This window comes from Coregonus clupeaformis, chromosome 2 (genome assembly GCF_020615455.1).
Source record: "Coregonus clupeaformis isolate EN_2021a chromosome 2, ASM2061545v1, whole genome shotgun sequence".
NCBI lineage: Eukaryota > Metazoa > Chordata > Actinopteri > Salmoniformes > Salmonidae > Coregonus > Coregonus clupeaformis.
The window spans coordinates 11,349,198-11,420,706 of record NC_059193.1 but is presented as its reverse complement, the minus strand read 5'-3'; the positions used below and the strand labels follow the sequence as shown (position 1 = coordinate 11,420,706).

At 46.0% G+C, this 71,509-nt stretch overlaps 2 protein-coding genes across 2 annotated transcripts in view; one reads left to right on the top strand and one right to left on the bottom strand.

Annotated features, from left to right (window-relative positions):
* LOC121535614 (ADP-ribose glycohydrolase MACROD1-like) overlaps nt 1–19,154 on the top strand; it is a 119,270-nt gene extending 100,116 nt beyond the window's left edge. The window contains exons 5-7 of the mRNA XM_045225483.1: nt 6–22; nt 706–822; nt 19,021–19,154. Of these exons, the coding sequence (XP_045081418.1) occupies nt 6–22; nt 706–822; nt 19,021–19,154 (268 nt within the window). The remainder of the gene's footprint in view (nt 1–5; nt 23–705; nt 823–19,020) is intronic.
* Nucleotides 19,155–42,007: 22,853 nt separating this feature from the next.
* LOC121533395 (girdin-like) lies at nt 42,008–70,238 on the bottom strand. The gene is made up of 28 exons (XM_041839303.2): nt 70,049–70,238; nt 69,116–69,255; nt 68,726–68,834; nt 67,935–68,004; nt 67,774–67,832; nt 67,407–67,490; nt 67,145–67,285; nt 66,767–66,915; nt 66,443–66,524; nt 66,185–66,343; nt 58,973–59,119; nt 58,649–58,829; nt 58,239–58,366; nt 57,963–58,034; nt 55,800–56,564; nt 55,313–55,492; nt 54,815–55,155; nt 54,471–54,630; nt 49,192–49,527; nt 48,816–48,977; nt 48,403–48,680; nt 47,619–47,762; nt 44,501–44,687; nt 44,270–44,415; nt 43,990–44,094; nt 43,485–43,648; nt 42,894–43,223; nt 42,008–42,265 (listed from the first exon to the last, which is right to left on the bottom strand). The coding sequence occupies exons 1-28, from the start codon at nt 70,133–70,135 to the stop codon at nt 42,186–42,188; spliced, it is 4,986 nt and encodes a 1,661-aa protein (XP_041695237.2). The 5' UTR covers nt 70,136–70,238; the 3' UTR covers nt 42,008–42,185.
* Nucleotides 70,239–71,509: the final 1,271 nt, after the last annotated feature.

Below are 71,509 nucleotides of genomic sequence, written 5' to 3'. Positions count from 1 at the left end.
CAGAGTGTGTCGGTCGGTGGGGGTGACTAGCTGTCTGGTGCGTGTCACCTCCAGTTCTATTCACACAGCAGCACTGTACCTAAATGTTTCTTCTTTATCCCCTCGGGGGACCTAGACAGTCAGAGTGTGTGTGTGTCTTTCTTTCTCAGACAGTCAGTCAGCCATCGTACCCTGCCTTCCACTTTCACAGTCACAGGGTGATAATATATGACACAGTGGCAGGGCAGGTCGATAATGAATCATGTGCCAGGAAGGAGATCTAACCCAACACACTGAACTCACACACGCACACAACCCACAGTCCCAGTCCCATATGGAGCAGAGTTGTTAGAGTTGTAATGAGGGGTGCTGTGCACTAATGATTGTTAGTTCAATGAACATGGGAAGGAGATTCAAAATCCTATCCTAAATCAAATAATAATTTCCTTTGATTTAGATAACGTCAACTGACATAGCTCATCAGTAGTGAAGGGTGCCACAGTGGGAGCTGGTGTGTGTGTGTTTGTGTGTGTGTGTGTGTGGGTGTGTGTTTGTGTTTGTATGCATGTAAATTATATCTCTCACCCCTCCTCTCACATTAGCAATTAACAATGCACAGGCAATTGTCAATTCACTTCACACCTCGTTTACAATTTTTTTGCTGACAGTATATACAAATTCTACAAATATTCACACTTCACTTCTCTCTCTTCCCTCTCTCCTCAGTGGAGGGTGCGATCCACCGCACGGCCGGCCCCCTCCTGAGGACCGAGTGTGCTGAACTGCGAGGGTGTGAGACGGTAGAGGCTAAGATTACGGGGAGCTATGGCCTGCCTGCCAAGTGTGAGTCCATGAGGAGATGATATCACAGCTATACATTTCTATCACACAGGGTGGTCTTATAAAATACTAGATTGTAGGCTATATGGCCTGTATCACACAGAGTGAATTATAACACCACCATCCCTTTGGCCATCTTTCCAACGAACAAAGATAATTGATACAGGTTATATCCCACAGAGTGAATTATAACATAATATTCACTGCATATAGTATTATACGGTGGGTGCCTTCAGAAAGTATTCATACCCCTTGACTTATTCCACATTCGGCTTTTAAAGTCTGAATTTAATATGGATTAAATATTATTTTTTTCTCACCCATCTACACACAATACCCCATAATAACAAAGTGAAAACATGTTTTTAGAAATGTTTAAAAATGTATTGAAAATGAAATACAGAAATATCTCATTTACATAAGTATTCACAGCCCTGAGTCAATACTTTGTAGAAGCACCTTTGGCGGTGATTACAGCTGTGAGTATTTCTGGGTAAGTCTCTAAGAGCTTTCCACGCCTAGTTTGTGCAACATTTGTCCATTATTCTTTAAAAAATTATTCAAGCTCTGTCAAGTTGGTTGTTGATCATTGCTAGACAGCCATTTTCAAGTCTTGCCATAGATTTTCAAGTAGATTTAAGTCAAGAACATTCACTGCCTTCTTGGTAAGTAACTCCAGTGTAGATTTGGCCTTGTGTTTTAGGTTATTGTCCTGCTGAAAGGTGAATCATCTCCCAGTGTCTGGTGGAAAGCAGACTGAACCCAGTTTTCCTCTAGGATTTTGCCTGTGCTTAGCTCCATCTGTTTCTTTTTTATCCTGAAAAACTCCCCAGTCCTTAACGATTACAAGCATACTCATAACATGATGCAGCCACCACCACGCTTGAAAATATGGAGAGTGGTACTCAGTAATGTGTTGGATTGTAAGTGCCCCAAACTTAACACTTTGTATTCATGACAAAAAGCTAATTGCTTTGCCACATTTTTGCAGTATTACTTTAGTGCCTTATTGAAAACAGGATGCATGTTTTGGAATATTTTTATTCTGTACAGGCTTCCTTCTTTTCACTCTGTCATTTAGGTTAGTATTGTGGAGTAACTACAATGTTGTTGATCCATCCTCAGTTTTCTCCTGTCACAGCCATCAAACTCTAAATGTTTTTAAAGTCACCATTGGCCTCATGGTTAAATCCCTGAGCGGTTTCCTTCCTCTCCAGAAACTGAGTTAGGAAGGGCGCCTGTATCTTTGTAGTGACTGGGTGTATTGATACACCATCCAAAGTGTAATTAATAACTTCACTATGATCAAAGGGATATTCAAAGTCTGATACCCTTCTTTGCGAGGCATTGGAAAACCTCCCTGGTCTTTGTGGTTGAATCTGTGTTTGAAATTCACTGCTCGACTGAGGAACCTTACAGATAATTGTATGTGTGGTGTACAGAGATGAGGTAGTCATTAAAAAACTTGTTAAAAAACTATTATTGCACACAAAGTGAGTCCATGCAACTTATTATGTGACTTGTTAAGCACATTTTTACTTATTTAGGCTTGCCATAACAAAGGGGTTGAATACTTAATGACTCAAGACATTTCAGCTTTTCATTTTTAATTCATTTGAAAAACATAATTCCACTTTGGCATTATTGGGTATTGTGTGTAGGGCAGTGACAAAAAAATCTCAATTTAATCAATTTTAATTTCAGGCTGTAACACAACAAAATGTGGAAAAAGTCAATGGGTGTGAATACCTTCTGAAGGTACTGTACATCCCTACCCTCCATCTCTCCTTCCTCTCTCCCTCTTTCATCATTCACTTCCTCCTGCCTTTGTTCTCCCCCTCTCTCCTCCCTCCCTCCCCCTCTCTCCTCCCTCCCCCTCTTTCCTCCCTCCCTCCCCCTCTCTCCTCCCTCCCTCCCCCTCTCCTCCCTCTCTCCTCCCTCCCCTCTCTCCTCCCTCCCCCTCTCTCCTCCCTCCCTCCCCCTCTCTCCTCCCTCCCCCTCTCTCCTCCCTCCCCATTTCTCCTCCTCCCTTCCCCCACTCTCCTGGTGTGGATGCAGTAATTATGTGGTTGGTCTGAATGTGTTTACAAATTCATACACTCTTTAATGTATTCACGTAGCTGTGATGCCCCCCCTTTATGTGTGTGTGTGTCTTTGTGTGTGTGTGTGCATCTTTGTGTGTGTGTGTGTGTGTGTCTTTGTCTCTCTGCTTGTGGTTGTCCTTGGTTGGATGCGTGTGTGTGTGTGTGTGTGAGTGTTAAAATCATGGTGGTAGACTGTTCGATACCAGCTTTTTGCTAATTTTATTTGTTAAACCAAATTTAACAGTGGGAGAAAGAGTACAGGAGAAGACGGAGAGAGGAGAAAGAGAGGGAATAGATGAGAGGAGGGTGGGAGGAAGGAGTGAGTGATAACGGAGAGTGGGAGGAAGGAGTGAGTGATAACGGAGGTTGGGAGGGTTGATGACTGTAGGGAATTTGAATGAGATGAGCTGTTATCAGCAGTGCCTCGTTTTCTCACTATATCAGTGTGTGTGTCTGTGTGTGTGTCTGTGTGTGTGTCTGTGTGTGCATGCGTGTGTGTGTGTGTCTGCATTTGTGTGTTTGAGCGTGTGTTTGCGTGCTTGAGTGTGATGGTGTGAGTTTATGTGTCTGGTTGTGACTAGGACAGTGTCTCAGCCTGTCAAACATTCTCCCACCAGAGAGACTATCAACAGCTCAGTCTCCCCCCAGAGAGACTATCAACAGCTCAGTCTCCCCCAGAGAGACTATCAACAGCTCAGTCTCCCCCAGAGAGACTATCAACAGCTCAGTCTCCCCCCAGAGAGACTATCAACAGCTCAGTCTCCCCCCAGAGAGACTATCAACAGCTCAGTCTCCCCCAGAGAGACTATCAACAGCTCAGTCTCCCCCCAGAGAGACTATCAACAGCTCAGTCTCCCCCAGAGAGACTATCAACAGCTCAGTCTCCCCCAGAGAGACTATCAACAGCTCAGTCTCCCCCAGAGAGACTATCAACAGCTCAGTCTCCCCCACAGAGACTATCAACAGCTCGGTTCTACTTCATTCTCTCCCCCACACAGACTATCTGTCATTGTGTGATATCAGATTGTGTTATGATTTAACTGGATAGAACCCAAATGCAGACAAGTACACCAAGCCAGAGAAGTTTTAACAGGTTTATTATAATGTTCAATAGTCCAGGTTTCCAATAAATGGGGAAGAGCAAGTCCAGGTTACAGGGAGGGTACAGATCCAGGTCAGGGCAGGTGTGGTACCGTAATGTCCTAGTGTCCGTGGTGAGTCCAAAGGAGAGGCCCGATAGTGGAGAGCAGGATGGTGGTGGCAGGAGTGAAGCGGAGGCAGGAGTCAGGTTCCAAATATATGGTTGTCTTGACTATGATCTGACGATGAGTGGAAAGTTTGACCGGGTCTTAAAGGCTGAGGTGATTATGGTGAATGAGCTGCAGCTGGAACCCTGACTCCCGCACACCAGACTTCACTCCTGCAATCAAGGACAGACAGAGGGGAGGGGGAGAGCAGAGAGAGAGCTACCTAGCAGCAGTAGGCCTAACAGATTGATCACACTATCACTGATCACAGACCTGTTTAAACACAATTAGACACAGTAAGGCTACGTCCCAAATGGCACCCTATTCCCATAACGCCCTGGTCAAAAGTAGTGCACTATATAGGGGATAGGGTGCCATTTTGGACACAGTCACAGTCAGTGTCCCTGTGGTACAGGCCTGCTGGGGCGTCTCACTGTGTAGTGCACACAGCCTGCAGAGCACAGCATGATCAACCAACAGAGAGATACTAAACACAGCCATCCATTAACTAACAGCCCCTAACAGGTTAACTGCCTCAGACTGTTAACCACCATTAACTGGTGCTGGATTCAATGAAGTGTCCAGACTCCAGTGTAGCAACCCTGGAAGAATGGGAAAGAAAAAATAAAGGAGAGAGAGAAAGAGGGAAAGAGAAATTGAGAGAGAGGGAGAGAGAGAGAGAGCGAGAGAGAGAGAGAGAGAGAGAGAGAGAGAGAAATCTGGTAGAATGACGTAAGAGCATCAGGAGGAGTATGTGTGTGTGTGTGTGTGTGTTAATGTGTGTATTTGTTGTTGTTAGAGTAGGGAATATTTGCCAGGTAGACCAGACAACCACAGCCCCAGAGCCCACCTGTGTACCGATACTGCATTGTTACCGTGTCAAAACCACAGAGAGGGAGAGAGTAAAGGACACTAGAGAGAGAGAGAGAGAATGTGCTAGAAGGAGAGAGGGGAGGGAGAGAGAGTGGGAGGGATTGTTTCGTCACCACTGCCAGTTGCCAGTTATCCTCCCTCACTTCATCCCTCCATCCCTCCCTCAGTAACATTTCCCTCAGTGGCCAATTATCACTAATTAAAATCCTCACCACAAACCTAACAAACACCCTCGCCCTCTCCTCCAAGACCTCTTCCCTCTCTCCCTCCTCTCCCTCCTTCTCATCTACACATCTCCTTTACCTGCTTTCTTTCTCCCAGTTCCCTCTCTTCCACTTAGCCTATCTATCTCCTTCCTTCACTCTCCTCTCTTTTGCCTCCTCTCTCTTCTTCTCCTCAGTTTATACACTACATGACCAAAAGAATGTGCGTATCTGCTCGTCGAAAATCTCATTCCAAAATCATGGGCATTAATATGGAGTTGGTCCCCCCTTGGCTGCTATAACAGCCTCCACTCTTCTGGGAAGGCTTTCCACTAGATGTTTGAACATTGCTGCAGGGACTTGCTTCCATTCAGCCACAAGAGCATTCGTGAGTTTGGGCACTGATGTTGGGCGATTAGGCCTGGCTCGTAGTCGGCGTTCCAATTCATTCCAAAGGTGTTTGATGGGGTTGAGGTCAGGGCTCTGTGCAGGCCAGTCAAGTTCTTCCACACCGATCTCAACAAACCATTTCTGTATAGACATCGCTTAGTGCATGGGAGCATTGTCATGCTGAAGCAGGAAAAGGCCTTCCCCAAACAGTTGCCACAAAGTTGGAAGCACAGAATCGTCTAGAATGTCATTGTATGCTGTAGCATTAAGATTTCCCTTCACTGAAATTAAGGGGACTTGCCCGGAATATGAAAAACAGACCCAGACCATTATTCATTCCTCCTCCACCAAACTTAACAGTTGGCACTATGCATTCGGGCAGGTAGAGTTCTCATGGCATCCGCCAAACACAGATTCGTCTGTCGGACTGCCAGATGGTGAAGCGTGATTAATCACTTCAGAGAACACTGCTCCAGAGTCCAATGGCGGCGAGCTTTACACCACTCCAGCCGACACTTGGCATTTCGCATGGTGATCTTAGGCTTGTGTGCGGCTGCTCGGCCATGGAAATCCATTTAATGAAGCTCCCGACGAACAGTTCTTGTGCTGACGTTGCTTCCAGAGGCAGTTTGGAACTCAGTAGTTAGTGTTGCATCCGAGGACAGACGATTATTACGCACTACACACTTCAGCACTCGGCGGTCCTGTTCTGTGAGCTTGTGGGGCCTACCACTTCACGGCTGCTCCTAGACGTTTCCACTTCACAATAACTGCACTTACAGTTGATCGGGGCATCTCTAGCGTGGCAGAAATTTGACAAACTGACTTGTTGGAAAAGTGGCATCTTATGACGGTGCCACGTTGAAAGTCACTGAGCTCTACAGTAAGGCCGTTCTACTGCCAATGTTTCTCTATGGAGATTGCATGGCTGTGTGCTCGATTTGATACACGTGTTAGCAACGGGTGTGGCTGAAATAGCCAAATCCAATAATTTGAAGGGATGTCCACATACTTTTGTATATATAGTGTATCTCCCTCTGTTATTGATATTGATAGTTACTTGTGTATTGGCTAGGGAGCCATAAAGGCTTAAGGCTAAAGATGCACCATAGAGTGAGATGGATCGTTAAGTCTGCTTCTTCTTCTTCTTCTTCTTCATGATAACAGTTAATCTAGCTAATGAAAAACCGTCATACCAGTCGGCATAATGGGACAAGAAAGCAAGAAAGATGGTGACGGCAAAAGCAAGCCAGCATGACAGTATGCGTTGCTATGGTGATTTCAGTAAACGAACAGTGCAAGTCAACATCCGGTAGAAAACAACGCTACGGCAGACGGCAAAAGTTTTAATATTTTAACTTTGGCGGCAAGCCCTGTCTACCGTCGTGCTCTCGTTGAAAACAATGACATCCGGTTTGCCGTCTCCCGTCTACCTCGCACCATGTGAACATGGCATAACAGCAGATCTGTTGCTCTAGGTGTTGCTTTGTACTGCAGGCTCCATGCTGGGTAATGGTGTTCATACATTCACTTAATTCATACAATGTAGTTCTGAGAAAGAAAAGGGGGAGGAGAATAGTGTATTTTTAAGATCTCTGTTTATGAAAATTATGTCCTGTCCTTTTACCATTGTGATTTTGTTCCTCTCTATTCCCCTGTCTCTCTCTCTCTCTCTCTCTCTCTCTCTCTCTCTCTCTCTCTCTCTCTCTGTCTCGCCTTGGACGGTTGTTGAGAATAACTCCTCTCCTCAAGAGGGAGCCGAGGGGCCCTTGGGGCTTTAAGGAGCAGAGCTGGGGCCTTTCTTTGTGCCAAAGCCTGGGCCTGGATTTAATCCCCTGTCTGCTTCACTGAGCACCAACTGAGGTCTGACACCCAGAGGGTCGCCTAGAATGGGAGTTAAAAAGGAGAGAAACAGATGGGAGCGAAGAGAATGGGAAGAGAATCTCCCCCCTCCCTCTCTCTCCCCCCTCCCTCTCTCTCCCCCTCTCTCTCTCCCCCCCTCTCTCTCTCCCCCCTCTATCACTCTCTCTCTATCCCCTCTCTCTCTCCCCCCTCTTTCTCTCTCCCCCTCTCACTCTCTCTCGCCTCTCTCTCTCTCCTCTCTCTTTCTCTCTCCCCTCTCTCTCGCTCCTCTCACCCCCGCTCTCTCTCTCTCCCCCCTCTCTCTCTCTCCCTCCTCTCTCACTTTCTCTATCCCCTCTCTCTCTCCCCTCTTTCTATGTATCCCCTCTCTCTCTCTCCTCCCTCTCTCTCCTCACTCCCTCTCTCCCCCCTCTCTCTCGCTCCTCTCTCTCTGTCCCCTCTTTCTATATCTCCCCTCTCTCTCTCTCCTTCCTCTCTCTATTTCGCTCTCCCCCTCTCTCTCTCTCTCTCTCTCTCCCCTCTCCCCCTCGCCTCTCTCTCTCTCTATCGCTTCCCTCTCTCTCTCTCTTTCCCTTCTCTCTATGTCTCCTCTCTCTCTCCCCTCTCTCTGTCTCCCCTCTCTCTCTCGCTCTCTCTCCCCCCTCTCTCCCCTTGCTCTCTCCTCTCCCTCTCTCTCAGTTTCGCTTTCTCCCATCTCTCTCGCTCACCTCTCTCTTTCTCTCTCCTCTCTCTCTCTCTCCCCCTCTCTCTCCCCCTCTCTCTCTCTCTCTCTCTCTCCCCCTCTCTCTCTCTCGCTCCCCCTCTCTCCCCCTCCTCTCTCTCTCTCTCTCTCTCTCTCTCTCTCTCTCTCTCTCTCTCTCTCTCTCTCTCTCCCTCTCTCTCCCCTCTCTCTCTCTCTCTCCCGCTCTCTCTCTCTCCTGTCCCTCTCTCTCTCTCTCTCTCTCTCTCTCTCTCTCTCTCTCTCTCTCTCTCTCTCTCTCTCTCTCTCCCTCTCTCTCTCTCTCTCTCTCAGTAATATGTGCCTGACTAAGGTGATGTATGGGGAAACTAAACAAACAACAGATCAATAATGTAAACAGCAGTGGAGAGAGGCAGTAAATTACACCCCACAGACCGCACGGTCTGCCTGATGTCACAGAGAGAGAGAGAGAGAGAGAGAAAGAGAGACAGATTCAGACCTGGGCCCTGACAGTGAATCTCAGTTCCAAAAAAGGTCCAGTTGCCAGGATCACAAATACAAATTCCATCTAAACACAGTTGCCCTAGAGCACACAAAAAAGGATACATACCTCGGCCTAAACATCAGCGCCACAGGTAACTTCCACAAAGTTGTGAACGATCTGAGAGACAAGGCAAGAAGGGCCTTCTATGCCATCAAAAGGAACATACAATTCGACATCCCAATTAGGATCTGGCTAAAAATACTTTAATGAGTTATAGAACCCATTGCCCTTTATGGCAGTGAGGTCTGGGGTCTGCTCAACAACCAAGAATTCACAAAATGGAACAAACACCAAATTGAGACTCTGCATGCAGAATTCTGCAGAAATATCCTCAGTGTACAACGAAAAACACAAAATAATGCATGCAGAGCAGAATTAGGCCGATACCCGCTAATTATCAAAATCCAGAAAAGAGCCGTTAAATTCTACAACCACCTACAGTGGCTTGCAAAAATATTCACCCCCCTTGGCATTTTTCCTATTTCGTTGCCTTACAACCTGGAAATAAAAAAGATTTTTTTAGGGTTTGTATTTTTTTTAAACCTTTATTTAAGTAGGCAAGTCAGTTAAGAACAAATTCTTATTTACAATGACGGCCTACACCGGCCAAACCCTGACGACGCTGGGCCAGTTGTGCGCCGCCCTATGGGACTCCCAATAACAGCCGGTTGTGATACAGCCTGGAATCGAACCAGGGGGTCTGTAGTGACGCCTCAAGCACTGAGATGCAGTCCCTTAGACCACTGCATTTGATTAACACAACATGCCTACCACTTTGAAGATGCAAAATAATTTTTTGGGTGAAACAAACAAGAAAGACAAAACAAAACTGCTTCAGCTCCTTCAATTTGGATGGGTTCCGCTGGTGTACAGTAATCTTTAAGTCATACCACAGATTCTCAATTGGATTGAGGTATGGGCTTTGACTAGGCCATTCCAAGACATTTAAATGTTTCCCCTTAAACCACTCGAGTGTTGCTTTAGCAGTATGCTTAGGGTCATTGGCCTGCTGGAAGGTGAACCTCCATCCCAGTCTCAAATCTCTGGAAGACTGAAACAGGTTTCCCTCAAGAATTTCCCTGTATTTAGCGCCATCTATCATTCCTTCAATTCTGACCAGTTTCCCAGTCCCTGCCGATGAAAAACATCCCCACAGCATGATGCTGCCACCACCATGCTTCACTGTGGGGATGGTGTTCTAGGGGTGATGAGAGGTGTTGGGTTTGCGCCAGACATAGCTTTTTCCATGATGGCCAAAAATATCAATTTTAGTCCCATCTGACCAGAGGACCTTCTTCTATATGTTTGGGGAGTCTCCCACATGCCTTTTGGCAAACACAGAACGTGTTTGCTTATTCTTTTCTTTAAGCAATGGCTTTTTTCTGGCCACTCTTCCGTAAAGCCCAGCTCTGTGGAGTGTACGGCTTAAAGTGGTCCTATGGACAGATACTCCAATCTCCGCTGTGGAGCTTTGCAGCTCCTTCAGGGTTATCTTTGGTCTCTTTGTTGCCTCTCTGATTAATGCCCTCCTTGTCTGGTCCATACGTTTTGGTGGGTGGCTCTCTCTTGGCAGGTTTGTTGTGGTGCCATATTCTTTCAATTTTTTAATAATGGATTTAATGGTGGAATGTTCAAAGTTTCTGATATTTTTTTATAACTCAACCCTGATCTGTACTTCTCCACAACTTTGTCCCTGGCCTGTTTGGAGAGCTCCTTGGTCTTCATGGTGCCGCTTGCTTGGTGGTGCCCCTTGCTTAGTGGTGTTGCAGACTCTGGGGCCTTTCAGAACAGGTGTATACAGTGGGGGAAAAAAGTATTTAGTCAGCCACCAATTGTGCAAGTTCTCCCACTTAAAAAGATGAGAGAGGCCTGTAATTTTCATCATAGGTACACGTCAACTATGACAGACAAAATGAGGAAAAAAAATCCAGAGAATCACATTGTAGGATTTTTAATGAATTTATTTGCAAATTATGGTGGAAAATAAGTATTTGGTCACCTACAAACAAGCAAGATTTCTGTCTCTCACAGACCTGTAACTTCTTCTTTAAGAGGCTCCTCTGTCCTCCACTCGTTACCTGTATTAATGGCACGTGTTTGAACTTGTTATCAGTATAAAAAACTCCTGTCCACAACCTCAAACAGTCACACTCCAAACTCCACTATGGCCAAGACCAAAGAGCTGTCAAAGGACACCAGAAACAAAATTGTAGACCTGCACCAGGCTGGGAAGACTGAATCTGCAATAGGTAAGCAGCTTGGTTTGAAGAAATCAACTGTGGGAGCAATTATTAGGAAATGGAAGACATACAAGACCACTGATAATCTCCCTCGATCTGGGGCTCCACGCAAGATCTCACCCCGGGGGGTCAAAATGATCACAAGAACGGTGAGCAAAAATCCCAGAACCACACGGGGGGACCTTGTGAATGACCTGCAGAGAGCTGGGACCAAAGTAACAAAGCCTACCATCAGTAACACACTACGCCACCAGGGACTCAAATCCTGCAGTGCAAGACGTGTCCCCCTGCTTAAGCCAGTACATGTCCAGACCTGTCTGAAGTTTGCTAGAGTGCATTTGGATGATCCAGAAGAGGATTGGGAGAATGTAATATGGTCAGATGAAACCAAAATATAACTTTTTGGTAAAAACTCAACTCGTTGTGTTAGGAGGACAAAGAATGCTGAGTTGCATCCAAAGAACACCATACCTACTGTGAAGCATGGGGGTGGAAACATCATGCTTTGGGGCTGTTTTTCTGCAAAGGGACCAGGACGACTGATCCGTGTAAAGGAAAGAATGAATGGGGCTATGTATCGTGAGATTTTGAGTGAAAACCTCCTTCCATCAGCAAGGGCATTGAAGATGAAACGTGGCTGGGTCTTTCAGCATGACAATGATCCCAAACACACCGCCCGGGCAACGTAGGAGTGGCTTCGTAAGAAGCATTTCAAGGTCCTGGAGTGGCCTAGCCAGTCTCCAGATCTCAACCCCATAGAAAATCTTTGGAGGGAGTTGAAAGTCTGTGTTGCCCAGCGACAGCCCCAAAACATCACTGCTCTAGAGGAGATCTGCATGGAGGAATGGGCCAAAATACCAGCAACAGTGTGTGAAAACCTTGTGAAGACTTACAGAAAACGTTTGACCTGTGTCATTGCCAACAAAGGGTATATAACAAAGTATTGAGAAACTTTTGTTATTGACCAAATACTTATTTTACACCATAATTTGCCTATAAATTCATTAAAAATCCTACAATGTGATTTTCAGGATTTTTTTCCCTCATTTTGTCTGTAATAGTTGACGTGTACCTATGATGAAAATTACAGGCCTCTCTCATATTTTTAAGTGGGAGAACTTGCACAATTGGTGGCTGACTAAATACTTTTTTTCCCCACTGTATATACTGAGATCATGTGACAGATCATGTGACACTTAGATTGCACACAGGTGGTATTTATTTAACTTATTATGTGACTTCTGAAGGTAATTGGTTGCACCAGATCTTATTTAGAGGCTTCATAGCAAAGGGGGTGAATACATATGCATGCACCACTTTTCCGTTATTTGTATTACATTTTTTTGGAAACAAGTTGTTTTTTTCATTTCACTTCACCAATTTGGACTATTTTGTGTATGTCCATTACATGAAATCCAAATTAAAATCCATTTAAATTACAGGTTGTAATGCAACAAAATAGGAAAAACGCCAAGGGCACTGTAAAATGCTTTTGCAAGGCACTGTAAAATGAAGCGATATCCAAACCTTCCATAACAAAGCCATCACCTAGAGAGATGAACCTGGAGAAGAGTCCCCTAAGCAAGCTGATCCCGGGGCTCTGTTCACAAACACACACAGACCCCACAGAGCCCCAGGACAGCAACACAATTAGACCCAACCAAATCATGAGAAAACAAAAAGATAATTACTTGAGACATTGGAAAGAATTAACAAAAAAACAGAGCAAACTAAAATGCTATTTGGCCCTAAACGGAGAGTTCACAGTGGCAGAATACCTGACCACTGTGACTGACCCAAATCAAGAAAAGCTTTGACTATGTACAGACTCAGTGAGCATAGCCTTGCTATTGAGAGAGGCAGCCGTACGCAAACCTTGCTCTTAAGAGAAGATAGGCTATGTGCACACTGCCCACAAAATGAGGTGGAAACTGAGCTGCACTTCCTAACCTCCTGCCAAATGTGTGACCATATTAGAGACACATATTTCCCTCGGATTACAGAGATCCACAAAGAATTCGAAAACAAACCCAATTTTGATAAACTCCCTTATCTACTGGGTGAAATACCACAGTGTGCCATCACAGCAGCAACATGTGTGACCTGTTGCCACAAGAAAAGGGCAACCAGTGAAGAACAAACACCATTGTAAATGTCACACCCTGGCTCTGGGACTCTATATGTTGAGCCAGGGTGTGTTCATTCTATGTGTTAGATTTCTATGTTGGTAGTTCTAGTTGTGTTTATTTATATGTTGGCTAGAGTGACTCCCAATCAGAGGCAACGAGTGTCAGCTGTCGTTGGTTGTCTCTGATTGGGAGCCATATTTAAACTGTCTGTTTTCCCTTTGTGTTTGTGGGTTCTTGTTCCGTGTTGGTCATTGTTACCGTGGACTTCACGAGTCGTTTCTTGTTTTGTTTATTGTTGTCTATTATCACTAAAGATAATAAAGTTAAACATGTTCGTTCATCACGCTGCGCCTTGGTCTATTCCCTACGACGATCGTGACAGAAGAACCCACCAAGTAAGGACCAAGCAGCGTGTCCCGGGGCAGAACTTGGACTGGACATGGGAGGAAGTGCCGGGAAAGGCCCTGGCGAAAGAGGAGCAGCGGCGTCAGCAGTGTCAACGTCGGACAGGCGAGAGGCAACCCCAGAACATTTTTAGGGGGGGGCACACGGCATGGACGACGGGGCTGACGGAGGCAGAAAAGGGGCGGATTCAGAAGGCCACCAGGTTACGGGGGCCACTGGTCAAAGCAGGGAAGGAAGGTGTAGAGGCACGGCGAGAGGTACTGGGGTGTGTTACCAGTCGTCCGGCCCGTTGGTAGGCCAGTGGTGTGTGTCCCCAGTACGGTCCGGCCTGTTCGGCCCCTCGCACCAAGTGTGCGGTGCGCGTCGCCAGCCCGGTCCGGCCTGTCCCTGCTCCTCGCACTCAAGCCTACGGTATGCGTCGCCAGCCCGGTCCGGCCTGTTCCTGCTCCACGCACCAAGCCTACGGGGTGCGTCGTCAGCCCAGTCCGGCCTGTTCCTGCTCCACACACCAAGCCTACGGTGTGCGTCGCCAGCCCAGTCCGGCCTGTCCCTGCTCCACGCACCAAGCCTACGGGGTGCGTGTCAGCCCGGCCCGGCCTGTTCCTGCCACTGCACCAAGTATACGGTGCGCGTCGCCAGCCCGGCCCGGCCTGTTCTGCCACCGACCAAGTATACGGTGCGTCGCCAGCCCGGCCCGGCCTGTTCCTGCCACTCGCACCATATCGGTGCGCGCCGCGCCCGGCCCGGCCTGTTCCTGCCACTCGCACCAAGTCTCGGTGCGCGTCGCCAGCCCGGCCCGGTCTGTTCCTGCCACTCGCACCAAGTCTACAGTGCGCGTCGCCAGCCCGGGCCCGGTCCTGTTCTTGCCACTCGCACCAAGTCTACGGTGCGCGTCGCCAGCCCGGCCCGGCCTGTTCCTGCCACTCGCACCAAGTATACGGTGCGCGTCGCCAGCCCGGCCCGGCCTGTTCCTGCCACTCGCACCAAGTCTACGGTGCGCGTCGCCAGCCCGGCCCGGCCTGTTCCTGCCACTCGCACCAAGTCTACGGTGCGCGTCGCCAGCCCGGCCCGGCCTGTTCCTGCCACCGCACTAAGCCAGGGGTGCGAGGCCGTCAGCCTGGTAAGGCCCGTTCCTCCTCCACGCACCAAGCCAGGGGTGCGAGTCGTCAGCCTGGTAAGGCCCGTCCCTCCTCCACGCACCAAGCCAGGGGTGCGAGTCGTCAGCCTGGTAAGGCCCGTTCCTCCTCCACGCACCAAGCCAGGGGTGCGAGTCGTCAGCCTGGTAAGGCCCGTTCCTCCTCCACGCACCAGGCCAGGGGTGCGCGTCGTCAGCCTGGTAAGGCCCGTTCCTCCTCCACGCACTAAGCCCGGGGTGCGCGTCATCAGTCCAGCACAACCCGTGCCTGGGCCACCGGTGCCTGGGAAGGTACCGGTCAACTGCTCCACTACGGAGCTGAAGCTAACCGCTCCTGCTACGTCCAGTTCAGCTCCAGCCAGCGGGGCCAGACTGGACCAGGGGCGCTATGGGGGGTTTATTGGAGGGTGGTGGTCAAGGCCGGAGCCAGAACCGCCGCCGAGGAGGTATGCCCGCCCAGCCCTCCCCTGTTTTGTTCAAGTTGAGGCGCGGTCGCGAGTCCGCGCCTTTAGAGGGTACTGTCACACCCTGGCTCTGGGACTCTATATGTTGAGCCAGGGTGTGTTCATTCTATGTGTTAGATTTCTATGTTGGTAGTTCTAGTTGTGTTTATTTCTATGTTGGCTAGAGTGACTCCCAATCAGAGGCAGCGAGTGTCAGCTGTCGTTGGTTGTCTCTGATTGGGAGCCATATTTAAACTGTCTGTTTTCCCTTTGTGTTTGTGGGTTCTTGTTCCGTGTTGGTCATTGTTACCGTGGACTTCACGAGTCGTTTCTTGTTTTGTTTATTGTTGTCTATTATCACTAAAGATAATAAAGTTAAACATGTTCGTTCATCACGCTGCGCCTTGGTCTATTCCCTACGACGATCGTGACAGTAAATACAACCCATATTTATGTTTATTTATTTTCCCTTTTCTACTTTAACTAGTTGCACATCGTTACAACACTATATATAGCCATAATATGACATTTGAAATGTCTCTATTCCTTTGGAACTTTTGTGAGTGTAATGTTTACTGTTAATTTTTTATTGTTTATTTCACTTTTGTTTATTATCTATTTCACTTGCTTTGGCAATGTTAACATATGTTTCCCATGCCAATAAAACCCCTTGAATTGAATTGAGAGAGAACAGAAGGGAGGGGAGAGGGGGAGGGAGGGAGTGAGAGGGACAGAGAAGGAATAGAGGAGGGGGGAGGAGGAGGATAGAGAGAGAGAGTGAGGAGGAGGGGGGAGGAGGAGGGTAGAGAGAGAGTGGTGAGGATGAGGGGGTAGGAGGAGGATAGAGAGAGAGTGAGGAGGAGGGGGAGGAGGAGGGTAGAGAGATAGAGAGGGTGAGGAGGAGGGGGGAGGAGGAGGGTAGAGAGAGAGAGTGTGTGAGGAGGAGGGGGAGGAGGATGGTAGAGAGAGAGAGTAAGGAGGAGGGGGAGGAGGAGGTTAGAGAGATAGAGAGGGTGAGGAGGAGGGGGGAGGTGGAGGTTAGAGAGAGAGTAGTGGGGAGGAGGAGGTTAGAGAGAGAGAGTGGTGAGGAGGAGTGGGGGGAGGAGGAGGTTAGAGAGAGAGAGAGGGTGAGGGTGAGGAGGAGGGGGGAGGAGGAGGAGGGTAGAGAGAGAGAGTGGTGAGGAGGAGGGGGAGGAGGAGGGTAGAGAGAGAGAGTAAGGATGAGGGGTAGGAGGAGGTTAGAGAGAGAGTGGGTGAGGAGGAGGGTAGAGAGAGAGAGTGAGGAGGAGGGGGGAGGAGGGTAGAGAGAGAGAGTGAGGAGGAGGGGGAGGAGGGTAGAGAGAGAGTGAGGAGGAGGGGGGAGGAGGAGGAGGGTAGAGAGAGAGTGGTGAGGATGAGGGGGTAGGAGGAGGATAGAGAGAGAGTGAGGAGGAGGGGAGGGGGAGGGTAGAGATAGAGAGGGTGAGGAGGAGGGGGAGGAGGAGGGTAGAGAGAGTGGTGAGGAGGAGGGGGGAGGAGGAGGGTAGAGAGTGAGGAGGATGAGGGGGAGGGTAGAGAGATAGAGAGGGTGAGGAGGAGGGGGGAGGAGGAGGGTAGAGAGAGTGGTGAGGAGGAGGGGGGAGGAGGAGCGTAGAGAGAGAGAGAGAGAGAGGGTGAGGAGGGGGGAGGAGGAGGGTAGAGAGCGAGAGTAAGGAGGAGGGAGAGGAGGAGGTTAGAGAGAGAGAGTGGTGAGGAGGAGGGGGAGGAGGAGGTTAGAAAGAGAGAGAGGGTCAGGAGGAAGGGGAGGAGGAGGGTAGAGAGAGAGAGTGTGTGAGGAGGAGGGGAGAGGAGGATGGTAGAGAGAGAGAGAGGGTGAAGAGGAGGGGCGAGGTGGAGGTTAGAGAGAGAGTGGTGGGGAGGAGGAGGTTAGAGAGAGAGTGGTGAGGAGGAGTGGGAGGATGAGGTTAGAGAGAGAGAGGTGAGGAGGAGGGGAGGAGGAGGAGGGTAGAGAGAGAGAGTGGTGAGGAGGAGGGGGAGGAGGAGGGTGAGAGAGAGAGTAAGGAGGAGGGGGGAGGAGGAGGTTAGAGAGAGAGTGGGTGAGGAGGAGGGGGAAGGAGGAGGAGGGTAGAGAGAGAGAGTGAGGAGGGGGGGGAGGAGGAGGGTAGAGAGAGTGAGGAGGAGGGGGAGGAGGGTAGAGAGAGAGTGAGGAGGAGGGGGGAGGAGGGTAGAGAGAGAGAGTAAGGAGGAGGGGGGGAGGAGGTTAGAGAGAGAGTGGGTGAGGAGGAGGGGGAAGGAGGAGGAGGGTAGAGAGAGAGAGTGAGGAGGAGGGGGAGGAGGAGGGTAGAGAGAGAGAGTGAGGAGGAGGGAGGAGGGTAGAGAGAGAGAGTGAGGAGGAGGGGGAGGAGGAGGTTAGAGAGAGAGAGTGAGGAGGAGGGGGAGGAGGGTAGAGAAAGAGAGTGAGGAGGAGGGGGAGGAGGATGGTAGAGAGAGAGAGAGGGGAAGAGGAGGGCGAGGTGGAGGTTAGAGAGAGAGTGGTGGGGAGGAGGAGGTTAGAGAGAGAGTGGTGAGGAGGAGTGGGGAGGAGGAGGTTAGAGAGAGAGAGAGGGTGAGGAGGAGGGGGGAGGAGGAGGGTAGAGAGAGAGAGTGGTGAGGAGGAGGGGGAGGAGGAGGGTAGAGAGAGAGAGTAAGGAGGAGGGGGAGGAGGAGGTTAGAGAGAGAGAGTGGGTGAGGAGGAGGGGGAAGGAGGAGGAGGGTAGAGAGAGAGTGAGGAGGAGGGGGAGGAGGAGGGTAGAGAGAGAGTGAGGAGGAGGGGAGGAGGAGGGTAGAGAGAGAGTGAGGAGGAGGGAGGAGGGTAGAGAGAGAGTAGGAGGAGGGGGGAGGAGGAGGTTAGAGAGAGAGTGGGTGAGGAGGAGGGGGAAGGAGGAGGAGGGTAGAGAGAGAGAGTGAGGAGGAGGGGGGAGGAGGAGGGTAGAGAGAGAGTGAGGAGGAGGGGGAGGAGGGTAGAGAGAGAGTGAGGAGGAGGGGGGGAGGAGGGTAGAGAGAGAGAGTGAGGAGGAGGGGAGGAGGAGGTTAGAGAGAGAGAGTGAGGAGGAGGGGGGAGGAGGGTAGAGAAAGAGAGTGAGGAGGAGGGGGGAGGAGGGTAGAGAGAGAGAGTGAGGAGGAGGAGGGAGGAGGAGGGTAGAGAGAGAGAGTGAGGAGGAAGGGGGAGGAGGGTAGAGAGAGAGTGAGGAGGAGGGGGGAGGAGGGTAGAGAGAGTGGTGAGGAGGAGGGGGAGGAGGGTAGAGAGAGAAGGAGAAAGGAAGGATGGAGAAAGGGACAACAATTAAAGAGTAGAGAAGCAGTGCGGAAATGAAAAATACTTTTTTTAATTGTGTTTTTAGATTTAGATGATAAAAAGAGTTGGAGAGGAGATAACTCTATCTGATGGAGTCAGTCAGACTCACTTTTATAATATGGTGGCTGGCTGAGGCCCTGACATTTACCTCACTGACATGCAGATGGGTGGCCACCATAAATGACCGTTCTCTGAACCTTGAGTCATGTTGGGCTTTTAACTGGACTACTGTGATGGTTGACCTTTGTATTACTAACAGAGGCCACAGTCCCCGCTGAGCCCCCCTCTAACCCACCCAGCCCCCAAAGGTCCCCTCGCTCTTGACTGAGGCTCAGTGCACAGGGCTAATGTACTCTGTGACAAGCCAGCCCAGAGGGAAAAGGGATTTAGTTTAGTAATAGATTGACGCAGTATTCCTGTTGGGATTGTGTTCTGTTGTGCTCAGAATACCAGAGTAGTGTAGTGTGTTGATTGCAGTGTGTTGTGAATTAACTTAATCTATCTTAAACTCTCTCACTCTTCTTCTTGCTCTCTCTCTGTCTCTCTGTCTCTCTGTCTCTCTGTCTCTCTGTCTCTCTGTCTCTCTGTCTCTCTGTCTCTCTGTCTCTCTGTCTCTCTGTCTCTCTGTCTGTCTGTATGTGTGTGTGTTCCAGATGTGATTCACACAGTGGGGCCCTTAGTGATGGGGGAAGTGGGGGAGGAGGAGAGGAGCCGCCTCAGGGACTGTTACCATCACAGCCTGGAGAAGGCCACCGACACCAAGCTACGCACTGTAGTGAAGGGGTGACTGATAGGGGAGGGAGGGGTGTGTGAGGTGGTTGGACTGGAAAGTGATGGGAGAGTAAATGAACTGGAATCTACGGTTATTCAACAAAAGTGTTAGTGTGTGTGTTCTCAGTGTGTGTTGTTGTGTTTTCCAGCATCACTACTCAGTAGTTTACCGAGGGGTGAATTGAGTTCGGCACACTAGATATCAGTTGCAGTAGAAAGAGGTTTAGGGGTTGAGATTAGACATGCAGATTAACGGGATGAGATGGTGTCAGCTGGGATGTAATCCCTCTATTTGCTGCTGGCGAGTTTAGCAATGGTAGCGCTCCCCGGGTTTCTGACTAGCGTTCTTCACACGGAGCTCAGAGAAGGTCAAACTCAATGAAACTGTCTCAATAAAGATGTCGTTAGAATGAAATGCTGATGCGTGTGTTTTTACTCAATATTGTCACCAATTGAATTGCAGCAGGAAGAGGATTGAGACAGTGGGTGCATCCAAAGGTAGTACACGATATAGGGAATAGGGTGCCATTTGGGACTCAGCCCCGGAGAAACAGAGAGAAGCAGGTAGATAATAGTGGAAGAGAGTAGACAGCCACTCGGTTAGCTGGTCCAAACAAATGGGTATTTCTCTAATTGTATTGAATCTAGAGAGATCTTGGCCACCCGTAACACAGTTCTCTTGGCACTACAGAGGGTAGTGCGTACGGCCCAGTACATCACTGGGGCCAAGCTTCCTGCCATCCAGGTCAGAGGAAGGCCCTAAAAAGACCCTAGTCATGGACTGTTCTCTCTGCTACCGCACGGCAAGTGTTACCGGAGCGTCAAATCTAGGTCCAAAAGGCTTTTTAACAGCTTCTACCCCCAAGCCATAAGACTCCTGAACAGCTAATGAAATGGCTACCCAGACTATTTGCACTGCCCCCCCACCCCCCTTTTACGCTGCTGCTACTCTCTGTTTATTATCTATGCATAGTCACTTTAACTCTACCTACATGTACATATCACCTCAATTACCTCGACATTTCACTGTAAGGTCTACACCTGTTGTATACGGTGCATGTGACAAATACAATGTGATTTGATTTGGGCACCTGCACACCACAGTAATTGGTGTGTGATTTTGTCTGTGTTTGTGTCTAGGATACCCACCTGACCAGGCTGTGCAGTGTTGGAGACTGTCAGAAAATATCTGGATGAACACCATGAGAAGGTGTGTGTTTATGTTTTTGTGTGTGTGTGTTTGTGTGTGTTTGTGTGTGTGTGTGTGTGTGTGTGTTTGTGTGTGTGTGTGTTTGTGTGTGTGTGTGTGTCTAATTTATTTTTATCCTTTCCTTCTGGTATTCTATCTCTCAGCTGTTGTTTTGGTTTTCTGGAGAGAGTCAGGAGAGGGTGGACTGAGACAACACACACACACTTACACGCTCGTGGCCAAGTCTGTGTTTTAATTGGCTTCTGATAGGCTTAGAGGACTAATACACACACCTTCTCCTGACAGAAGAGAGAGAGAGAGGGAACTGAGAATAGAGGAATAGATGACTGGAGGGAAGTTAGTTGAGAAAGAATGGAACATTCAGAGAACTTTCCGCTCGTCAGTCGCATGTCTGTTGTCTTCGCTACCTACTGGGCCCTTCATCTTCTTCTTCATCATTCACTCCTCTTCCACTTTCTCTTTCTCCAGTATATATTATTTTTGTGATCAATTATTGATTACTTTTTGTTGTTATACTAGTTGACAGAACACAACAGCATGAGATATCTACATATTAAACAAAAACAAAAAGGAAGAGGAAGTCTCTAAATTCAAAACATATTTTATCTCCTATTTTGACATCCAGATTCTGAAGTATTATCAATGTTCCTCTGCATTCTCCCAGTGTCAGTACATTTGACTGCTTTTACCTGATGTCATTAACATCTGTTTCCTACCAAACCCTATGATATATACTAGATATATAATGATAGCTTCTGCTGGATCTGTGCCCTAATTGTAGTGGAGTGAAGCAGCATCCAGCTATGCTCCAGTCCAAACAATGACTTAATGGCATTGTGTGGAGCTGTTCATTGAGTAATGAGGATGTGAAGGGATGGGAGGGCCCACTGCCAACACCCAGCAGTGTACCTGGCTCATAGAAGTCAGTACTGGCTTTATTAACAGTGTTGATCTGATATCGTAAAGCATTTTCTCTGGGTGGATGAAGTCATAGCCCGGATATATAACTGTTGTATTATGACAAGTTTTGCATTTCTCCACTGTATGAAAATGCTTTGTTTTATATATTTGGCATTGCTTCTGAAGATTAGATCAACTTTATAGTACATTCATACCAGGGGTGGGCATTTTACGGCCCGTGGTCCGGATCCGGCCTGCAAGCCCATTCCAGGGTTTCTGTTAGGAAAATGTGGCGCCGGACAACATGACCAGGAAGATTTTAATTTACCGCCCATTTCAGAAAGTTACCGGACCCATATGCATTGGGTGCGTAACCCATTAAGGCGTCCACCCACGGTGCTCAGAATGACAGAAATCACATTTAGATTATGGTAATTAATCTTAACAGAACATGCAACTCCTGTAATGAAACAGACAATAAAACATCATTTTCAAACATTTGGTTGTCTAGCAATGATCAACAACTAATTTGACAGAGCTTGAATAATTTTTTGAAGAATAATGGGCAAATGATGCACAATCCAGGTGTGGAAAGCTCTTAGGGACATAGACTCAGAAACACCAGCTGTAATCGCTGCCAATGGTGCTTCTACAAAATATTGACTCAGGGTTTGAATACTTATGTAAATGAGATATTTCTGTATTTCATTTTCAATAAATGTGCAAAGCTTTCTAAAAATATGTTTTCACTTTGTCATTATGGGGTATTGTTTGTAAAAACATATATTTAATCAATTTTGAATACAGGCTGTAACACTACAAAATGTGGAATAAGTCAAGGGATATGAATATTTTCTGAAGGCACTGTAAATTGAAATACATTTGTCAAAATTATATAATTACTCCTGTCTATACAGAAATAAATGAAATAATTCAAAATACTTCACCAGAAACGATGACTGGGTCCCATTATGTCTGGCGAAAACAGAACACTGCATTCCACAGTAAGAACCTCATACCAATGGTCAAGCATGGTGGTGGTAGTGTGATGGTTTGAGGATGCTTTGCTGCCTCAGGACCTGGACGACTTGCCTTAATAGAAGGAACCATGAATTCTGCTCTGTATCAGAGAATTCTACAGGAGAATGTCAGGCCATCCATCTGTGAGCTGAAGCTGAAGCGCTGCTGGGTCATGCAGCAAGACAATGATCCAAAACACACAATCAAGTCTACATGAAAATGGCTAAAAAGCAACACATTTGAAGTTTTGGAATGGCCTAGTCAATGTCCAGACCTAATCCCAATTGAGATGTTGTGTCAGGACTTGAAACGAGCTGTTGATGCTTGAAAACCCACAAATGTCGCTGAGTTAAAGCAGTTCTGCATGCAAGAGTGGGCCAAAATTCCTCCACAGCGATGTGACAGACAGATCAACAACTACAGGAAGCATTTGGTTGCAGTCATTGGAGCTAAAGGTGGCACAACCAGATATTGAGTTTAAGGGGGCAATTACTTTTTCACACAGGGGAATTGGGTGTTGCATAATAGGGAAAAAAACAATTTAATCCATTTTAGAATAAGGCTGTACCGAAACAAAACGTGGAAAAAGTTAAGGGTTCTGAATACTTTCCGAATGCACTGTAGTGTGTTACAACATGTTACGTTATATCCAGTCATGGCTACTGAATTTCACATGTTTCTGACACACCCTGTTCTGTCCTTCCCATAGGCTCACCTCTAAGACAGTGATGTGTGGGGTTGTTGCCGTGGATTGTGCAATAATGCTGCTCGCCACATGCAATCGCCTCCTCCTCCCCCCCCCCCTTCCCCGGCTCTGCACTAGAGAAGTCCTGGATGCATATCTTCATGTTTTGACGCTGGATGAATTTTGATAACTGAATAAACAGATTTATTATTAATAAAGGAAAACAAAGGCTTTTGACCAAACCCATCTGAAGAGCTGTTTTTGTTTGAATAAAAAGAAATAAGCAAACAACAAACCATAGCAATGCTGACAAGAAGGCCCCTCTTTTAGAAGCCCCAGCTATCATTGAAACATCCCCTTTTATGCCACTAGCTGTCTGAGGTTTTCTTTTAGCTAAGGGAGGGAGGGAGGGAGGGCGAGAGGGAGGGAGGGTACAGAGATGGAGGTAAGGACAGGGAAAAGACAGAAGAATTGGGAAGAGAGACAGGGAGGGAGGGATGGAGGGGGGAGAGGAGAGGTAACTAACTGTAAATGGAGCTGGAGGTAGAGGGATTGGGTAGAGCGAGAGACAGACAGAGAGAGAGAGACAGAGAGAGAGAGAGAGAGAGAGAGAGAGAGAGAGAAGGGGTGGAGGGAAAGCATGATGAACCCATCTGAAGGCCTCTCAGTTTTTAATAAGCAGACAGCAGATAGTCTACGACCAGTCACTGAATAATGAGATGGAGAGAATAAGAGAGAGAGAGAGAGAGAGAGAGGAGAGAGAGAGAGAGAGAGAGAGAGAGAGAGAGAGAGAGAGAGAGAGAGAGAGAGACTCATTATCCCAACCAGATTTCATCACTGTCTTGTCACTGAGAGCTCTCTCTCTTTTTCTCTAGCTCTTTCTCTCCCTCGCAAATTTAAGGTGGCTCTTGTACAATGACAAAAGAAGCCCAATTACACTTACTATATATCATTAACTTAAAGCTCCATTTACTGTCTTTTGCATAACAGACACTGATAATGATGTTGGCCCATCAAATAAGTTTTCTCTCAAATCAAATACATTTTAATTTGTCACATGTACCAAATGCTTGCTTAGGAGCCCTTCCCAACGATGCACGGCAAATAAATATATAATAAAAAGAAAAATAGAGGAATAAAATACACTATAATGGAGCTCTATACAGTACAGGAAGTACAAGTACCAGATCTCTCTGCAGCTATATACAGGAAGTACCAGTACCAGATCAATGTGGAGCTATATACAGGAAGTGCCAGTACCAGATCAATGTGCAGCTATAAACAGGAAGTACCAGTACCAGATCAATGTGGAGCTATATACAGGGAGTACCAGTACCAGATCAATGTGCAGCTATATACAGGGAGTACCAGTACCAGATCAATGTGTAGCTATATACAGGGAGTACCAGTACCAGATAAATGTGCATCTATATACAGGGAGTACCAGTACCAGATCAATGTGGAGCTCTATACAGGGAGTACCAGTACCAGATAAATGTGCAGCTATATACAGGGAGTACCAGTACCAGATCAATGTGCATCTATATACAGGGAGTACCAGTACCAGATCAATGTGGAGCTTTATACAGGGAGTACCAGTACCAGATAAATGTGCAGCTATATACAGGGAGTACCAGTACCAGATCAATGTGAAGCTATATACAGGGAGTACCAGTACCAGATCAATGTGCAGCTATATACAGGGAGTACCAGTACCAGATCAATGTGGAGCTCTATACAGGGAGTACCAGTACCAGATAAATGTGCATCTATATACAGGGAGTACCAGTACCAGATCAATGTGGAGCTATATACAGAGAGTACCAGTACCAGATCAATGTGGAGCTCTATACAGGGAGTATCAGTACTAGATCAATGTGAAGCTATTTACAGGGAGTACCAGTACCAGATCAATGTGCAGCTTTATGCAGGGAGTACCGGTACCAGATCAATGTGCAGGGGTACAAGGTATTTTAGGTACATTAAGGCAGGGTAATGTGACTACCACTGTGCAAAAACTGGTTGAATTAGCATTGTTTCCACGTCATTTCAACCCCAGAATTTTTTGAGGATGATGTTGAATCAACATGAAAAACTCATTGGATTTTTAAAAGTCATCAATGTAAGGGAATTGTCTTTTTTTCACTCAACTTTTAACCTAAATCCAATGACATGGTGCCATTTTTTTTTTATTTCACGATGAATTCACGTTCGTTGACAACTCAACCAAATGTAAATCAAAACTAGATGTTGAACTGACGTCTGTGCCCAGTGTGTGTGTAAGTGTGTGCGTGTGTGTTTGTGTTGTGTCAGTATGCGTGGTGTGTTATGTGTGTATGTGAGCGTATGTAGTGTACGTGAATGTGTGGGTTTTGTGTGTGAGTGTGTATAGAGTCAGTGCAAGGTAGGGTCAGTGTAGATAGTCCAGGTAACCATTTAATTAACTATTTAGCAGTCGTATGGCTTGGGGGTAGAAGCTGTCTCGGAGCCTGTTGGTTCGAGAGCCAATGCTCCGGTACCGTTTGCCGGATGGTAGCAGAGTAAACAGTCTATGACTTGGATGGCTGGAGTCTGTGGTAATTGGGCCTTCCTCTGACACTGCCTGGTATAGAGGTCCTGGATGGCAGGGAGCTTGGCCCCAGTGATGTATTGGACTGTCCGCACCACCCTCTGTAGCGCTTTACGGTCAAGGGTTGTGCATTTACCATACCAAGCGCTGATGTAGAACGTTTTGAGGATCCAAGGGCCCATGGCAAATCTTTTCAGCTTCCTGAGGGGGAAGAGGCACTGTCGTTCCCTCTTCACGACTGTGCGGTTTATAGTCTGGAGGCGCTGTCGTTCCCTCTTCACGACTGTGCGGTTTACAGTCTGTTTATCAGTGTACTGTTTCTCAAGGTTTTAGATATTTCTCTTTTTAGTGGAGAGTTGCTTTTTCATTCAGATAGGGCATCACCAAGTGGGAGGGAGACAGAAAGAGATAGAGGATGGACAGTATATGCAGGGATAGAGGGTCAGGTAGGAGAGATGGGTGATGTGTATGGATGAGGGTCTGATGGGAGGAGGGGTGGAGAGGAGGAGGAGGGGTGGAGTGATGTGTATGGATGGGGGGAGCGGGGTGGTAAACTGCTTGTGAAATGAAAATGGCTCTTTAGCAGAATCCAGGACACTTGGACGCTGACGCTGGATCAATGTGTCTGATTTACCGCCTGAAAGCCTGTCAGAGCGAGGGAACAGAGGAGAGGAGAGAGGGAATGGTGAGGAGAGAGGGAGGGAGTGAAAGAGAACAGGAGAAGTTTGAACAGAGCCCGTGGGAGAAGAATCCTGAGACTGAATGAGAGAGACAGGGAAATGTAGAGTGATCATGAGGGAGACAGAGAAATGCGGTGTGTTCATGAGGGAGTCAGTGAAGTGTGGAGTGTTCATGAGGGAGAAGAGAAATGTGGAGTGTTCATGAGGGAGACAGAGAATGTGGAGTGTTTATGAGGGAGACAGAGAAATGTGGAGGGTTCATGAGGGAGACAGAGAAATGCGGAGTGTTCATGAGGGAGACAGAGAAATGTGGTCCTCTGTAGCTCAACTGGTAGAACATGGCGCTTGCAACGCCAAGGTAGTGGGTTCGATCCCCGGGACCACCCATACACAAAAATGTATGCACGCATGACTGTAAGTCGCTTTGGATAAAAGCGTCTGCTAAATGGCATATTATTATTATTATTATTATTTATGAGGGAGACAGAGAAATGCGGAGTGTTCATGAGGGAGACAAAGAAATGTGGAGTGTTCATGAGGGAGACAAAGAAATGTGGAGTGTTCATGAGAGAAACAGAGACATGCGGAGTGTTCATGAGGGAGCCAGAGAAATGTGGAGTGTTCATGAGGGAGACATGGAAATGTGGAGTGTTCATGAGGGAGACCGAGACATGTGGAGTGTTCATGAGGGAGACAGAGAAATGTGGAGTGTTCATGAGGGAGGAAGAGAGATGTGGAGTGTTCATGAGGGAGGAAGAGAAATGTGGAGTGTTCATGAGGAAAACAAAAGAAATGTGGAGTGTTCATGAGGGAGTCAGAGAAATGTGGAGTGTTCATGAGGGAGACAGAAAAAAGTGGAGGGTTCATGAGGGAGACAGAGAAATGTGGAGTGTTCATGAGGGGGACAGAGACATGCGGAGTGTTCATAAGGGAGGAAGAGAAATGTGGAGTGTTCATGAGGGAGACAGAGAAATGTGGAGTGTTCATGAGGGAGACATAGAAATGTGGAGTGTTCATGAGGGAGGCAGAGAAATGTGGAGTGTTCATGAGGGAGGCAGAGAAATGTGGAGTGTTCATGAGGGAGGCAGAGAAATGTGGAGTGTTCATGAGGGAGACAGAAAAATGTGGAGGGTTCATGAGGGAGACAGAGAAATGTGGAGTGTTCATGAGTGGGACAAAGACATGAGGAGTGTTCATGAGGGAGGAAGAGAAATGTGGAGTGTTCACGAGGGAGACAGAGAAATGTGGAGTGTTCATGAGGGAGACATACAAATGCGGAGTGTTCATGAGGGAGGCAGAGAAATGTGGTCTCTGAGCTGTAGAACATGGCGGCAAGCCAAGGTAGGTGACGGGAAACAAAAATTGCAGCATGACTGAAATGCATTATTGTTCATGAGGGAGACAGAGAAATGCGGAGTGTTCATGAGGGAGACAAAGAAATGTGGAGTGTTCATGAGGGAGACAAAGAAATGTGGAGTGTTCATGAGGGAAACAGAGACATGCGGAGTGTTCATGAGGGAGCCAGAGAAATGTGGAGTGTTCATGAGGGAGACATGGAAATGTGGAGTGTTCATGAGGGAGACAGAGAAATGTGGAGTGTTCATGAGGGAGACAGAGAAATGTGGAGTGTTCATGAGGGAGGAAGAGAAATGTGGAGTGTTCATGAGGGAGGAAGAGAAATGTGGAGTGTTCATGAGGAAAACAAAGAAATGTGGAGTGTTCATGAGGGAGTCAGAGAAATGTGGAGTGTTCATGAGGGAGACAGAAAAATGTGGAGGGTTCATGAGGGAGACAGAGAAATGTGGAGTGTTCATGAGGGGGACAGAGACATGCGGAGTGTTCATGAGGGAGGCAGAGAAATGTGGAGTGTTCATGAGGGAGACAGAGAAATGCGGAGTGTTCATGAGGGAGCCAGAGAAATGTGGAGTGTTCATGAGGGAGGCAGAGAAATGTGGAGTGTTCATGAGGGAGACAGAGAAATGTGGAGTGTTCATGAGGGAGACAGAGAAATGTGGAGTGTTCATGAGGGAGGCAGAGAAATGCGGAGTGTTCATGAGGGAGACAGAGAAATGTGGAGTGTTCATGAGGGAGACAGAGAAATGTGGAGTGTTCATGAGGGAGACAGAGAAATGCGGAGTGTTCATGAGGGAGACAGAGAAATGTGGAGTGTTCATGAGGGAGACAGAGAAATGTGGAGTGTTCATGAGGGAGACAGAGAAATGTGGAGTGTTCATGAGGGAGACAGAGAAATGTGGAGTGTTCATGAGGGAGACAGAGAAATGTGGAGTGTTCATGAGGGAGGAAGAGCAATGTGGAGTGTTCATGAGGGAGGAAGAGAAATGTGGAGTGTTCATGAGGAAAACAAAGAAATTTGGAGTGTTCTTGAGGGAGTCAGAGAAATGTGGAGTGTTCATGAGGGAGACAGAGAAAATGTGGAGGGTCCATGAGGGAGACAGAGAAATGTGGAGTGTTCATGAGGGAGACAGAGAAATGCGGAGTGTTCATGAGGGAGGCAGAGAAATGTGGAGTGTTCATGAAGGAGACAGAGAAATGTGGAGTGTTCATGAGGGAGACAGAGAAATGTGGAGTGTTCATGAGGGAGTCAGAGAATGTGGAATGTGCATGAGGGAGACAGAGAAATGTGGAGTGTTCATGAGGGAGACAGAGAAATGTGGAGTGTTCATGAGGGAGACAGAGAAATGTGGAGTGTTCATGAGGGAGACAGAGAAATGTGGAGTGTTCATGAGGGAGACAGAGAAATGTGGAGTGTTCATGAGGGAGACAGAGAAATGTGGAGTGTTCATGAGGGAGACAGAGAAATGTGGAGTGTTCATGAGGGAGCCAGAGAAATGTGGAGTGTTCATGAGGGAGGAAGAGAAATGTGGAGTGTTCATGAGGGAGACAGAGAAATGTGGAGTGTTCATGAGGGAGACAGAGAAATGTGGAGTGTTCATGAGGGAGGCAGAGAAATGTGGAGTGTTCATGAGGGAGACAAAGAAATGTGGAGTGTTCATGAGGGAGACAGAGAAATGTGGAGTGTTCATGAGGGAAACAGAGACATGTGGAGTGTTCATGAGGGAGCCAGAGAAATATGGAGTGTTCATGAGGGAGACAGAGAAATGTGGAGTGTTCATGAGGGAGACAGAGAAATGTGGAGTGTTCATGAGGGAGGAAGAGAAATGTGGAGTGTTCATGAGGGAGACAGAGAAATGCGGAGTGTTCATGAGGGAGACAAATAAATGTGGAGTGTTCATGAGGGAGACAAAGAAATGTGGAGTGTTCATGAGGGAAACAGAGAAATGTGGAGTGTTCATGAGGGAGACAGAGAAATGTGGAGTGTTCATGAGGGAGACAGAGAAATGTGGAGTGTTCATGAGGGAGACAGAGAAATGTGGAGTGTTCATGAGGAAAACAAAGAAATTTGGAGTGTTCTTGAGGGAGTCAGAGAAATGTGGAGTGTTCATGAGGGAGACAGAGAAATGTGGAGGGTTCATGAGGGAGACAGAGAAATGTGGAGTGTTCATGAGGGAGACAGAGAAATGCGGAGTGTTCATGAGGGAGGCAGAGAAATGTGGAGTGTTCATGAAGGAAACAGAGAAATGTGGAGTGTTCATGAGGAAAACAAAGAAATGTGGAGTGTTCATGAGGGAGTCAGAGAATGTGGAGTGTTCATGAGGGAGACAGAGAAATGTGGAGTGTTCATGAGGGAGACAGAGAAATGTGGAGTGTTCATGAGGGAGGCAGAGAAATGTGGAGTGTTCATGAGGGAGACAGAGAAATGTGGAGTGTTCATGAGGGAGACAGAGAAATGTGGAGTGTTCATGAGGGAGACAGAGAAATGTGGAGTGTTCATGAGGGAGACAGAGAAATGTGGAGTGTTCATGAGGGAGACAGAGAAATGTGGAGTGTTCATGAGGGAGACAGAGAAATGTGGAGTGTTCATGAGGGAGACAGAGAAATGCGGAGTGTTCATGAGGGAGGCAGAGAAATGTGGAGTGTTCATGAGGGAGGCAGAGAAATGTGGAGTGTTCATGAGGGAGACAGAGAAATGTGGAGGGTTCATGAGGGAGACAGAGAAATGTGGAGTGTTCATGAGGGAGACAGAGAAATGTGGAGTGTTCATGAGGGAGACAGAGAAATGCGGAGTGTTCATGAGGGAGACAGAGACATGCGGAGTGTTCATGAGGGAGACAGAGAAATGTGGAGTGTTCATGAGGGAGACATGGAAATGTGGAGTGTTCATGAGGGAGACATAGAAATGTGGAGTGTTCATGAGGGAGACAGAGAAATGTGGAGTGTTCATGAGGGAGACAGAGAAATGTGGAGTGTTCATGAGGGAGGAAGAGCAATGTGGAGTGTTCATGAGGGAGGAAGAGAAATGTGGAGTGTTCATGAGGGAAAACAGAGAAATGTGGAGTGTTCATGAGGGAGACAGAGAAATGTGGAGTGTTCATGAGGGAGACAGAGAAATGCGGAGTGTTCATGAGGGAGGCAGAGAAATGTGGAGTGTTCATGAGGGAGACAGAGAAATGTGGAGTGTTCATGAGGGAGGCAGAGAAATGTGGAGTGTTCATGAGGGAGACAGAGAAATGCGGAGTGTTCATGAGGGAGACAGAGAAATGTGGAGTGTTCATGAGGGAGACAGAGAAATGTGGAGTGTTCATGAGGGAGACAGAGAAATGTGGAGTGTTCATGAGGGAGACAGAGAAATGTGGAGTGTTCATGAGGGAGGCAGAGAAATGTGGAGTGTTCATGAGGGAGGAAGAGAAATGTGGAGTGTTCATGAGGGAGACAGAGAAATGTGGAGTGTTCATGAGGGAGGCAGAGAAATGCGGAGTGTTCATGAGGGAGACAAAGAAATGTGGAGTGTTCATGAGGGAGACAAAGAAATGTGGAGTGTTCATGAGGGAAACAGAGACATGCGGAGTGTTCATGAGGGAGCCAGAGAAATATGGAGTTTTCATGAGGGAGGAAGAGAAATGTGGAGTGTTCATGAGGGAGACAGAGAAATGCGGAGTGTTCATGAGGGAGACAAATAAATGTGGAGTGTTCATGAGGGAGACAAAGAAATATGGAGTGTTCATGAGGGAAACAGAGACATGTGGAGTGTTCATGTGGGAGCCAGAGAAATGTGGAGTGTTCATGAGGGAGACATGGAAATGTGGAGTGTTCATGAGGGAGACAGAGAAATGTGGAGTGTTCATGAGGGAGACAGAGAAATGTGGAGTGTTCATGAGGGAGGAAGAGCAATGTGGAGTGTTCATGAGGGAGGAAGAGAAATGTGGAGTTTTCATGAGGAAAACAAAGAAATTTGGAGTGTTCTTGAGGGAGTCAGAGAAATGTGGAGTGTTCATGAGGGAGACAGAAAAATGTGGAGGGTTCATGAGGGAGACAGAGAAATGTGGAGTGTTCATGAGGGAGACAGAGACATGCGGAGTGTTCATGAGGGAGGCAGAGAAATGTGGAGTGTTCATGAAGGAAACAGAGAAATGTGGAGTGTTCATGAGGAAAACAAAGAAATGTGGAGTGTTCATGAGGGAGTCAGAGAATGTGGAATGTGCATGAGGGAGACAGAGAAATGTGGAGTGTTCATGAGGGAGACAGAGAAATGTGGAGTGTTCATGAGGGAGGCAGAGAAATGTGGAGTGTTCATGAGGGAGACAGAGAAATGTGGAGTGTTCATGAGGGAGACAGAGAAATGTGGAGTGTTCATGAGGGAGACAGAGAAATGTGGAGTGTTCATGAGGGAAACAGAGACATGCGGAGTGTTCATGAGGGAGCCAGAGAAATGTGGAGTTTTCATGAGGGAGGAAGAGAAATGTGGAGTGTTCATGAGGGAGACAGAAAAATGTGGAGTGTTCATGAGGGAGACAGAGAAATGTGGAGTGTTCATGAGGGAGGCAGAGAAATGCGGAGTGTTCATGAGGGAGACAAAGAAATGTGGAGTGTTCATGAGGGAGACAAAGAAATGTGGAGTGTTCATGAGGGAAACAGAGACATGCGGAGTGTTCATGAGGGAGCCAGAGAAATATGGAGTGTTCATGAGGGAGACAGAGAAATGTGGAGTGTTCATGAGGGAGACAGAGAAATGTGGAGTTTTCATGAGGGAGGAAGAGAAATGTGGAGTGTTCATGAGGGAGACAGAGAAATGTGGAGTGTTCATGAGGGAGGAAGAGAAATGTGGAGTGTTCATGAGGGAGGAAGAGAAATGTGGAGTGTTCATGAGGAAAACAAAGAAATTTGGAGTGTTCTTGAGGGAGTCAGAGAAATGTGGAGTGTTCATGAGGGAGACAGAAAAATGTGGAGGGTTCATGAGGGAGACAGAGAAATGTGGAGTGTTCATGAGGGAGACAGAGACATGCGGAGTGTTCATGAGGGAGGCAGAGAAATGTGGAGTGTTCATGAGGGAGACAGAGAAATGTGGAGTGTTCATGAGGAAAACAAAGAAATGTGGAGTGTTCATGAGGGAGTCAGAGAATGTGGAATGTGCATGAGGGAGACAGAGAAATGTGGAGTGTTCATGAGGGAGACAGAGAAATGTGGAGTGTTCATGAGGGAGACAGAGAAATGTGGAGTGTTCATGAGGGAGACAGAGAAATGTGGAGTGTTCATGAGGGAGACAGAGAAATGTGGAGTGTTCATGAGGGAGACAGAGAAATGTGGAGTGTTCATGAGGGAAACAGAGACATGCGGAGTGTTCATGAGGGAGCCAGAGAAATGTGGAGTTTTCATGAGGGAGGAAGAGAAATGTGGAGTGTTCATGAGGGAGACAGAGAAATGTGGAGTGTTCATGAGGGAGACAGAGAAATGTGGAGTGTTCATGAGGGAGGCAGAGAAATGCGGAGTGTTCATGAGGGAGACAAAGAAATGTGGAGTGTTCATGAGGGAGCCAGAGAAATATGGAGTTTTCATGAGGGAGACAGAGAAATGTGGAGTGTTCATGAGGGAGACAGAGAAATGTGGAGTTTTCATGAGGGAGGAAGAGAAATTTGGAGTGTTCATGAGGGAGACAGAGAAATGCGGAGTGTTCATGAGGGAGACAAATAAATGTGGAGTGTTCATGAGGGAGACAAAGAAATGTGGAGTGTTCATGAGGGAGACAGAGACATGCGGAGTGTTCATGAGGGAGACAGAGAAATGTGGAGTGTTCATGTGGGAGCCAGAGAAATGTGGAGTGTTCAAGAGGGAGACATGGAAATGTGGAGTGTTCATGAGGGAGACAGAGAAATGTGGAGTGTTCATGAGGGAGACAGAGAAATGTGGAGTGTTCATGAGGGAGGAAGAGAAATGTGGAGTGTTCATGAGGGAGGAAGAGAAATGTGGAGTGTTCATGAGGGAGACAGAGAAATGCGGAGTGTTCATGAGGGAGACAAATAAATGTGGAGTGTTCATGAGGGAGACAAAGAAATATGGAGTGTTCATGAGGGAAACAGAGACATGTGGAGTGTTCATGTGGGAGCCAGAGAAATGTGGAGTGTTCATGAGGGAGACATGGAAATGTGGAGTGTTCATGAGGGAGACAGAGAAATGTGGAGTGTTCATGAGGGAGACAGAGAAATGTGGAGTGTTCATGAGGGAGGAAGAGCAATGTGGAGTGTTCATGAGGGAGGAAGAGAAATGTGGAGTGTTCATGAGGAAAACAAAGAAATTTGGAGTGTTCTTGAGGGAGTCAGAGAAATGTGGAGTGTTCATGAGGGAGACAGAGAAATGTGGAGGGTTCATGAGGGAGACAGAGAAATGTGGAGTGTTCATGAGGGAGACAGAGACATGCGGAGTGTTCATGAGGGAGGCAGAGAAATGTGGAGTGTTCATGAAGGAAACAGAGAAATGTGGAGTGTTCATGAGGAAAACAAAGAAATGTGGAGTGTTCATGAGGGAGTCAGAGAATGTGGAATGTGCATGAGGGAGACAGAGAAATGTGGAGTGTTCATGAGGGAGACAGAAAATGTGGAGTGTTCATGAGGGAGGCAGAGAAATGTGGAGTGTTCATGAGGGAGACAGAGAAATGTGGAGTGTTCATGAGGGAGACAGAGAAATGTGGAGTGTTCATGAGGGAGACAGAGAAATGTGGAGTGTTCATGAGGGAGACAGAGAAATGCGGAGTGTTCATGAGGGAGCCAGAGAAATGTGGAGTGTTTCATGAGGGAGGAAGAGAAATGTGGAGTGTTCATGAGGGAGACAGAAAAATGTGGAGTGTTCATGAGGGAGACAGAGAAATGTGGAGTGTTCATGAGGGAGGCAGAGAAATGCGGAGTGTTCATGAGGGAGACAAAGAAATGTGGAGTGTTCATGAGGGAGACAAAGAAATGTGGAGTGTTCATGAGGGAAACAGAGACATGCGGAGTGTTCATGAGGGAGCCAGAGAAATGTGGAGTGTTCATGAGGGAGACAGAGAAATGTGGAGTGTTCATGAGGGAGACAGAGAAATGTGGAGTGTTCATGAGGGAGACAGAGAAATGTGGAGTGTTCATGAGGGAGACAGAGAAATGTGGAGTGTTCATGAGGGAGGAAGAGCAATGTGGAGTGTTCATGAGGGAGGAAGAGAAATGTGGAGTGTTCATGAGGAAAACAAAGAAATTTGGAGTGTTCTTGAGGGAGTCAGAGAAATGTGGAGTGTTCATGAGGGAGACAGAAAAATGTGGAGGGTTCATGAGGGAGACAGAGAAATGTGGAGTGTTCATGAGGGAGACAGAGAAATGCGGAGTGTTCATGAGGGAGGCAGAGAAATGTGGAGTGTTCATGAAGGAAACAGAGAAATGTGGAGTGTTCATGAGGAAAACAAAGAAATGTGGAGTGTTCATGAGGGAGTCAGAGAATGTGGAATGTGCATGAGGGAGACAGAGAAATGTGGAGTGTTCATGAGGGAGACAGAAAATGTGGAGTGTTCATGAGGGAGGCAGAGAAATGTGGAGTGTTCATGAGGGAGACAGAGAAATGTGGAGTGTTCATGAGGGAGACAGAGAAATGTGGAGTGTTCATGAGGGAGACAGAGAAATGTGGAGTGTTCATGAGGGAAACAGAGACATGCGGAGTGTTCATGAGGGAGCCAGAGAAATGTGGAGTTTTCATGAGGGAGGAAGAGAAATGTGGAGTGTTCATGAGGGAGACAGAAAATGTGGAGTGTTCATGAGGGAGACAGAGAAATGTGGAGTGTTCATGAGGGAGGCAGAGAAATGCGGAGTGTTCATGAGGGAGACAGAGAAATGTGGAGTGTTCATGAGGGAGCCAGAGAAATGTGGAGTGTTCATGAGGGAGACAGAGAAATGTGGAGTGTTCATGAGGGAGACAGAGAAATGTGGAGTGTTCATGAGGGAGGAAGAGAAATGTGGAGTGTTCATGAGGGAGACAGAGAAATGCGGAGTGTTCATGAGGGAGACAAATAAATGTGGAGTGTTCATGAGGGAGACAAAGAAATATGGAGTGTTCATGAGGGAGACAGAGAAATGCGGAGTGTTCATGAGGGAAACAGAGACATGTGGAGTGTTCATGTGGGAGCCAGAGAAATGTGGAGTGTTCAAGAGGGAGACATGGAAATGTGGAGTGTTCATGAGGGAGACAGAGAAATGTGGAGTGTTCATGAGGGAGACAGAGAAATGTGGAGTGTTCATGAGGGAGGAAGAGCAATGTGGAGTGTTCATGAGGGAGGAAGAGAAATGTGGAGTGTTCATGAGGAAAACAAAGAAATTTGGAGTGTTCTTGAGGGAGTCAGAGAAATGTGGAGTGTTCATGAGGGAGACAGAAAAATGTGGAGGGTTCATGAGGGAGACAGAGAAATGTGGAGTGTTCATGAGGGAGACAGAGACATGCGGAGTGTTCATGAGGGAGGCAGAGAAATGTGGAGTGTTCATGAAGGAAACAGAGAAATGTGGAGTGTTCATGAGGAAAACAAAGAAATGTGGAGTGTTCATGAGGGAGTCAGAGAATGTGGAATGTGCATGAGGGAGACAGAGAAATGTGGAGTGTTCATGAGGGAGACAGAAAATGTGGAGTGTTCATGAGGGAGGCAGAGAAATGTGGAGTGTTCATGAGGGAGACAGAGAAATGTGGAGTGTTCATGAGGGAGACAGAGAAATGTGGAGTGTTCATGAGGGAGACGGAGAAATGTGGAGTGTTCATGAGGGAAACAGAGAAATGTGGAGTGTTCATGAGGGAGTCAGAGAAATGTGGAGTGTTCATGAGGGAGCCAGAGAAATGTGGAGTGTTCATGAGTAATACAGAGCAATGCAGAGTGTTCATTAGGGAGGCAGAGAAATGTGAAGTGTTCATGAGGGAGGCAGAGAAATGTGGAGTGTTCATGAGGGAGACAGAAAAATGTGGAGGGTTCATGAGGGAGACAGAGAAATATGGAGTGTTCATAAGGGAGAAACAGAAATGCGGAGTGTTCATGAGGGAGACAGAGAAATGCGGAGTGTTCATGAGGGAGACAGAGACATGCGGAGTGTTCATGAAGGAGACAGAGAAATGTGGAGTGTTCATGAGGGAGACAGAGAAATGTGGAGTTTTCATGAGGGAGACAGAGAAATGTGGAGTGTTCATGAGGGAGACAGAGACATGCGGAGTGTTCATGAGGGAGACAGAGAAATGTGGAGTGTTCATGAGGGAGACAGAGAAATGTGGAGTGTTCATGAGGGAGGAAGAGAAATGTGGAGTGTTCATGAGGAAAACAGAGAAATGTGGAGTGTTCATGAGGGAGTCAGAGAAATGTGGAGTGTTCATGAGGGAGACAGAGAAATGCGGAGTGTTCATGAGGGAGACAGAGAAATGTGGAGTGTTCATGAGGGAGGCAGAGAAATGTAGAGTGTTCATGAGGGAGGCAGAGAAATGTGGAGTGTTCATGAGGGAGACAGAGACATGCGGAGTGTTCATGAGGGAGACAGAGAAATGTGGAGTGTTCATGAGGGAGACAGAGAAATGTGGGAGTGTTCATGAGGGAGACAGAGAAATGCGGAGTGTTCATGAGGGAGACAGAGAAATGTTGAGTGTTCATGAGGGAGAAAGAGAAATGTGGAGTGTTCATGAGGGAGGCAGAGAAATGTGGAGTGTTCATGAGGGAGACAGAGACATGCGGAGTGTTCATGAAGGAGACAGAGAAATGTGGAGTGTTCATGAGGGAGACATGGAAATGTGGGGTGTTCATGAGGGAGACAGAGAAATGCGGAGTGTTCATGAGAGAGACAGAGAAATGTCGAGTGTTCATGAGGGAGGAAGAGAAATGTGGAGTGTTCATGAGGTAGGAAGAGAAATGTTGACTGTTCATGAGGAAAACAGAGAAATGTGGAGTGTTCATGAGGGAGCCATAGAAATGTGGAGTGTTCATGAGGGAGACAGAGCAATGCGGAGTGTTCATGAGGGAGGCAGAGAAATTTGGAGTGTTCATGAGGGAGGCAGAGAAATGTAGAGTGTTCATGAGGGAAACAGAGACATGCGGAGTGTTCATGAGGGAGACAGAGAAAGAGAGGAAAAGAGGAGGACTAAAAGAGTTGAATGTGAATTACTCACTCACCACTCCAGGTAATAAACTGGGTAGTGTAGTAGTTGTGATAGTGTTCAACCACTTTCCTCTGTCCCAAAACACACACAATAAACAACCAGCACACTTCAGACACGTTAACACTTCAGGCACATGTTAACACTTCAGGCACATGTTAACACTTCAGGCACATGTTAACACTTCAGGCACATGTTAACACTTCAGACACATGTTAACACTTCAGACACATGTTAACATTTCAGACACATGTTAACAATTCAGACACATGTTAACACTTCAGGCACATGTTAACACTTCAGACACATGTTAACACTTCAGGCACATGTTAACATTTCAGACACATGTTAACAATTCAGGCACATGTTAACATTTCAGACACATGTTAACAATTCAGACACATGTTAACAATTCAGGCACATGTTAACATTTCAGACACATGTTAACAATTCAGACACATGTTAACACTTCAGGCACATGTTAACACTTCAGGCACATGTTAACACTTCAGACAATGTTAGTACTATATGTGCAACCCCCATAAGGAACGTTGTCCTTGGGTAACCTGGAGTCCTCAACACTGGTCCTTCTAGACCTACTTAGTTCTGTTCCTCTAGTTCCCGACCATTCACACAAACCACTACACATACACTACCAGTCAAAAGTTTTAGAACACCTACTCATTCAAGAGTTTTTCTTTATTGTTACTATTTTCTACATTGTAGAATAATAGTGAAGACATCAGAACTATGAAATAACACATATGGAATCATGTAGTAACCAAAAAAAGTGTTAAACAAATCAAAATATATTTTATATTTGAGATTCTTCAAAGTAGCCACCCTTTGCCTTCACTATTATTCTACAATGTAAATTTTTTTATAAAATAAAATAAAAACCATTGAATGAGTAGGTGTATGTCTACTTGAGAATGTATCTAATGAATGTGTTTAAATGAGCGTGTGTTTGCAAAGATCTGCATCTGTATGCGATCGAGATGGAGGGTGTGCGCGTGCTTGCCTGTGGCAAGTTTGACTGAGACACTGTTCAATATAGACTGTGGCAAGTTTGACTGAGACACTGTTCAATATAGACTGTGGCAAGTTTGACTGAGACACTGTTCGATATAGACTGTGGCAAGTTTGACTGAGACACTGTTCAATATAGACTGTGGCAAGTTTGACTGAGACACTGTTCAATATAGACTGTGGCAAGTTTGACTGAGACACTGTTCAATATAGACTGTGGCCTGAGGGTGTAAGACCAGACATGCTGAAGGCCCAGGACGGCGGACGGGACGGACGTCTCTCCCGAAGTGTTTCCCCGCACCCTGGGGAGGTTAGGTTTATTTTATTTTGATTTTGAGTGTTTAATGTATTAAAAGGGCCGAGGTAATGAATTATAATCTTTAATGCAGCGACCGATCGATACCACAAGAGAATAAATCAGCTTTTACTGAGAGCGTCAAACCCTTTAATACACTAGGAGAGAGAGCGGGAGTAGAGGGAAGGAGGGAGAGGGAGGGGAGAGAGAGCGAGGGAGGGAGGGAGGGCAGGGCTGGTTCCAGGCATAAGCGACATAAGCAGCCTCTAGGGGGCCCCTGGCACATTTTTTAAATTGTAATTTTAGGAACTCAGTCTGGGTCTCAAAATGTGGTTTTGCATCAGCAGTTTCGCTCTTGTTATGTCAGTCACAGACAGTCACTCAATTAGCCATGTCAGCTAACAATTTTTTGATTGGTAGTTAGTCTGGCCAGCTTTCTAAACTTGTAGTAATCATGGCCGAATACCTACTGGGCACGTGCCCAGGGGCCCTGACCTCCAGGGGGCCCACATTGACTTTCTTAGTCATTCTCACTCATATCATATTAACATGGCATAAGTCATTACTCCGCTCCTCCGCACACTCCACTGGCTTCCAGTTGAAGCTCGCATCTGCTACAAGACCATGGTGCTTGCCTACGGAGCTGTGAGGGGAACTGCACCTCCTTACCTTCAGGCTCTGATCAGTCCCTACACCCAAACGAGGGCATTGCGTTCTTCCACCTCTGGCCTGCTGGTCCCCCTACCTCTGCGGAAGCACAGTTCCCGCTCAGCCCAGTCAAAACTGTTCGCTGCTCTGGCACCCCAATGGTGGAACAAGCTCCCTCACGACGCCAGGACAGCGGAGTCACTGACCACCTTCCGGAGACACTTGAAACCCTACCTATTTAAGGAATACCTGGGATAGTATAAAAGTAATCCTTCTACCCCCCCACCCCACTCCCACAATTTTTTAAAAATAATAATAAATAATAATAATAATAATAATAATAATAATAAATAAATAAATACATTTAAAAATACGATTAGGAAACATTTCTAAATATTCTCTAAAAATTAAGAATTAAAAAATTAGAAAAATATAAAAGAATTAATTGTAAAGTGGTTGTCCCACTGGCTATCATAAGGTGAATGCACACATTTGTAAGTCGCTCTGGATAAGAGCAACAGCTAAATGACGTAAATGTAAATGTAAATGTAATAACAAAATGTGTAGAGTTACAAGATATAAACTTTAGGGGGGGCCCTCCAACCAAATCTTGCTTAGGGCCCCCAAAAAGCCTAGAACCGGCCCTGTGGCAGGGAGAGGGACATAAACTGAAAGAGAGGGAGAGAGAGACTGAGAGAGAGGGACAGACTGAATGAAGGAGGGAAAGGAAGGAAAGGAGGGAGAGAGAAATAGGGATGGAGAAATGATAAAGAAGGAGGGTTGTGGATAGTTACCTTAGGGGTAGCCTCATTGACTAAAAGCCCCCTGAAAGCTCTAAGATTGTGACAGTTTTGTGAGGAAGCAAGGTTACAGGGTCAGACTCTGAGTTAAGACAAACACTTATTTTCTCTCTCCTGCTGTCTGTTGTGTTGTTTTTCTCCTCTCAGCAAATCCTCCTCGGTCTCAGAGCGTTTCCACAGCCCAGGGCTAGACTTTAATTAATTAGACGAAACATTATTTATTCCTCTCTCTCTCTCGATCAGAGTTCAGTTTTCTAGGTCTCTCATTATACCTTCTCCAGTCCTACAGGTAGCTAGCACCTCCACCTGCGGAAATAATACATCAACAAAAATAAAGATATGCCATGAATATCTGATATAACTAACTACAGTACCACTTCCATCTGACTAAATAATACATAAAAAAACAAGCTTTTTAGTCCGGGAGTAGGCTTAGTCTGTGTCCGGGAAATAGGACCCTAGTGTTTGCTGGGTCCAAGTCAGTGTTACTGGCTCTCAGTGTTTGCTAGGTCAGTGTGATTTCAGGCAGGCAGTAAAGCTAAAGCTCTGGCCTTTAGTAGCTCTTTAGAGAAGGCCATCCACATTAAAATGTGATGTCTAGGGCTGAGATAGTTAGATAGCCAGACTCAGAACAGAGAGAGAGAGAGATCTTCACAGATAGACACAGATGGTATTACACCACTCCCTTTTTCAATGATTTACCCACCACTACAGACACATACTGACACGTTAAGATGGCCGCTGGGCTGTGTACTGTTATTATAACATTAACTTTTATTCTAGTCTATAGGCTGAAAGGAATCAGAATGTCCATTTTCTTACACCCGTACTCTTCAAACTCACATGTTAATGACCACTGTCCTTCAGATGTATAATTTATAATATTCTATTGAACATAAGGAATGAGGAGTTTAAATGTCTTTGTTCTGGGTGTTTATTTCACTGCTTCTCTTCACTTTGTGGTTGCTGTCTGTCTGCAGGTGTCAGATGGAGTCTAACTGTAATAACCGACTGAGTGGCAGACCCAATATCATCCTCCACACTCACTCACGCTGGATGCATCTCAATTTCATAAACAAAATGTTCAGAGGCTGGGGCCTCGTTTTGATTAATGTTGCCATGACAACTACATAATTCATGAATTGTATTAGCGTTCCATTTGTCTTTTTTTCTGAATCATAATTCACCAGGGCTTCAGTGGAGAGAAAAGACTCTCTCTCTCTGCTTTTATCCTTTAGTGTCTGTCTTCTCTCCCTTCTTCCCTCCACCCTCCCCAGCTGAAATGCTGACATGTTGCTCCCTTGGTGTAGGATGGAGGGAACCAGAGTGGCCCTACAGTCGTGATGAACCAACAGGCCTTGCTTCTCATTTAAAAGATGCTCCCTCATCTGAACTGTATTGGTGTCTAACTAGCTCCTCACTGACACCCATTGGCCAGAGGAGGAAATGCTGCTTGTCGCCCCAGAAGAACAGAGACATCTCTTCAATGATATACACAAATAGAGTAGTAGCTGGTAGAATAAAAAAAATTAGTTTACAGTGTATGGAAAATGGATCAGAAATACTTTATTTTACTAGGCACCTTTTACAAAAATCTGACAAAACATTTGAATTTGACACTTTTAATATGAGTCCCTATCTGGATTCAGATCTGTATGCAGAGGACGGAAGTGTGCAAAGGATCATGGTATTTCCAGTTGAAGCAGAAAGGCAGTAATTCTCTCTTAGTTCACTGGTTTGTCCTTACTGGACTGACAGCAGGGATCTGAGTTGAGATGTCCTTCATTGTTGTCCCCACTCACGGCTAAAACCAAACACACAAAGGTCCTGTCAAAAGCAGTCACTTCACTTCAATTTGTCAGGGCTGGTCAGGGACATCAGTGACAGTTGGTACACAAATTCCCTCATGTCTAACCCCTCCCTCTGTCCTCCCTCCACCTCTCCCCTATAGTCCACACCTCCCTCCTCACCTCTCCCCCGCTCTCCCCCCACTCCTTCCTCCTCATCTCTCTCCCCTATCTCCTTCCTTCCTCCACCTCATCTCTCTCCCCTATCTCCTTCCTTCCTCCACCTCATCCCTCCTCACCTCCCTCTCTCTCCGTTTCCCCCTACTCCCTTCCTCACCTCTCTCCCTCCCTCTCTCTCCCCGTTTCCCCCTACTCCCACCCTCCTCACCTCTCTCCCTCTCTCCCGTTTCCCCCCACTCCCTCCCTCCCTCTTCATCCATCTCACCTCTCCCCTCCCCTCCTCACCTCTCTCCTCCCCTCCCCTCTATCCATCACTTCTACCCTCCTCACCTCTCTCCTCCCCTCCCATCTATCCATCACCTCTCCCCTCCTCACCTCTCTCCTCCCCTCCCCTCTATCCATCACCTCTCCCCTCCTCACTTCTCTCCTCCCCTCCCCTCTATCCATCACCTCTCCCCTCCTCACCTCTCTTTCCCTCCTCCATCACATTCTCCTGGCTGTTGGTGGCTGAGGTCATGGGGGTGGTTTTGGGAGTGAGTGTGTCTGTAAGGCTGCTCTGCCCCTCCCAGATCACTGTGGAACCTCTGTCTGCAGATTGTAGACGCTGGAGGGGTGAAGTATTCTTGTCTCCGGGACTGAAGGACTGGGAACCCAGTTTTCGACGGGAACCGAGCTTTCGACGGCCCCCCGAACCTGAACGCAGTGGCAGCCCATACAGCCCTCCCGCCTGGTCAGAGTCACCCAGGGAGGGGGCACGTCGCAGGGGGCAGCGGGAGACGGGGGCACTGCGGGGGTCTGGAGGAGAGAAGAGAGAGTACAGAGGGGTGAGATATAACAGGGGGTAGGGTGAGAGAGAGAGAAAGAGCCAGAAAGAGAGGTAGAGAGAGAGACATATGAGGAGTAGTATCAGTACAAATGACTCATGTAGTGATTTGAATGTGATTTGTGTTTGTGAATAATAGTGTCTGTGGTCTCTCACTGAGTTGTTCAGTGTGTGTGTGTGTGTGTGTGTGTGTGTCTGTCTGTGTTTGTCTGTGTTTGTCTGTATAGTCTCACCAGTCACAGCAGCAGTCTGTGTCTGTGTGTCTGGTAGGTTGTCTGCACTGTCAGCCAGGTTCTCTATACTGCCAGCAGCGTAGAACAGAGCACGTCCCTCTCTCCCTCCTCCTCCTTTAGGCTTAATCAGCTTCTTCATCCTGTCTGCTATCCAGCTGGACTTCCTACAGAGAGGAATGGAGGGAGGAAAGGAGGAAAGGAAGGAGAGATAGCGAGGGAGGGATGGAGAGGGAGATCAAGATCAATAGGAAGTGTGAGAGATGGAGAGAGTGTGGGGGGGGTTACAAAAAGAGGAATTTGGCCTCGGTCTGTGTGTCTGTGTCTGCATGTGTGTCTGCATCCAAACGCACTGCTGGAGTCCAGAAGAAACGCTACAAAGCCCACAGTAAGGACCTATTGGAGCGATGTGACATCAATCCCTCAAACCTGGAACCTCTCTTAACGTGTTTGTGTGTGTGTGTGTGTGTGTGTGTGAGCGTCTGTCTGTGTGAGTGTGTGTGTTTACTTGGCCTTGCTGGGTGTAAGCATGCTGGGATCCAGAACTCTGTACTGATCCATGATCTTCTCCACCAGCTTCTGTTTCTCTCTACGCAGCTCACCCATCTTCTCCCTGGAGAGAGGAGGAGAGGAAAGGAGAGAGAGAGGAGAGGAGAGAGGGAGGTGGAGAGGAGAGAGGAAAGGTAAGGAGAGAGGGGAGGAGAGGAGAGGTAAGGAGAGATGAGAAATAGGACATTCGTGGAGAATAGAATAATAATCTTTCCGTTAATGTGTGTGTGTGTACTAACTGGTACTCTCTCTGCTGTGAGTGGTGCTGGTCCTTGCGCTCCAGGCTCTGCTCCATCAGAGCTCTGTTGTGATTGGTCAGACTCTGATTCTGCTCCAACAGTTGATGGTTCTCCTCCTCCATATTACCCTTCAGCTGGGTCAGCAGCTACACACACAAACACACAGGTTTCAGAATAATTTATAGTAAACATAAGGTGTATGTTTGTGTGAGACCATCCCTTCCTCCTGACCTGGTACTGGTTGGTAAGGCGGTCGGTGCTGAGCTCCAGTCTCTGGTTGTTCTCCCTCAGAGAGCTGATCTCTCCCTCCAGCCTGGTCCTCTCCAGCTGGGCAGCACTCAGCTCCCCTCGCAGCACCGAGCCCTGGGCCAGCAGCTCACTCTGCACCTGGGCCCACTCCCTCTGCACACCTTGCAGCCTGGGAGAACAGAACAACATACATTTACAGACAGACAGAGAACCAAGGATTTACTTGACAAGATAAGAAGGTGAACCAGCAAGTCAGGCTATTTGTCAGTCAAACAACCAACTGCCAGGTGTCTGACTGAGTAGATCCGTGATGAACTGAATAGATCAGGGACGAACTGAATACATCTGGGACGAACTGAATACATCTGGGACGAACTGAATACATCTGGGACGAACTGAATACATCTGGGACGAACTGAATACATCTGGGACGAACTGAATACAGCGGTGTGAAAAAGTGTTTGCCCCCTTCCTGATTTCTTATTTGTTTGCATGTTTGTCACACTTAAATGTTTCAGATCATCAAACAAATTTAAATATTAGTCAAAGATAACACAAGTAAACACAAAATGCAGTTTTGAAATTAAGGTTGTTATTATTAAGGGAAAACAAAATCCAAACCCACATGGCCCTGTGTGAAAAAGTGATTGCCCCCTACAACCTAATAACTGGTTGGGCCACCCTTAGCAGCAACAAATGCAATCAAGCGTTTGCGATAACTTGCAATGAGTCTTTTTGATAGAATAATTATTAATGACTAATTATTACACCCTGAAACTGTGTGAAATGTGTTAGAATGTGTGAGTGTAGGACCAGTAAAGACTATGACATTGAGCTACTATTTAGCAATGTGAGTAAGAGTTAGACCAGACAACAAAGGACAAGGAGAGCTGTCTACAGACAACTGAGAAACCAAGATAAAGAGGCCTCCCAATTTAGGGAGGAGAGAAACTGTTAGGCTTTTTAAGGAGTATGAAATATGGTGCAGGATATTGTGAGGACGGCAATAACTAAGGAATGCATGTGTGTGTGTATGTATGTATGTGTGTATGCATGTGTATGTGTGTGTATGCATGTGTGTGTGTGTATGTATGTGTGTGTGTGTATGTGAACTGATGGTCAGGAGAGCAGTTTTAAAGTGGAAAACTACAGCCCGCCTAAAGAGGGGAGGGATTTTTGTATGACGTGTGAGTATAAAAGATGGACTCTGAAATTGTGATGGCAGAATTCTCAATGAATAAACATCTCTGACTATGCAGACAGGGACTCTGTCTGTTTCTTGATCCTTTTGGGAGACGCACAGAGATACTGAAATAGTTTGTTAAATAATTCACATAACACTTTTACAGCGCTGTGGAGGAATTTTGGCCCACTCATCTTTGCAGAATTGTTGTAATTCAGCCACATTGGAGGGTTTTCGAGCATGAACTGCCTTTTTAAGGTCATGCCACAGCATCTCAATAGGATTCAGGTCAGGACTTTGACTAGGCCACTCCAAAGTCTTCATTTTGTTTTTCTTCAGCCATTCAGAGGTGGACTTGCTGGTGTGTTTTGGATCATTGTCCTGCTGCAGAACCCAAGTTCGCTTCAGCTTGAGGTCACAAACAGATGGCCGGACATTCTCCTTCATGATTTCTTGGTAGACAGCAGAATTCATGGTTCCATTTATCACAGCATGTCTTCCAGGTCCTGAAGCAGCAAAACAGGCCCAGACCATCACACTACCACCACCATATTTTACTGTTGGTATGATGTTCTTTTTCTGAAATGCGGTGTTACTATTACGCCAGATGTAATGGGACACACACCTTCCAAAAAGTTCAACTTTTGTCTCGTCAGTCCACAGAGTATTTTCCCAAAGGTCTTGGGGATCATCAAGATGTTTTCTGGCAAAAATGAGACGAGCCTTAATGTTATTTTTGCTCAGCAGTGGTTTTCGTCTTGGAACTCTGCCATGCAGGCCATTTTTGCCCAGTCTCTTTCTTATGGTGGAGTCATGAACACTGACCTTAACTGAGGCAAGTGAGGCCTGCAGCTCTTTGGATGTTGTTGTGGGGTCTTTTGTGACCTCTTGGATGAGTCGTCGCTGCGCTCTTGGGGTAAGTTTGGTCGCCGGCCACTCGTGGGAAGGTTCACCACTGTTCCATGTTTTTGCCATTTGTGGATAATGGCTCTCACTGTGGTTCGCTGGAGTCCCAAAGCTTTAGAAATGGCTTTATAACCTTTTCCAGACTGATGGATCTCAATTACTTTCTTTCTCATTTGTTCCTGAATTTCTTTGGAAATCGGCATGATGTCTAGCTTTTGAGGATCTTTTGGTCACTTTGTCAGGCAGGTCCTATTTAAGTGATTCCTTGATTGAGAACAGGTGTGGCAGTAATCAGGCCTGGGTGTGGCTAGAGGAATTGAACTCAGGTGTGATAAACCACAGTTGAGTTGTGTTATAACATGGGGGCAAACACTTTTTCATACAGGGCCATGTAGGTTTGGATTTTATTTTCCCTTAATAATAACAACCTTCATTTCAAAACTGCATTTTGTGTTTACTTGTGTTATCTTTGACTAATATTTAAATTTGTTTGATGATATGAAACATTTAAGTGTGACAAACATGCAAACAAATAACAAATCAGGAAGGGGGCAAACACTTTTTCACACCACTGTAGATCTGGGATGAACTGAATAGATCAGGGATGAACTGAATAGATCAGGGATGAACTGAATGTATCAATAAGTTCTATTAAATGAAATAGCTTGAAGAGAATAAGTGATGATCACATGATCCAGGCTCTGTCGTAGCCGGCCGCGACCGGGAGACCCATGGGGCGGCGCATAATTGGCCCTGCGTCATCCAGGGTAGGGGAGGGAATGGCCGGTAGGGATGTAGCTCAGTTGGTAGAGCATGGCGTTTGCAACGCCAGGGTTGTGGGTTCAATTCCCACGGGGGGCCAGTATGAAAAATTAAATAATGTATGCACTCACTAACTGTAAGTCGCTCTGGATAAGAGCGTCTGCTAAATGACGTAAATGTAAAATGTAAATGTAATGATGGAGCAGTTAGTTGTTTGACTGACAAATAGCCTGAGAGTTTTCTTTTTACCTCTCATAATCCTCTTTCAGTCTCTCTAATTCTCTTTCTCTCTCCGCCTGCTTTTGCACCTCTCCCGCCATCTTCTCTCTCTCTAGCTTCATCTCTCTTTCTTTCTCCTCCAGCCGGGATTTGAGGCCCAGGAGCTCCTGATACCTGGAGAACATGAAGGTGTTATGAACGTTGCTATGAATTATACTTAAACACTCATTAAGGTGTCATTACTGATTTCATAAACATAATTCTATCGGGGGTTTTTCACAAGTCAGTATACAGTGTATTCAATGGCATATGGAACTCCAATCAGACTGCTTTCATAAAGTTAACAATGCCTTATGTATACTTCTTTAAATAAAGTGTTACTTGGTGTTCCCTACCTTCCCTCCAGCTCCCTGTGTTCCCTACCTTCCCTCCAGCTCCCTGTGTTCCCTACCTTCCCTCCAGCTCCCTGTGTTCCCTACCTTCCCTCCAGCGCCCTGTGTTCCCTACTTTCCCTCCAGCTCCCTGTGTTCCCTACCTTCCCTCCAGCTCCCTGTGTTCCCTACCTTCCCTCCAGCTCCCTGTGTTCCCTACCTTCCCTCCAGCTCCCTGTGTTCCCTACCTTCCCTCCAGCTCCCTGTGTTCCCTACCTTCCCTCCAGCTCCCTGTGTTCCCTACCTTCCCTCCAGCGCCCTGTGTTCCCTACTTCCCTCCAGCTCCCTGTGTTCCCTACCTTCCCTCCAGCTCCCTGTGTTCCCTACCTTCCCTCCAGCTCCCTGTGTTCCCTACCTTCCCTCCAGCTCCCTGTGTTCCCTACCTTCCCTCCAGCTCCCTGTGCTGTGTCTCCAGGTTACGGTTGCTGCTCCTCAGGTGGGAGTGTCTATCCAACAGCTCCTCTAGCTCCGCCTCCTGCCTCTGGTGCAGCGCTGTCATTCGCTCCTGGTCCCTCCTCAGCCCCTCCGTCCTGACCAATGACTCCTCATGTTCCCTGGCCCACACCTTAGACTCCGCCTCCAGAGCAGCACACCTGGCCTCGCTCTCGCTGCACCTCGCCAACACCGCTGCCTGCTGGAAACTCAGGGACGCCTGCTCCACCTGGGAGAGGGGGGGAAGTTGGAAATCAAACACTGTGACACTCGGACACAGGTGACATTACTACAGTCTCTGAAGTGGCGAGAGGACCCAGTTTCAGGATAATAACTATATAAAACAATAGTAGCTGTATGATACCTGTAGCTGAGTGTTGAGTGTCTGCAGCTTGGTGCAGGTCTCCTGCAGGGTGATAGAGTGATGTTGCAGGGTGTCTATCTGCTCCCTCAGGTGGCTACAGGCGGACTGGGACTGAGACAGCTGGGATAGCAACACCTCCCGCTCTGCACCCGCCGCTGCATTCTGAGGGGGTGGTGAGAAAGAGATGATATGACTAGAGACAATTGACAATCACATGATAAGTTGTCATAGCATATTCCAGCAGATTAGAACCTTGACAGGTGAAAACACACAGACACACACCTCCCGCTCCTAATCCACCGTGAGAGGGAGGTGGGGGGGGGGTTGGCACAGCAAATATCAACAAAGACAAAAAACGTCAGGTGAACACACACACCTCTCTCTCCAGGTCTATCAGTCGTTCACTCATAGACCAGTCCATCTTCTCTACTCCAGCATCTGAGGTCGTACAGAGGTCATGGCCCTCCTTTGGTTGGGCATCTTTAGCCTCTGGGTGCTCTAATGTGAGTCTGTCTGAGGATGTAGCCTTCAGTATGTTAGCAGGGATTTCTGGTGGGAAATTAGCAGAGACAGCATCTCTCTCCCACTTCTCTGAAAGGAGAAGGTCAGCGGTAACTGTCTTCAGTTCGGCCTCCACCCTGTCCAACTCCTGCTTCAGCCGTGCAGCCTCATTGGACAGTTCTTGGGACGGCACCTTCTCATTGGTTAGCTCCTGTGGGAAAAGGAAAGGATGAAAAATGGATTTCTAGGATCAAGGCACATATACACATATATAAACATATACACACATATATATACACACATATACAGTGAGGGAAAAAAGTATTTGATCCCCTGCTGATTTTGTACGTTTGCCCACTGACAAAGACATGATCAGTCTATAATCTTAATGGTAGGTTTATTTGAACAGTGAGAGACAGAATAACAACAAATAAATCCAGAAAAACGCATGTCAAAAATGTTATAAATTGATTTGCATTTTAATGAGGGAAATAAGTATTTGACCCCTCTGCAAAACATGACTTAGTACTTGGTGGCAAAACCCTTGTTGGCAATCACAGAGGTCAGACGTTCCTTGTAGTTGGCCACCAGGTTTGCACACATCTCAGGAGGGATTTTGTCCCACTCCTCTTTGCAGACCTTCTCCAAGTCATTAAGGTTTCGAGGCTGACGTTTGGCAACTCAAACCTTCAGCTCCCTCCACAGATTTTCTATGGGATTAAGGTCTGGAGACTGGCTAGGCCACTCCAGGACCTTAATGTGCTTCTTCTTGAGCCACTCCTTTGTTGCCTTGGCCGTGTGTTTTTGGTCATTGTCATGCTGGAATACCCATCCACAACCCCTTTTCAATGCCCTGGCTGAGGGAAGGATTTGACGGTACATGGCCCCTTCCATCGTCCCTTTGATGCGGTGAAGTTGTCCTGTCCCCTTAGCAGAAAAACACCCCCAAAGCATAATGTTTCCACCTCCATGTTTGACGGTGGGGATGGTGTTCTTGGGGTCATAGGCAGCATTCCTCCTCCTCCAAACACGGCGAGTTGAGTTTATGCCAAAGAGCTCGATTTTGGTCTCATCTGACCACAACACTTTCACCCAGTTCTCCTCTGAATCATTCAGATGTTCATTGGCAAACTTCAGATGGCCCTGTATATGTGCTTTCTTGAGCAGGGGGACCTTGGGCGCTGCAGGATTTCAGTCCTTCACGACATAGTGTGTTACCAGTTGTTTTCTTGGTGACTATGGTCCCAGCTGCCTTGAGATCATTGACAAGATCCTCCCGTGTAGTTCTGGGCTGAATCCTCACCGTTCTCATGATCATTGCAACTCCACAAGGTGAGATCTTGCATGGAGCCCCAGGCCGAGGGAGATTGACAGTTATTTTGTGTTTTCTTCCATTTGCGAATAATCGGACCAACTGTTGTCACCTTCTCACCAAGCTGCTTGGCGATGGTCTTGTAGCCCATTCCATCCTTGTGTAGGTCTACAATATTGTCCCTGACATCCTTGGAGAGCTCTTTGGTCTTAGCCATGGTGGAGAGTTTGGAATCTGATTGATTGATTGCTTCTGTGGACAGGTGTCTTTTATACAGATAACAAACTGAGATTAGGAGCACTCCCTTTCAGAGTGTGCTCCTAATCTCAGCTCGTTACCTGTATAAATGTCATGATCCCTGCGTCCTGAGTCTGTTCCTGCCTGTGTTGCTGTTTTTCTGCTCTGAATCTCTGTGTTGATCTTTTTCTGCTCTGAAACCCTGTCCGGTTGCCGGGCGACGTTGCTAGGCGGGTGATCTCTCGATTACCCGCACCTGCTTCTCATCAGCTTCGGCACACCTGGTCCTGATCATCACCCCTTCATAAGCTCTGACCTGACATCCATTCCCTGCCGGATCGTTAGCCATGAACAGTATGTTTTGTCAGCGTATCAGCCTCTGAGTTACTAGCGTTAGTTTTGTTGTTTTGCACCTTGTTGGCCTGCCGTGTACTTACCTCCGTTTTTTTCTGTCTACAGTCATTCTCCCGGGACCTTCACCCAACCCCTGCCTGGTTATCGGCGGCTGCCGTGCCATCATTGGATCTGCCACTTCACCTCCACCAACTCATCTCCGCCGCCCGCTCCGTCTCCTGGATTATTCTGAATTTTTTTGAATCTGTAATAAATACTCACCTTCGTTCAACTCACCTTGTCCTGGTCTGCTTCTGGGTTCTGTCGTAGAGAACCGTGACAATAAAAGACACCTGGGAGCCAGAAATCTTTCTGATTGAGAGGGGGTCAAATACTTATTTCCCTCATTAAAATGCAAATCAATTTATAACATTTTTGAAATGCGTTTTTCTGGATTTTTGTTTTGTTTTCTGTCTCTCACTGTTCAAATAAACCTACCATTAAAATTATAGATTGATCATTTCTTTGTCAGTGGGCAAACGTACAAAATCAGCAGGGGATCAAATACTTTTTTCCCTCACTGTATATACACACATATACACACACATATATATACACACACACATACAGTTGAAGTCGGAATTTTACATACACTTAGGTTGGAGTCATTAAAACTCGTTTTTCAACCATTCCACAAATTTCTTGTTAACAAACTATAGTTTTGGCAAGTCGGTTAGGACATCTACTTTGTGCATGACACAAGTAATTTTTCCAACAATTGTTTACAGACAGATTATTTCACTTATAATTCACTGTATCACAATTCTAGTGGGTCAGAAGTTGGCATACACTAAGTTGACTGTGCCTTTAAACAGCTTGGAAATTTTCTAAAAATGATGTCATGGCTTTAGAAGCTTCTGATAGGCTAATTGACATCATTTGAGTCAATTGGAGGTGTACCTGTGGATGTATTTCAAGGCCTACCTTCAAACTCAGTGCTTCTTTGCTTGACATCATGGGAAAATCAAAAGAAATCAGCCAAGACCTCAGAAAAGAAATTGTAGACCTCCACAAGTCTGGTTCATCCTTGAGAGCAATTTCCAAACGCCTGAAGGTACCACATTCATCTGTACAAACAATAGTATGCAAGTATAAACACCATGGGACCACGCAGCCGTCATTCCGCTCAGGAAGGAGGCGCGTTCTGTCTCCTAGAGATGAACGTACTTTGGTGCGAAAAGTGCAAATCAATCCCAGAACAACAGCAAAGGACCTTGTGAAGATGCTGGAGGAAACAGGTACAAAAATATCTATATCCACAGTAAAACGAGTCCTATATCGACATAACCTGAAAGGCCGCTCAGCAAGGAAGAAGCCACTGCTCCAAAACCGCCATAAAAAAGCCAGACTACGGTTTGCAACTGCACATGGGGACAAAGAGGGCGGCAGGTAGCTTAGTGGTTAAGAGCGTTGTGCCACTAACCGAAAGGTCGCTGGTTCTAATCCCTGAGCTGACTAGGTGAAAAATCTGTCGATGTGTCCTTGAGCAAGGCACTTAACCCTAATTACTCCTGTAAGTCGCTCTGGATAAGAGTGTCTGCTAAATGACAAAAAAAAAAGAAGATGAACAACAAAATAAATCTTACTTTTTGGAGAAATGTCCTCTGGTCTGAGGAAACATAAATAGAACTGTTTGGCCATAATAACCATCGTTACGTTTGGAGGAAAAAGTTGGATGCTTGCAAGCCGAACAACACAATCCCAACGTGAAGCGCGGGGGTGGCAGCATCATGCTGTGGGGGTGCTTTGCTGCAGGAGGGACTGGTGCACTTCACAAAATAGATGGCATCATGAGGAAGGAAAATTATGTGGATATATTGAAGCAACATCTCAAGACATCAGTCAGGAAGTTAAAGCTTGGTCGCAAATGGGTCTTCCAAATGGACAATGACCCCAAGCATACTTCCAAAGTTGTGGCAAAATGGCTTAAGGACAACAAAGTCAAGGTATTGGAGTGGCCATCACAAAACACTGACCTCAATCCTATAGAAAATTGGTGGGCAGAACTGAAAAAGCGTGCGCAAACAAGGAGGCCTACAAACCTGACAGTTACACCAGCTCTGTCAGGAGGAATGGGCCAAAATTCACCCAACTTATTGTGGGAAGCTTGTGGAAGGCTACCTGATACGTTTAAACAATTTAAAGGCAATGCTACCAAATACTAATTGAGTGTATGTAAACTTCTGACCCACTGGGAATGTGATGAAAGAAATAAAAGCTGAAATAAATCATTCTCTCTACTATTATTCTGACATTTCACATTCTTAAAATAAAGTGGTGATCCTAACTGACCTAGGACAGGGAATTTTGATTAGGATTAAATGTCAGGAATTGTGAAAAACTGAGTTTAAATGTATTTGGCTAAGGTCTATGTAAACTTCAGACTTCAACTGTATACACACATTTTAGTCAATTAGCAGATACTCTTATCCAGAGCGACTTACAGTTAGTGAGTGAATACATTATTTTTCATACTGGCCCCCCGTGGGAATCAAACCCACAACCCTGGCGTTGCAAACGCCATGCTCTACCAACTGAGCTACATCCCTGCCGGCCATTCCCTCCCCTACCCTGGACAAATTGTGCGCCACCCCATGGGTCTCCCGGTCACGGCCAGCTACGACAGAGCCTGGATTCGAACCAGGATCTCTGGTGGCACAGCTAGCACTGCGATGCAGTGCCTTAGACCACTGCGCCACTCGGGAGATATACACACACACACACACACATATACACACACACACATATACACATTTACACACATATACACACACACACACATATGCACACACACACACACATATATATACACACACATATACATACATACACACACACACATACATATATACAAACATATACACACATATACACATATACACACATATACACACATATACACACACACACACACACATATGCACATATACACACATATATACACACATATACACACACACACAGACATACACACACACACACAGACATTTACACACACATATACACACACACACATATACATATACACACACATACACACACACGCACACACATATACACACACACACACACATATACACACACACATATACACACACACACACATATACACACACACATGTACACACACACATACACACATATACACACACACATATACACACACACACATACACACACACACACACACACACACACACACACACACATACCTGAGTCAGAGATCTGATTTTATCCTGGGCTTCTATGTTCAGCTCTTTAAGCTCCTGCCTCTCCTTCTCCAGACCCTGTAGCCGAGTACCGAGCTCCTTCTCCAGACCCTGTAGTTGAGCATAGAGCTCCTTGGATTGAGACAGCTCCTGACACACACGCCTACAGAGACAGAGAGATCAACTAGGTCAGACCCATTATACAGTAATAGCTCATAAACACCCTGTATGTACATGAAGGGGACTGTTGTGCTACCTGTATTTTAAATGAAATATGCATGCGTGTGTGTGTGTGTGTGTGTTTGTGTGTGCGTGCGTGTGTGCAGGTCCAGGTGTGTGTGTATCACCTGTGCTCTGTCTCCAGACTGCAGGCCCTCTGGTTGCTGTGTTCCAGGGCTGATGCTGTACTCTGTAACTGCTGCCTCAGCCTGGCCGCCTCCCTCTCCCTCTGCCTCTGCTCCTTCCGTTGGCTGTCCAGCTCTCCCTGACACGCCTCCTTCTCCTGCTCCAATCGCGAGGCCTCCAGCAGAGCCTTGTCCCGCCCCCGGGTCAGAGACTCCACCTCTAGTGCTACTTCACGAAGCTCCACCTCTAACTCCTCCTCATTGCGCCGTGAGGATTCCAGACTCCTCCCCTGGCGCTCTAGCTCCGCCCTCAGGGCTTGGGTTGTCAGCTCCAATTGGTCACCCTGGCAAACAAGGTAGCATTCAGGATCACAGTATTCAGTGACATTGTGTAACTTAGGTCTGATCTTTCTGTTGGTAGCAGTGTGTACTGTGTGTGTTGTGCTGAGTAATGTGTGTGTGTTTTGCAGTGCATAGTGGTGTGTATTGCAGCAGTGACACCTTGCGTTGGGCAGTGCGTAGGGTGTCCACAGAGCTACGGAGGGTCTCTCTCTCTCTCTCCAGCGTGGCTCGCTCCCCCTCCAGAGTAGCGATGACCGAGGCCTGCATCCGCTGCAGCTCAGCCTGGCTCCGCAGACGACATAGCTCCTCCTCCATCTGCAGGCCCTCTGCCTGCAGCACCTAACACACACCAGAGAGGAAGGATGTGGAATGGACAGAGGGATGGACCATCTGACAGACAGACACACTACAATAAGGAGGACTAGGAAGACTAAGGATGGAATGAATGGACAGATGATGGTACTCTATTGAAGACTATGGATGGATGAACAGATGGATAGATGGATGGACGGATGGACAAAGGATTAAGTAACATTCTGCAACAGTTTGCAACGACAGCTGCAACATGTAGGAAGAAAGCCCTATGAGTCTGGTATATGAAACTACTGGCAGAGTAATGATTGTCTGATGGTGATGGGTTCCATACCTCTATCTGTCTCTTGGCCTCCGCCAGGCTCTCTGTAGCCTTCCTCAGTCTCTGACCCTCGGCCTCCAGTAGCACCAGTCTCTGCTCAGCCTCCCAGGCTTTCCTGCTCTGTTCCCCCAGCTTGGAGCGCAGGTCCTGGGCTACAGACGCCTGCCTGTCAGCCTCCTCCAGGGCCTGCTGGAGCTCAGAGGCCAGGCGCTCCACGTCGGGCCCAGGGAGCACACACACATATTTTTCACTGACTTCCACTGACTTTTCTTTCTCTTCTCTCTCCTTTGTTTTTGGCAGTTTATTTTCTTCAGTGGCTGGGCTGGGGTCTTCTATCTCTGTCCGGTCAATGTCTGCCTTCCCGACATCTTCTTCCTTGTCATGTTTTACATGTTTTATCTCTCTTGCTCTCCCGATCTCCTTCTCTTCTTCTTCTTCTTCTTCTTCTTCTTCTTCTCTCTTTTTAGGTTTCAGAACCTGATCCTCTACTTCCACCTCTCTCTCTTCCGGATGGAGCAACTCTGCTCCAACTCCAGCTTCTCTTTGGGTTCTGATGACGTTGGCTCCCCTCTCACTGTCCAACCCTGCTCCCCTCTCACTGTTCAACCATCTCCGTGCAGTACCCTCCCCTTCTCCTCTTGAGGACCCTTGGACTCCCCTCTCTCCTCTCTCCTCCCTCTCTCCCTTCTCTTGTTCTTCCTCAATACTTTGATGCTTTGTCAACAGCAGTTCCAGGCTCTTTTTCAAAGTGGCATTTTCGTTTTTGACGTTCTGAAACTGAGAGTGGAGAGGAGGGGTAGACAATGACAAGAACAGTTAATGTGTCAGACGACACAGTGAGGCTACATCTAGATACATGTCAGATGACAGTGAGGTTACATCTAGATACATGTCAGATGACAGTGAGGCTACATCTAGATACATGTCAGACAACACAGTGAGGCTACATCTAGATACATGTCAGACGACACATTTACATTTACATTTTAGTCATTTAGCAGACGCTCTTATCCAGAGCGACTTACAGGAGCAATTAGGGTTAAGTGCCTTGCTCAAGGGCACATCGACAGATCTTTCACCTAGTCGGCTCGGGGATTAGAACCAGCAACCTTTCGGTTACTGGCACAACGCTCTTACCCACTAAGCTACCTGCCGCCCCCCGACACAGTGAGGCTACATCTAGATACATGTCAGACGACACAGTGAGGCTACATCTAGATACATGTCAGACGACACAGTGAGGCTACATCTAGATACATGTCAGACGACACAGTGAGGTTACATCTAGATACATGTCAGACAACACAGTGAGGCTACATCTAGATACATGTCAGACGACACAGTGAGGCTACATCTAGATACATGTCAGACGACACAGTGAGGCTACATCTAGATACATGTCAGACGACACAGTGAGGTTACATCTAGATACATGTCAGACAACACAGTGAGGTTACATCTAGATACATGTCAGACGACACGGTGAGGCTACATCTAGATACATGTCAGACAACACAGTGAGGTTACATCTAGATACATGTCAGACGACACAGTGAGGTTACATCTAGATACATGTCAGATGACAGTGAGGTTACATCTAGATACATGTCAGACAACACAGTGAGGTTACATCTAGATACATGTCAGACAACACAGTGAGGTTACATCTAGATACATGTCAGACAACACAGTGAGGTTACATCTAGATACATGTCAGACGACACAGTGAGGTTACATCTAGATACATGTCAGATGACAGTGAGGTTACATCTAGATACATGTCAGATGACAGTGAGGTTACATCTAGATACATGTCAGACAACACAGTGAGGTTACATCTAGATACATGTCAGACAACACAGTGAGGTTACATCTAGATACATGTCAGACGACACAGTGAGGTTACATCTAGATACATGTCAGACAACACAGTGAGGTTACATCTAGATACATGTCAGACGACACAGTGAGGTTACATCTAGATACATGTCAGACAACACAGTGAGGTTACATCTAGATACATGTCAGTGTAATAGTTTAGTGAACCATACCCGCGTGATGAGTAACGTTCTCTTAGACCTGAATACTTTTGTTAGCCTCCTGAGCTAATGCCTAGGCTTTAGCTCAGAGGGTTAACACAGACTTGTCCAAACCCAGTCGGTCACATCAGCTCACCTCTCTTAGTGTGTTCTGATGTTCCGCTTCCAGAGAGGCCAGCTCCTCCCTCACCTCTGGCAAATCAGCTTGCTGCAAAATATAGCAGACAGTTGGATCCTCCAATAGCAGTGCCCTTAGTCTGGACACTAATACAAATACTTGGCAAGCCAAAAGGCTCCCTGTGTAGAGTCTCATTCTTCTCAAGGTTACTTTTCCTTGCTACTGTTGCCTTTGCCTGCTCTCTGGAGGTTAACTCTAGACTCATTCTATTTTGATTGATTGATTGACACTTACCCTATGAGCCCTAACCTGTTCAGACTGCAGGTCCTCCAGACATCTCCTCAGCTCGGCATTCTCATTCTCAGCTCCCAGAAGCCTAAGTGACGACGCCTCAACCACCTCCACACTCAGAGGCTTCAGATCTGACAGAGAGAGAGAGGGGGGGGAGAGAGAGAGAGAGAGGAAAACAGATATATAATTGCATTGATTTGGCAACAGTGGTACCCATTCATGCCATTAAAGCTTATTTGAATTTGAATTAGAGAGGAGGTGTATTATTATTATTTTTTTTTATTTTTTTAACCTTTATTTAACTAGGCAAGTCAGTTAAGAACCCGGACGACGCTGGGCCAATTGTGCGCCGCCCTACAATAATCAAACAATTTAACTCAAAAGACACACAATAGACAGGCAGACTGACTGACCAATCTCTTCTCTTAGCTCCTGTCTTAGCCCAGCCTCCTCGTCAGACTCCACCTCTGATTGGTGGAAATGTGGAGCAGCTGTCATCGTGCCTGTATTGTTGTTGTTATGTCTAAGCTCAGCCTCCAGGCCCATGTTCATCTCTAACAGCTCATCGACCCTCTGCCTCTCAGTGTCCCGCTCCTACATACACACACACACCAACAAATTAGGGAATATGTCTGTGTGAGCCCAACCAGCAGATGCCAAATTCCTTACTTGTGATTCACAAACATGTTTGGTTAACACACACACATTACCACATACACATTACCATCATTACCTACCCCCTCCAGGTCTATGAGTCTCTGTCGCAGCAATAGATTGTCCCTCTCCAGCTCCCGTAGGCTGGAGCAGCGTTGCCGTGTGTCCGCCAGCTGCTCCTCCAGCAGGACCCGGGTCTCATGCAGCGCCACGCACAGCTGCTGCTGCTCCTACGGGGGGCACCACACAGAGACAGGGGACAGAGACACAGCCAGAGAAAGATAGAGACAAGGACAGAGACACAGAGAGAGACAGGGGAGAGAGACAGAGAGACAGAGACACGGGACCATCAGATCCTAATGGCCTGGTACTCAGGGCTCTGTCTCTCTAACCACTCTGACCTCAATGCAAATGAAATCGTAAATCACATTAAATACATCATCAAAACAGTAGGCCTATCATACTTTTAAAACTCACCTCACTGTGATGATCAATTTGAAGAAAGAAGTTCAACAGCAGGTTGAAACAGTGTAAAACATGGTTGTTGTGGATGTTGTTTCAAAGCCTAACACAACGAAATGGACAGCGCTTTCTAAGGTGATGATTAATTCAAAACACCCATATGCATATTAGAGCTTATGCATATGCATAGGCTTATGAGCTCAAGCCCGGAAAAAAAACGGAATTAAATTGCTACAATATATAGCCTACCGCATATTACCCATGGCAGAAAAACATAAAACGGATTTAAGATGTCTTTGGTACATAGTTGGTCTAGCCTATACTCTAAAATTAAACAAATTTGAGTAATCGCCTTTGAATGCGGACTGTATTATTATGCATATTGGATGGACTAGTTACCTTATGTTAGGCTCCCAAATGTATATCCATGAGTCTGGGGGAGAATGTATAGCCCTAGGCCAGGGGTGTCAAACTCATTTTAGCTCAGGGGCCACATGGAGGAAAATCTATTCCCAAGTGGGCCGGACCGGAAAAATCATGGTATATATAACTTAAAAACAACAACTTCAGATTGTTTTCTTTGTTTTAATACGATCAACATACAACATAAAGCTGGAGCCTGAGGACAGTGTGTCCAAAATAGTAAAAGCACAACATCACTATTAATCATAAAACACGTCAAGTTTATTTGAAAATTCTAAAGAAAAAGAACACACAAACACACAATGCCTCAGTGATTAACAGAACTGTTTCACAGATCACATAACTATATCAGGGTGTCATTTCTCAGGCAGAAATGTAGATAAAAATAAGGAAATCCTGTTCCCCAAACAAGTGCAAGAACCACAGAGTCAAGAATAGGTTAAATATACAAATAAAATAAAATAAATTAAAAACAATAGCACATCAACATAAAAACATATAAACATAAAGCTGGAGCCTGAGGACAGTGTCCAAAAGCACAACATCACTATTAATCATAAAACACCTCAAGTTATTTGAAAGTTCTGAGGACAAAGAACACACAAACACACAATGCCTCAGTGATTCACAGAAGTATATCACAGAACTATATCAGGGTGTCATTTCTCAGGCAGAAATGTAGATAAAAATAATGAAATCCTGTTCCCCAAACAAGTGCAAGAACCACAGAGTCAAGAATAGGTTAAATATACAAATAAAATAAAATCAATTAAAAACAATAGCACATCAACATAAAAACATATAAACATAAATCTGAAAGCGTTGCTCAAACTCCCATAACAGTCCCGTTATTTTATCTTTGAACCGCTTCATGTCTGCCATATGTTGGGTCGCGCACACATTTTTCAGACAGGGGAAGTGAGCTGCATCACCACCGGCAAGTTGCGTCTCCCACAATGACAGCTTCAACTTGAAAGAACGTATGCTGTCATAATACTGCGTGACAACTTTGTTGCGCCCTTGCAGCTGTTTGTTCAAGTTATTCAGGTGCTCTGTAACATCCACCATAAATGCAAGGTCCTGCATCCATTCTGCAGAATGAAATTCTAACACTGGTTTGCCCTTTTCTTCCATGAACTGTTCAATTTCTTCTCGTAAATCAAAGAAACGCCTCAGCACAGCACCTCGGCTTAACCATCTTACCTCAGTGTGGTATGGCAGGCCATAGATGTGGTCTTTCTCTCTGAGAAGGCTGTCAAACTGACGGTGATTCAGGCTTCTGGATCGGATGAAATTAACAGTTTGGATGACCACCTTCATGACGTTATCCATCTTTAATGACTTGCAACACAAAGCCTCCTGGTGCAAAATACAGTGAAAAGTCAAAAAATCACGTCCTCCATTTGCAGATTGCACTGTCTGAACTTTGTCACAACGCCTGCTTTTTTCCCGATCATTGAGGGCGCACCATCTGTAGCCAGGCTGACAGCGCGGGACCAGTCCACTCCGACCCTGTCCAGCGCGCCGACGAGTGCGGTAAAAATATCAGCTGCTGTCGTTGTATCTGTCATCGGCACCAACTCCACGAACTCCTCGGTGACGGTCAATGTGTCATCAACTCCGCGGATGAAAATGGCCAGTTGTGCAACACCTGTAATGTCCGTGCTTTCATCAATTGCAACCGAAAACGCAATAAATGACTTTACTTTTTGCTTCAACTGGCTGTCCAAATCCACTGAAAGATCGGAAATCCTGTCTGCAACTGTGTTTCTTGTCAGGCTGATATTTGCAAAAGCCTGCCGCTTTTCAGGGCACACAATCTCCGCTGCCTTCATCATGCATGTTTTTACAAATTCACCCTCACTAAATGGTTTTGAAGCCACTGCGATTTCATTAGCAATGAGGTAGCTAGCTTTCACTGCAGCGTCACTGATGTCTCGGCTGTGAGTAAACACAGACTGCTGTTTCTTCAGACCCGCCAACAGTTCATTCACCTTCTCTCATCTCCGCTGTCCTTGAAAGTTGTCATATTTGTCGGCATGAAGACTCACATAGTGGCGACGAAGGTTATATTCTTTCAGCATAAATAGGATGACCATTTTTCTTGGAACACTCTGCACTCTGCGTCCACTTTTCTCTTTTTTGACAGAGACATATTGGGGCAATGAGGGTGCCAAAGCACATAATGTTAAAAGTAGAAGCCGTAATAAATATCGCGGGCAAAACAAAGTAGCTCATTGGCTGCACGTGCTTGACCTACTTGCTCTGCCCCGGTATAAACAGTTTGCTTGCTTAACACAATTGCTATTGCGCCATCCAGTGGACGCAATTGGAACAGCAGTTTATTTTATTGAAAAATTGCAGTGCATTTTTATACTTTACAAAATGATTATTAATATTATTATTATTTTTTTTTTTCAAAATCATCTCGCGGGCCGGATTAAACCCGTTTGCGGGCCTGATCCGGCCCGCGGGCCGGACGTTTGACACCCCTGCCCTAGGCGATGCTGTTGGTTCATTGATTGTGCAGGGCGGCTTACAGTTAGCCTACAATTAGTGAATTTATATTTGATTTTGAATAACCTAGTAATAGGATTTTAATTAATTAATTTAATTAACTGGGTGACACATTACCTTTAGCTTTACAGAATATCTCACCACCATGTGTTTCCATCTCCTCCTCTCTCTCCTTTATTCCTTTCTCAAGCGTGCAGACGGGTGGTGAACAATTTAATGAAATATGTTACGTTGCAAAAATGAAGCACTGGGTAGTTGCAGGAGCAAGGTTGGAGAGCCCATAGCATACAGAGTTTGGGAGTTATATCACCAGTCGGCAGCGAAAGCATGCTCCTCAAACAGTGGTTGACTTGTGGAGTGAAATACGTGTTATTATATTTATTTCTCAGCTACTCATATTAAGCACAGCTCCGCTATAAAACCGAAGTAGCCACAAAATGGACCGGCGAAAAAGTCAGCGGTCTCCATGACCTATTAGAGTGCATACAGATGACGTCTTTCCCCCCTGCACCTGTTCTTACCTATTTGATATTGGGCCATTCTAAGTCGAAACTAATTTTACATATTTGTAAAGACAAGATTAAATTGAGAATAGTCTGATGGGTGAAAATATGATCACTTGATGAGAGAACATATGTGCAGCCTGAGGCAAGGAACAGAGCACAAGTTGTTTTTGTGACTTTCTCAAATCATCAATAGCCTACAGTTGCATCATGCAGCCCATATACAGTTTTGATTTCTAAGACATTCTAAGGTTTGTTTCATTCACAACTAAAGCTGCCAAATAACTCTAAATCTAGCATATAGGGCCTGTTTCAAATGGCTCAACATAGCCATTTCATCTGCGCACTCGCTGCATAATGGGAAAAATATCCTTTCTATTTTATTCAGCTAACTTCAGTTATATTCTTCTTACTATAAAATCATATAAAATAATGCCACGGGACTTCTAAGCATATCTTGTCAGCTAAATTAACAAACCTACAGCCTATGGCATGGAGCATAGTCAGATTACATAGCCCTACAGTAGGCCAACTCATATTCCGTTCTTCTGAAATACAATTTCTTAATATCATAATGTTTCTTTAGACCTGACTAAAATAAATAATGGATTTATTGTGATGGTGTATATTAAATTGATTTATTACACTTTTTAAAATGTAGATGTTCCAAAGGCACACATCAGCAGCTTGTATGCATGAAGGCCTGGAGATGCTTAACAGGTTTATGTTAATTACCGTCAATTACAGTGAGACCAGCAGTCTTTTGCATGACAATAACCGGCTGACAGAATGTCATGACCGCCACAGCCCTAGCTGAGACAGAATGTCATGACCGCCACAGCCCTAGCTGAGACAGAATGTCATGACCGCCACAGCCCTAGCTGAGACAGAATGTCATGACCGCCACAGCCCTAGCTGAGACAGAATGTCATGACCGCCACAGCCCTAGCTGAGATAGAATGTCATGACCGCCACAGCCCTAGCTGAGACAGAATGTCATGACCGCCACAGCCCTACTAGCACCTACAGTACCTAGCACCTATACTATAGGTAGAAACTGCAACAGTGTCATCAATATTAAGGGAGCTCACCTTCTGTAAACCCATCTACAAACACAGAGGGGAAGTAGCTTGAGCAGGGGCTAAGGGTTGTTTTTGGAATGGGCCAACCATCAGCTGAGTGTGGCTACAGTTGATGGTGTACTGGTGACGAAACCTTCAGTAGTGTCTCTGTGTACTAAACAGTGTATGGTGTCTTGGTGACGAAACCTTTAGTAGTGTCTCTGTGTACTAAACAGTGTATGGTGTCTTGGTGACGATACCTTCAGTAGTGTCTCTGTGTACTAAACAGTGTATGGTGTCTTGGTGACGATACCTTCAGTAGTGTCTCTGTGTACTAAACAGTGTATGGTGTCTTGGTGACGATACCTTCAGTAGTGTCTCTGTGTACTAAACAGTGTATGGTGTCTTGGTGACGATACCTTCAGTAGTGTCTCTGTGTACTAAACAGTGTATGGTGTCTTGGTAACGATATCTTCAGTAGTGTCTCTGTGTACTAAACAGTGTATGGTGTCTTGGTGACGATACCTTCAGTAGTGTCTCTGTGTACTAAACAGTGTATGGTGTCTTGGTGATGATACCTTCAGTAGTGTCTCTGTGTACTAAACAGTGTATGGTGTCTTGGTAACGATACCTTCAGTAGTGTCTCTGTGTACTAAACAGTGTATGGTGTCTTGGTGACGATACCTTCAGTAGTGTCTCTGTGTACTAAACAGTGTATGGTGTCTTGGTGGCGATACCTTCAGTAGTGTCTCTGTGTACTAAACAGTGTATGGTGTCTTGGTGACGATACCTTCAGTAGTGTCTGTGTACTAAACAGTGTATGGTGTCTTGGTGACGATACTTTCAGTAGTGTCTCTGTGTACTAAACAGTGTATGGTGTCTTGGTGGCGATACCTTCAGTAGTGTCTCTGTGTACTAAACAGTGTCTGGTGTCTTGGTGACGATACCTTCAGTAGTGTCTCTGTGTACTAAACAGTGTATGGTGTCTTGGTGACGATGCCTTCAGTAGTGTCTCTGTGTACTAAACAGTGTATGGTGTCTTGGTGACGATACCTTCAGTAGTGTCTCTGTGTACTAAACAGTGTATGGTGTCTTGGTGACGATACCTTCAGTAGTGTCTCTGTGTACTAAACAGTGTATGGTGTCTTGGTGACGATACCTTCAGTAGTGTCTCTGTGTACTAAACAGTGTATGGTGTCTTGGTGACGATACCTTCAGTAGTGTCTCTGTGTACTAAACAGTGTATGGTGTCTTGGTGATGATACCTTCAGTAGTGTCTCTGTGTACTAAACAGTGTATGGTGTCTTGGTAACGATACTTTCAGTAGTGTCTCTGTGTACTAAACAGTGTATGGTGTCTTGGTGACGATACCTTCAGTAGTGTCTCTGTGTACTAAACAGTGTATGGTGTCTTGGTGGCGATACCTTCAGTAGTGTCTCTGTGTACTAAACAGTGTATGGTGTCTTGGTGACGATACCTTCAGTAGTGTCTGTGTACTAAACAGTGTATGGTGTCTTGGTGACGATACTTTCAGTAGTGTCTCTGTGTACTAAACAGTGTATGGTGTCTTGGTGGCGATACCTTCAGTAGTGTCTCTGTGTACTAAACAGTGTCTGGTGTCTTGGTGGCGATACCTTCAGTAGTGTCTCTGTGTACTAAACAGTGTATGGTGTCTTGGTGACGATACCTTCAGTAGTGTCTCTGTGTACTAAACAGTGTATGGTGTCTTGGTGACGATACCTTCAGTAGTGTCTCTGTGTACTAAACAGTGTATGGTGTCTTGGTGGCGATACCTTCAGTAGTGTCTCTGTGTACTAAACAGTGTATGGTGTCTTGGTGACGGTACCTTCAGTAGTGTCTCTGTGTACTAAACAGTGTATGGTGTCTTGGTGACGATACCTTCAGTAGTGTCTCTGTGTACTAAACAGTGTATGGTGTCTTGGTGGCGATACCTTCAGTAGTGTCTCTGTGTACTAAACAGTGTATGGTGTCTTGGTGACGATACCTTCAGTAGTGTCTCTGTGTACTAAACAGTGTAAGGTGTCTTGGTGACGATACCTTCAGTAGTGTCTCTGTGTACTAAACAATGTATGGTGTCTTGGTGACGATACCTTCAGTAGTGTCTCTGTGTACTAAACAGTGTCTGGTGTCTTGGTGGCGATACCTTCAGTAGTGTCTCTGTGTACTAAACAGTGTATGGTGTCTTGGTGGCGATACCTTCAGTAGTGTCTCTGTGTACTAAACAGTGTATGGTGTCTTGGTGACGATACCTTCAGTAGTGTCTCTGTGTACTAAACAGTGTCTGGTGTATAGGTGGCGTCGGCAATACCTTCAGTTGTGTGCGAGTGACTTCCAGGCTGCGTAGTCTATGTTTGCAGCTCTGTAGTTCTGTCTGCAGTTGCTCGGTTCTGCCTGCACGGTCACGAAGACAATCCAGCTCGTCACGCAACACACGCATTCCCCGCACCTCACCCTGAAGACTGCGGTTCTGCCCAACACACACAAGATGGAGGTGAGGTCAGAGGAGGACAAAAGTAGCGTAATGTTCCGGTACAGTTACTGGTAGTGATGATAGAGAAAACCATACCTCTTTCTGAAGTTTCTTCAGCTGCACCTCCATAGTTTGAACTTCCTGTTTGTAATCCAATAGTTGATCCCCTTTTTCTTCCCTATAGAAACAGATGTCGTTATCGCAATAGTATTGTGCTACTAAACTACAGACACCTCTTACAGAATAGTCCTCTTCCAATTTAAAAACCTTTAACACACACTTGCCTTTGTCTTCCCTAGAAATGGACAACATAGTTATAACAGTTACCAGACATCTCTCAAAGAAAAGTCTTCCTCCAACTTAAAACCTTTTTGATGCACACACTGACATGACTGTCTCACACACACTCACACGTCTTACAGTTCTTGTTTGAGGCGTCGTAGTTTGGCCCTGCTGTCTGCTAGCTGGACAGCCAGACTCTGGGGCAGCTCCTCAGTGTGACCACCTGGGGGTGCCATGGCAGACTCAGCCTGCTGGAACTCGCTAGTCCAACACAACTCTGCTATCCTCTGAGAGGAGGAGGGGTGGGGGGGACAGGAAGGTGTTGAAATCAGGTCCAGGTTTTGTGTGAATCTGTGAGAGTAAGAAACCCTTAGAGCTTTTTAAATCAGGTTTGACACAGTGATACTTTCACTGGGAATACACTCTCCTATAGAGGCTGAATGGCTGAAAGGCCTGGTTTCATAATTCAATTCCTCTTCTGTTGTTCTGGACATATTTGTGAGTATGTGTGTGTACCTCCAGGTGTGTGTCTCTCTGTGCCAGCAGGCCTTGGATCTGTCTGGCCATGGAGCCAAAAAGCACCTGTAGCTCCACCCCCTCCAGCCCTCCCAGCTCCTCCCATTGCAGTGGCAGCACCGCTCTGGGGTCCTGGGTCACCTGCAGGAACAACAGTTTCTTACCTCTCTATGGTAATAACAGTATGTGACTGAGCATTCAGGGACAAAATGGCTGAACGTTAATGCTGGTTATGGGTAGATGAGTAGGGAACTGAACTGACCTCCTGGATACAGTTGGCAATGGCAGTTTGAGTCTCGATGTCCAGTGACTGGATTTGCTGTATGAATGTTTCCTTCCTCTCACACTGTTGCTGACCAACAATGAGTAGTCAGTAAGGTTGGTAAAGTTACAAGTGCAGTGTGTGTATATGTGTGTGTGTGTGTGTGTGTGTGTGTGTGTGTGTGTGTGTGTGTGTGTGTGTGTGTGTGTGTGTGTGTGTGTGTGTGTGTGTGTGTGTGTGTGTGTGTGTGTGTGTGTGTGTGTGTGTGTGTATTTGTGTGTGTGTATTTGTGTGTGTGTGTGTGTGTGTGTGTGTGTGTGTGTGTGTGTGTGTGTGTGTGTGTGTGTGAGAGAGAGAGAGACATCACCTGTATAGCACATCCCAGTAAAAGCAGTAGCAATCTCCTCAACTCCTCCACTGCTGCCTCTGAAAGTTACAGCTCTTATGACTATCTTGTTCCCATCACACTCTCATAGACAACATAGAAAGCCAATCAGAGATACTGTACTTTTAACTGGATCTTCTTACCTGTTAGGGGGTCTTGCCCCAAAATGGCAATGTTTGGAAGAGGCATCAGAATCAGCTGCTGTAGGTCTTCCTACAGACAGAATGAGAGGGTTTGAGCAAAGAGAGAGCTTGAAGGGATTAAAATATTGATTGATTGTAATTTCCCTAACCACATTGCAGTTACTATTCAAATCAACATTGAAATGACAAAACCTTCCAGTAGCATCCTGCTGGCCAGTTCAGTTTAGAATACAAACACAGATGACGTTAGAGGGGAAAGTAGGCCTACTTGTTCACGTCTGTTTCTACGTAGTACAATGGCTATATTTGGTTCTCAGAAAAGCCCTGGTAGAGAGAAATTAGGCTGCAGAGTGACCACATGCTGCTGGTGGTTTAAGGTTTCACAGTACTGCCAGTGTGACCAGGAAACATAAAGCAAAAAGTGAAACCACAAGAAACAAAATTACATCGTAGCAACACCAGACAAGACGGAATTGTTGTCATGACAAACAGTCCTGTCAATAAATTGTTTCCAAAATATTTCAGAATATTTCCTGAATATTCCCTGAAACTCGCTGGTGTCCCTCCCATGATGCTCCACTGTTCAGAGGGTTTGAATGACTTATAAAAAAGCAGGAACTGAAACAGTGAAGACTCATGTTTTTGTGTGTTTAATGCATTGTATCAGACTAAAGTTAATTTCTCAGAGAGATTTGACTGGATGTCTCCCTAGGCTTAAATCTGGACCTTGTGCAGTAAATTGCTCTGACTAAGATGTGATTGTGTATCAAACACGACACAAATACCAATACCTGGTAGAAGGCCCTGAGGTGTCGGTTGAGGATGGAGAAGTTCTGGACTCTGAGCATCTGGTCGTCTCTTCCACTGCGGTACAAATGCTCCAGCTTGGGGTTGGGGTCTCTGGGAATGACAGACAGACAGACAGACAGACAGACAGACAGACAGAGGTGAAAGGCATGGCTTATTTAGTACAACAGCCAGAGTGGGGCTTGAGCCAGTGTGCACTACTACCTCTGCCATAAAAGCCCTCACCTCTTGGCAGAGGTAAATATCTAACCCAGTATTTCACCAGCTATAATACCTTTGATCGGGTAAAGTAAAATAAATGTATTACATCGAATCCTTCAGTACACATCCCTTTAGCCACAACTTTTGAAGCCTCTGCAAACGTGTGAACTTACATGATCCTCATGACCTCGTTGAGAAAGATCCCATTGGTCAGCCTCATGTAGCGGTCATGGGAATTGTAGTTCACCTCCATGTACTGGTTGTAGAGCATGACGTTGTCCTCCTTGTCCACTACACCATCAAAGAGCTGTACCTGAGGGAGGGGTTGATCCTATTAAGAGCTCAATTCAATCCGTAGCGCTGAAGATCCACTTTATAGCGCGATTGACAATTAAAGCCAATGTTCCCGCTGTCACGGAGACTGCATTCACGGTAAACGCAGCATATATCGGCTCAAACCTGAAATTACCTTTAAATGTGAACCACACTACAAAGCAGATATTCTGGCTATGGATTGAATCGAGCCCTAAATTACTCCATTAACAAGTTGTTATATGTAATTCTATGGGTGAAACCATAGAAACAGAATATACAACCTAAACAATATATATGGAGTCCATAAGGAGATCCTCTGCTAACAGAGAAAGCTGTTATCTAGAATCTGTGGTGTAGATCATATTTTACTGAGAAAAAAACAGGAACGGGAATAGGAAGTGACAGCTATAAGGGAAAACAACAAGATACATTATATGAGCCAGGGTATAGGAAGCTGTGAAAAGGAGAAGTTTGAGAACTAGGAGCTGTTTGCTGACAAAAGTTTTGACAAGCATTTGCATCTGATTCAAGTTCAACCCATTCATGTTGTTATAACTCCGGTAAATAAAGAGCTATAAATTATTCATAAAATGGCATAATCTCATTTGAGAAAAAATTCTTATTTACAGGTTGTTTATGTACAGGATTTTATTGTATTGATACTCCATAAAAGCAAAACAACAGCAATAGGCTATGTGTTTTATGTTTTATAAAATACTATTCATCATCACGTATATCTAGGCCTACTGCTATAGACTCTGAAAGTGATTTAAATAAGCTTTCAAACATACCCAAGTCACCAACGCACTCTCCATGAATTCTTCTAGAAATGCCATTATGTTAGAGTCCATGGTGTCGCATAAAGAATTTACAAACATCTATAAAACTATTAATAAAATATATCCTACATTAAAGCAATTTTACTAACAAGTGAAAAAGAGAATCCATCTTGCGTCAAGTGAAGTGGGTTTGACATTTCTGTTCCCTTATCCTCTTTCTTCCTCTAGCTCACTTTTTCAGTTAGTGCTGGTGGTGATTACCGTTCTCCTAGCAGCAGAACATTAGGCTGGCAGCATTTATTTTTCAAAATAAGACTCACCCTGCAAAGACATGCTAAACTTTGGGAATATCTAGTTCCGTACAACAGTTTTTTACAGCACTGCAACCACCTTAGAATTTTTTGTATTGATCATTTGACATATATTTTTTTTTATATCGTATTATTTATGACAGAATTTATTTTGAAACTTACACAAATACCGGTATGTGTAGGCTATATTTAAAGAAATATACTTTTAATAAATTACAAATATACAGTGTCTTTGCAAAGTATTTAGACCCCTTGACTTTTTCCACATGTTGTTACGTTACAGCCTTATTCTAAAATGGATTTTAAAAAATTAAAATCCTCAGAAAACACAATACCCCAAAATTACAAAGCAAAAACTGGTTTTTAGACATTTTTGTAAATGTATTAAAAATAAGAAACAGAAATACCTTATTTACATAAGTATTCAGACCCTTTGCAATGAGACTCGAAATTGAGCTCAGGTGCATCCTGTTTCTATTGATCTTCCTTGAGATGTTTCTACAACTTGATTGGAGTCAACCTGTGGTAAATTCAATTGCTTGGACATGATTTGGAAAGGCACAAACCTGTCTAAATAAGGTCCCACAGTTGACAGAGCAAAAACCAAGCCATGAGGTCAAAGGAATTGTCCGTAGAGCTCCGAGGCAGGATTGTGTCGAGGCACAGATCTGGGGAAGGGTACCAAAAAATTTCTGCAACATTGAAGGTCCCCAAGAACACAGTGGCCTCCATCATTCTTAAATGGAATAAGTTTGGAACCAGCAAGACTCTTCCTAGAGCTGGCTGCCTGGCCAAACTGAGCAATCAGGGAGATGACCAAGAACCCGATGGTCACTCTGACAGTGCTCCAAAGTTCCTCTGTGGAGATGGGAGAACCTTCCAGAAGGACAACCATCTCTGCAGTACTCCACCAATCAGGCCTTTATAGTAGAGTGGCCAGACGGAAGCCACTCTTCAGTAAAAGGCACATGACAGCCCGCTTGGAGTTTGCCAAAAGGCACCTAAAGGACACTCAGACCATGAGAAACAAGATTGTCTGGTCTGATGAAACCAAGATTGAACTCTTTGACCTGAATGCCAAGTGTTACGTCTGGAGGAAACCTGGCACCATCCCTACGGTGAAGCATGGTGGTGGCAGCATCATGAGGTGGGGATGTTTTTC

Coding starts and splice junctions, on each gene's coding strand:
- LOC121533395 (XM_041839303.2), bottom strand. CDS start 70,135: ATGTTTGTAAATTCTTTATGCGACACCATGGACTCTAACATAATGGCA. Junction 68,005..68,725: donor ACCTCAGGGCCTTCTACCAG/GTATTGGTATTT, acceptor TTCTGTCTGTAG/GAAGACCTACAGCAGCTGAT. Junction 48,681..48,815: donor CACTCAACACTCAGCTACAG/GTATCATACAGC, acceptor CCCCTCTCCCAG/GTGGAGCAGGCGTCCCTGAG.